Here is a 72089-nt window from a genome sequence, read left to right on the forward strand (position 1 = left end):
GTTTCACATGTTTTAGGGGCCCAGCAAAGTCTACGCCGTCATCGTCCGGCCAGACGGCGCTCACGGCCACTCTCCCCAACCCCCAGCCAACCCTCCACAACCCCAAATTCCCCTATTCCCCACTCCTCCCCAGCCTTCCAAGACCCTCTGGCTGAAATTTCGGGGCTCCTTCCCCTCCGTCCCAATTCCCCCTCTCCTCCAACCACCGCTCTTAGAATTACCCCCTCCCCGGAGTCGGTAATTACCCCGCCCCAATCTTTGGGGAATGGAGGCACCTCCGAGGAGGACGATGGAGGGTCTTCCGGAGCTGGCGTTTTATCTTCTGGTATGTTTTTCTTTGGGGTTTTTTTTCGACACAAACTGTTTGTATGTAATCATGTGTCATTCCTTTTTTTGGGGTTTTTGGCTAGACTTTTGGAGATTTTGCCAATTGCCTTTACCTGTTACTGCTGATTTCAACATACACCTATCACACCTGTCGGAATTTGTACATTGGCCTTGTATTTTTGGCCTACAACATTTTTGGTTGATGTATTTTAATGGTGTAATTATGGTATTCTTTATTTTTATTTTTTTGGTTGGGTTTTGGTTTTGGCTTGTTTTTTAATGTGGTTTCATTATTGTTGTATTAATCCCCACACTTTTCTCACCCACAGAGGAACAGAGGCGTCGGGCAGAATTAGCCGCCTGTGTGGCCCGGATGCGCCACAATATCATTGGTGTGCTGGTGGTCCTTGACCATATGTCGGTCCTCCTTAGGGACTAGTTTTTTTTGTTTTTTGCCCATTTTATAAATAAAGTGTTATTTTCTAAGTCATGTTCTGGCTCATTCGTTTTTTCTAAATCACAGATTGTTTACCCTGACATAAGTAGACTGTTCCTGCAAGGATTACCAATTTTTGACACAAAGATTGTGTGTTGTATTTTTATGTAAAACAGCCACAAGAAACACCTTACAGTAACAATCTAATTTCCCTTTTTTGGTGTAGTCACAATTAGATATTACTACATTTTACAGGTTCCTAGTTGGGGTGCAAGCTGCTAAGGCCAATATTACGAAGCCAAATGATTGTACAGAATTCCTTTGGGTGTTGGTTTGGACCCTGAAAACATATTACATTTTAGTTCAACTGGCGTCAGTACTGGATTACCCCTTAGTCAAATGTAACTTGTGTGAACCTGGTTACACTTGCTTGTAACGTTCAAAAAAAGGTACAAAATTTCACTCTCCAAACATTTATTCACAACATAACTGAAAAATCAAAGTGGTCACTCACAAACAAAACACACAGTGATAATCACAAATACAACACATACCAACAAAACCAAATAAAAAAACAACAAATCAAGAACTGGTTGACGAAGGACCATGCCAACATGATTCCACAAATATGGCGTTGCAATATGGGTTCCATAATATATCCCCAAAATGTCCACATACAGGTTTTTTAAGGGTAGCAGGAAGTAGTCATCGTTGGAGTGCCAAAGATTATGTGAAAAAACAGAAGATGGAGAAAATAAAAATAAATAATTAGATGTTCTCAAACAAACCCTACCACATTAGGTATAAACACTGTTGTTTTGTCAATAATTACCTAAAAAATCTGGCCACCACATCATCGCGTATGGCCCCCCACATACTGACCTCCGACCAACCTTGGGGGGGCCATCCTCAGGTAAGGCATCCTCTGGCTGCATTGGGACACCACTCCTTATGGCGATGTTGTGAAATATCCCACAAAGGACCACAATTTTCGAAACCATATCCGGCAAATACATGAGCTCGCCACCAGAGCGGTGGAGGCATCTGAATCGGCCTTTTAAAAGGCCGATACAGTGCTCTACCACTTGCCTGGTGGCTGTAAGTGCGGAATTATACTCACTTTGTGGCCCTGGTGTGGGAGCCAAATAAGGAGTGAGCAGCCAGGGCGTGCAAGGGTAGCCACTGTCTCCTGTGAAAAAGAATAGACAACATCAGGATCACTCTGTATGAAGTTTAACATTGTTATGTACTAAAGGTCTCCACTTACCCAGAAGCCACGCATCACCAGCTTGTAGGTTGGTTAATTTGTGCCATATCCCTGATTGCCGGATGACGAAGGAGTCATGTGCACTTCCTGGTAATTTTGCATTCAGGGACAGGATCTGGAGGGAGGCATCACATACCACCATTACATTGAGGGAGTGATAGTGTTTCCGGTTTCTAAATATTGCCTCCAGCCGTGCTGGAGGCTGGAGTGGTATGTGAGTACCATCCACAACCCCTATGATGTGTGGGAAGCCAGCTATTTGGTAAAAATTGGCCTTGGCCACACTAAGGGCACCCATATCCAAAGGCTTTTGAATAAAATGATGGAGGTGCTTGAAAAGTGCCTCCATCACTGCCCTCAGGATCCGGGAAAAGGAGGATTGTGATATGCCTGCCACTATTCCCACCATTGTTTGGAACGATCCTGAGGCACAGAAATGTAACACTGCCATAAATTGCGTAAGTGGTGGTATTGCTGTAGGACTGTCAATTTTCCGCTCAAGATCACTCTCTATTAATGAGAGAGTGTCTATGATGATTTTGGGAGGAAGACGGTAGCATCTTAAAACCTCATCATCGGGCATTCCAAAAAGGGTGACACGTGTTCAAAATATCTGGGGCCTTGCACGCCTACGATGCCTACGCCTGGGACGAGATTGAGGTTGGTCGGCTTCCGGGAGCATGGCCAGAACAATCCTACCCATATCAACCTGAAATGGCAAGATTTGAATGTCAGGCTTTTTAACCCCCCCAAAAATAAAAATTTTTACTTAGCTTGAAGATACCATCCATTGATGCTTACATGCCGGGGTATTGTCATGATATGTGGAAACTGGAAATAATCATAACATAAATATACATCATTTTATGCTGGCCATTTCTGGTTCAAAAATTTAAGCAAGACAAAACATAAAAGGGGAGAAACACACATTTGGGCAAAGAGCAAAACGACATTGCGCACACTACGTCAAATTGAGGCCAAATGTAAGCAACAAATGCTAAAGAGAAAATACAAACAATTTTAAGGGATGAATAAGCATTTCACAAAGCGCTAATTAGTTCGCAAATACAAGTCACAATAGAAAGTATTAGAAATGTGCTAATTAGTTTGCAAATACAAGTCACAATAGAAAGTATTAAAAATGCGCTAATTAGTTCACAAATACAAGTTATAAAAACGCAGCTAAAAAAAAACCAAAAACACAGATTTCGGATTTTGAAAATCAAAGGTTACATTTGTAAGGCCAACCAAAGTTGCGTAAAGACAAACAAGAACATTTACAAAACAATTTAACAAATGAACTTACCAAGAGATAATATATAAGAATCCGGATCAAAAGGTCTTTGGGGCAGAGCCAAAATAAAACCTAAGAGAGATGAAATGACGCCCAAAAAAATTTAGAAAAATCTTAAACAGAAGGAGACACAAATTGTACCAAAGTTTGACTTCCCAAAACTTACCAAAACTGGAAACGGCCCAAAAAATTAGAAACGAAAAAAAGCGAACGGAACTAAAAAAACGAATATATCCAAAAAAAAAACTTCCAACAACGAAAACTCCTACACCAGTCGACAATTAACTCCAACCAACGTAACCTCCAACATTCAAAAAACGCCACCTCGACTCGAGACGCCCCAAGCCATAAATAGTGTTTATTTTCCCGCACAAATTAAGGAGGGATCATAGGAACGCACAATCAATGATGCGGCCGAAAAATAAGGTCGCATGTATAAATACGTCACGAGCCAAAACAAACATTCTGGTGTATTTCTTGTTTGGAGCTCAGACATGGCTACAGACCAGGGAAACATTGGACAACAGTCTGGCGGTAAGTATTTCAGGCATTTTGACTCAATGATTAATTAGAAACATAATATTGTGCAAGTTGTGAAGTTGAGAATTCTCCAAAATTACACAAATAGGTGAGGAGGATGACATGGAAGAGGCTGCTGGGCCCAGTATTCCGGGCAAAGCTGCCAAAAAGAAAAGGCAGCCACAATTCACAAGAAAGGAGATGGAGGTTTTGATTCAGAAGTGTGTGGACATCCTGCCACAGGCAGACAGGAATATGAGTGCAAGCCAGAAGTGGAGAATGTGGGAAGAGGTAGCCGTTGATGTCAATAGGGTGGGTGATTATGTCCGTCTAGCCCGAGATGTCAAACGGCGGTAAGTAAACACTTGCCCCCCCTAAAAATAAAACCCATTTTAAACAAAAGGATAATGGTTCCAATTTCACCCACAGATGGGCCGACTTCAAATATTGCCTGAAGCAAAAACTGGTGGACAGGGCTAGGCATGCAAGGGGGACAGGTGGGGGTCCCACCCCTGTGTCATTGGAGTTGACTGATTTAGAAGAGCTGGCACAGGGGTGTGTGCAGCCTGTGGAGGTGTTTGGCGTGTCCAACATGGATACGGACATGCCAGACTTTGCGGCTCCTCATGTTGTCCCAGGTAAATATTGTGATGTCACCAACTCTGAAATGTTATTGTGCCAATATGTAGATTCTAATGTGACTCTTTTGTCATTTTTCCAACAGAGACACAGGCGGATGAGTCTGCTCCAGAGGGGAGCCTTGGCCGCAGAATTTCTGCTGGCTCTGCAGGGGAGGAACCAGTACATCCGGCTGAGGACCCTGCAGAAGCCAGTCCAGGGCAATCCCCCTTGCAGGCAGTGTCCCTCCTCACAGAACTCAATTTTAAATCGGATTTCCATACGGAGATTCTGCAGAGGATGGACGCCAGTCTGGTACGGGTGGCTGAGGCCCTGGAGCAAAATGCTGCAGCCAACGTGACCATTGGTCAGGTCCTGGCGGAAAATACCAGGGCCAACATCCGCATCGCCACTGCCCTGGAGCAGCTCGTTCACCAGCACATGGTGGAGCCGACCTCCCTTCCTGCCGGAACATCAGGATCCTCTACCTCTGGCACAACATCAGCCAATCCTCCAAATGTGCCTAGCCCTGTGCCTAGTCCAGAGGCCACAACATCTGCCTCTGGACAGGCCAGCCCGATGACATCCCGGACCCGGTCTGGCGCCCTCCCTCCCCCAGCCAAACGGCCGAAAAAACGGTGACAGCATTGGCTACTTTTCCAACACTCCTTCTGTGCTTGCCTCATATTCCTTTCTAGCCAAAACTTCCCTCTCCTTTCTTGTGAATTGTTTTTAATTTTCGCATTTACGTTTACCAACAATTTATTGTTTGCACAATTAATAAATATTGTGGAATGAACACTGCCAAAAATGTTTTGGTTAAATATGTGCATTTATTTTTTTGGGGATACCAATAAATTTACATCAAATGTACGACTTTGTATTCTGACATTATTGTAAAAATGGGTTACATTTAATCCGGGCCCACAAGCCAACAACGTTCAACCTAAAAAATTACACATTGGAAAAAAAAGGCTCGTTAAGGAACGTTTAAAACATTACCTAAGGAGGAAAAATCACCTTGCAAACACAAAATGAGGCACCAAACCTAAACATGATGACATTATTGTTACAATAGTCCAAAAACAACACATTGCGGCCAAAATACACCCCCACAAATGTACGCTAATTGATTGTGTAATCCAGACATTAGCAGCTATGATTTCCACCTGCGTTCGGTTTTGTGCTATCCAAAAAAACTGCTTTCCAAACACATACCAAGCCGGTTTTCAATCCAACACTAATTGATTTTCTGACAAGCCGTGATTAATCGATGCTACATCGTGGAGTGCCGGGACGGAGGAGAAGGCCATCGCCACTGTGGTTGAGTTATCCAGCCCCTAAGCTGTGCGAGCATTTTGAAGGGAAAGAGGATCATCCAGTGACGTATTAGTTGGTACGAACACATTTGACGTTCGCATTTGTTAATGTATGTACGCCCAAAAAACGCCTCGCCACGCCTGCGTTTTTCCATCTCCTCCCCCGTCAACACCCAAAAACGCCCTGTTCTGTCAATCACATTTGACATGTCACTTCCTGTACGCTATTTGACGAACGAGACAAAATAAGCTTGCAATCTGCCGTATGCACATGCGCAGTGTAACACCGACGCATGCGCGGTTAGTCAACATCGGAAACGCAACGAGCATACTTCTGTTAACGAGCGGCTCTGAATCAGGGCCTTAGGTCCTAGTTGGTCCCAAAACTCACCAAATGTAATAGCCTGCAAATATATGAGTTTGAGTCTATTACATTATGTGAGTCTGTGTGAGTTTTCCCCTATGTAAACTTGGACCTTTTAATGCGACTAGCATTAAAAGGTCCAAGTTATTTAGAAGCCTTCACAGATCTTACTGTGTATAAAAAAATAGTAAACAGTAATCTTTTTAAAAAATGAAGTGCGTCCCCCACAAGTATAACCAGCCCCAGGATCTGTTGAGCCTATCCTAGTTTTTAAAATACAGGGGGTAAAATGCATAGGGTTCTCTTGTATTTTATAAACTGGCACCAGGCACTGTTGAGCTGGTGCTGGCTGTAGCCCTACAGTGGACAAAATGAGTAAGGGTCCCCTGTATTTTGCATAACCAGCACTAGACTCTTTCTAGCGGGGGTGTAATACCATAGCCAGGGAACCCTTTCACCGGGTCCCTCAGCCTGAGCTGATTAGCAGTCAGGTATAATGCTTTGGCCTGGGAACCCTGGGGAGGTGGGGCACCCCAGGGCTGGGCTGAGAGCCCAGGGCTATCCCCGGAACTCCTGGACGGTGAGTGCCACGTTGATTGTGTAAATGTTAGTGTAAAAAATATAATTAATAATGTTGTCTTTTACTGGAGAACTAGAGGTCTCAGCATGCTGGTACTTTAAAAACCTCAAGTACCAGCATGCGGGGCATTAAGGGCCTGCTGGTACCTCTAGCTCACCTGCAAAATAAATATTAAAATAACCATAAGACACACACACACCGTGAAATTAACATTTTATTTAAACATACATGCACACTCACATTCACACCCACACTCACGCATACTCACCTATAATCCCTGTAGTCAATCACGTCCACTTGTCCTGTAGCATCCAGGTAACCTGTAAAAAAAATTCTATACTCACCTACCCCTTCTTACGGTCCTCTTCTGTCCCTGTAGGCATCCACATTTTCAGCAAATACAAAATGCAATTACCCGAACCCTTTGAAGTTAATGGTGGAAACAGGAGGCGGGGGTGCAATGCCACAGCTGGGGAATCCTTTCACTGGATCCCCCAGCCTGGGCTGACAAGCAGTAAGGTATAATGCTTTGGCCTGGGAACCCAGGGGAGGTGGGCCCCCCCAAAATAGGGGTCACCTTTCTCTAGAGTACCCCACACCTGGGCAGATGGTACAGGGCTATGCTCTGCATGCTGGTACTTGTGGTTCTCCATGTACCAGTATGTGGGAAAGGCTTGCTTGAACCTCTAGTTCTCCAGTAAAAGACAATATTATCAGCCCAGGTCTAGGGTGCCCTGGAGAGAGGGAACCTCATTATTGGGGGGTCCCCACCTCCCCAGGGAACCACAGCTGGGCTGACTAGCAGTCAGGTATAATGCTGTAATTACACCCCTACTAGAAAGAGTGTGGTGCTGGTTATGGAAAATACAGGGGACCCCTACTTATTTTGTCCCCTGTATTTCCACAACCAGGGCCTGCTCAACAGAGCCTGGCACTGGTTCACAAAATACAGGGTAACCCTACACATTTTTTCCTGTATTTTAAGAACAATGAGAAGTTATACTTGTGGGGGGGGTACATGTCATTTTTTAACACACAGAAATGTGCACGTTTCACTCCTGTGGTGTTAAATGAGAGCACCCCAGTTGCATAGGTTCTTTGGCAGCTTGTTTTGGTTCTTGAAAACGAGGAGCAAGGCAAATTTTAGGGCAACTTGTATTCCCTGAAGGTCAATTTTATTGCATAAAGATTTAAAATTATGTAAGGAAGCCAGATGCTTTGGGAAGCTAGTTTATCCTAAATGTTGTCTGCTAGGTCTTGTGAAAAAACAGTGACTAAAGCCTCATTGTCAGAATTGCCACTGCACTTGAGGCTAGTGTCTGTAAAATAACCACATATTGGCCAACTGTTTGAGACCCATGGCCAAGGCACAAATTACTGGAGGCTGCTGAAACAATGTGTCCCAATTCATCAAATATTTTACAAAATGAAATTAAAAAGTAAAAAGAAGAAAATTAGAAAACATAATTTACCACAGAGGGAGACCCATACTAGATCCTGTACAAAAAAAAAAAATAAACCACATGGAGGAAAGTTTGCTGGTTGTAATTCAATTTGAATTGCACATTGATTTAGGACACTGCTTGAGTTGACCATCAAACTTAGAAGTGGGAGGTATATGCAGGTTGAATGCATCATTCTGATTGACTGGTGGAGCTGAGAAAGGTGGTGTTTGCACTGGGGATTAGCTAATATGACTTGAATAGCATCCATGTGGGTGGACAATGCTTGTAAATATATAATCAATTAATTCTGAGTGGACTCTTGCTTGGCCAAACAAGCTGGGAGAATCTGAGCTGGAAGGATGTAATTAAGAGACCAGCAGCGGCAAGGCAGCAGGTCTCAATACCGACATCTGAATCCCGACAAGGGACAAGATAGGCATTGAAAAACCGATGCCTATCTTAATCCTGATGCCAGAATGCAGAAGGATGCCAGCCCAAATGAAGTAAGCCCGGCTCGCCCTTAGTGTTAGCCGCATGGGGGGGAGGGTTAGGTTTAGGGAGTTTAACAGGGTTAGGGTTAAGTTTTGGGGAGGTAAGGATTAGACACCCCTAGGGGGAAGGGTTAGGCAGCCCTGTGGGGGAGGTTAGGGTTAGGCACTCCCCCTGGGAGGGTTAGGTTTAGGGTGCGGTAAGGGAGGGTTAGAGTTAGGCACCCCCAGTGGAAGTTATTGTTAGGCACTAGGGTGGAGGTTAGGGTTAGGCACCACTAAGGGAGGGTTAGGGGGGAAGAGGGGGTAAGTATAGGGTACTTACCTGGCCTGTCAGGATCTTCTCTCTTTGGGCTGCCAGTGCCGTGATATGAACCGGCAGCTATTCAGCCGCTGGGACTTCATACCCATTCCTGAGCTGGATCTTTCTTTTGAACAGAACTTCCAGCAGAATCCATTATGGTCAGATCCTACTTCTTTGTCGTTACAAGCTAGCATTAACCCAGGGACATGGAATCTAATGGGGTTCTGGTGTTCAGCAGGGACCCCAACAAGGGAATATGAGATTCACTGCAGTAGCCCTGCAGTTAGCAATAACTCTGGGCTTGGCTCAAGTGTAACTAGCAAGGAGTTAAATGTGAACCCAGAGAACAATTATTTAGTGAATATATATATATATATATATATAATTTTGATCCATAAGAAATGGCAGAAGAAGACATCAATGGAACATTGAGGGAAGCAGGAGACTAGGAGGGAGTAGCAGGACAAGGTATATTGGATATGGAGGGGAAGCCGAAAAACCACCATAAAGTCCATAGGAAACAAGGCCAGAAGGAAAAATATCAGGTACACCACAGTACCACTCAAGGACTGTAACAGCCAGGTCATCAGAACACAAGGGCAAACAAGGATCTGACCTTCTGATGCAGGCAAGAGTTGATTAAATAGGTAACCTAATCAGAGAGGAATAAGCCAATTGGATAGGAACATTTTGAGCAGCATGCCTTTTTAGTTACTAGAGCAGGCACCAACAATATGGCACCCACTAGAGGGCAAATTGCTGAAAGTGCCTGCAAGATACTTGTACCCAGAGCCCATTGCTAAAGGCTCCCATCTGCACAGTGAGAGACACCGTCCAGGTCCATTAAGCAACCAGCCCATCCAGCATATCCACTGTAACCAAAATAACTTAAACTGACAGCTCTCATCAGGAGTCCTCATTTCTGACAACGGATGGAACATTCTCCTTGCATTTTGAATGACCGAATGTAAGCACATAGCATATACTCTATTGATTACACAACTTGGTGTCATAGAATTTTTACAAAATACATACAATAAAATTTTGGGGAAATTCCAGGTGTCATCAGCAAATGCATGTAGATCTTTTTACCACCTGCAAAGAAAAAAAAAACACTTTATGACATCTGGGTAGATTTTAAAAAAAAGACCCAATTTGACAGTGACACCTCTACCACATCTCAATCTGATACAGGTTTTATTAGTAGAATGGTTAAGGAATACCTCAGTACTAACACACAAATTAGTATTACAGACAGTGCCTTTGGATTATGGGAGACCAATATATAAACTAGCTATTGAAAACTTAAGGTGCTCATACTCCATTGGCCTTAATAAACGTCTTTCTTGACAATCAAGGAAGTACAAAGTGTTTGAGGAATACTATAGCCACCAATTACAAACTACATTTGTAATGCTAGATTCCAGTGGGAATCAAATACAGTGGTGCTTGAAAGTTTGTGAACCCTTCAGAATTTTCTATATTTCTGCTGAAATTTGGCCTAAAACCATCTCAGATTTTCATACAAATCCTAACAGTAGATAAAGAGAACCAAATCAAACAAGTGAAACAAAAAATTAGACATGCTCATTTTTTTATTGAGGAAAATGATCCTATATCACATCTGTGAGTGCCAAAAGTATGTGAGCCTTTGCTTTCAATATCTGCATGACCCCCCTTGTGCAGCAATAACTGCTTCAAAACATTTCCAGTAATTGTTGATTAGTCCTGAACATCGGCTTGGAGGAATTTTACCCTATTCATCCATACAAAACATCTTCAACTTTGTTCTGTTGGTGGGTTTGAACTGCTTCCTTCAGGACCTTCCACAACATATCGATTGGATTAAGGTAAGGACTTTGACTAGGCCATTCCAAAACTTGACATTTTTTCATCTTTAAACATTCTTTGGTCTAATGACTTGTGGGCTTTGGGTCGTTGTCTTGCTGCATAACCCAACTTCTCTTGAGATGCAGCTCATGGACAGATGCCTGACATTTTCCTTTAGAATATTCTGGTATAATTCCAAATTCATTGTCCCATCAATTATGGCACATCACCTTCGGCCAGATGAAGCAAAACAGGCCCAAACCATGATACCACCACCATGTTGTTTCACAGATCATATGAGTTTTTCTGCTGGAATGCAGTGTTCTCCTTTCTCCAAACATAACACTTCTAATTTAAAGCTCAATTAGGGTAAACTGCACTCTGGGAACTGTTGGACTAGGTCCACAATCTGTGGCAGCACCCAACAAAGAGGGGTCCACCTCTCAGAGACAATAGAATAATAGTATATATAGATATCAGGTGCGCTCAACTGATTGGAATTCGTGTTAAAGAAAACTAGCCTTAGACTGTAGTGTAAACACAAAAATCAATTTATTAATTTGTACAATATCTAAATCTATATATAAAACAGGATAAGTGTGTTTGAGATCCAGTGTCCTATTATGCCCTTGCTCACTGTGGGGGGTCAGTTTCTCTTGCAGGGATCAACTTTCCATATGATCTGTGCTATAAGCAACTCTCTTACATTCCCTGAAAGGTTATTAAGCCGTCTTCAGTGAGTACTAAATAAGCAATCTAATATACAGTATATATTATATATTAGGTACTTCTCTCCTTGTTTCACTGTAGGGTGTTAGCGTCTCCTTCAGGGATAGCTCTCTGTATGATAAAGGCCTCAAAGCAAAGATCATATGGAGAGCTATCCCTGAAGGATACGCTGACACCCCACAGTGAAACAAGGAGAGAAGTACCAGCAAGAGAAACTCTGACCCCCCACAGTCAAACACACTTATCCTGTTTTATATATGATTTAGATATTGTACAAATTCTTGAATTGATTTTTGTTTTTACACTACAGGCTAAGGCTAGTTTTCTATAATACGAATTCCAATCAGTTGAGCGCACCTGATATCTATATATCCTTCTCATTTAAACCAAAAAGTTCTATTTTGGGCTTATCTGTCCACAAAACATTGCTCCAATAGTCTTCTGGCTTGTCCTGCTGATCTTTAGCAAAGTGCAGACAGACAGCAATGTTCTTTTTGGAGAGCAGCGGTTTTCTCCTTGCAATCTTGACATGCACAACTTTGTTGTTCAGTGTCCTCCTGATGGTGGACTCATGAACATTAACATTAGCTAATGTGAGGAAGGCCTTAAGTTGCTTAGAGGTTATCTTCATTTCCTTTGTGACCTTGCAAACTATTAGATGCCTTGCTCTTGGCGTGATCTTTGTTGGTCAACCACTCCTGGCAAAGGTATAATGGTCTAGAATTTCCTCCATTTATACACCATCTGTCAGACTGTTGATTGGTGGAGTCAAACTCTTTGGAGATGTTTTGTACCCTTTTCCAGCCTGGTGAGCATCAACAACTCTTCTCTCCTTGGTTCGTGGCATGATATACTTCTAAAAACATTTGATGTGAACATCAGACTTTGATAGATCCCTGTTCTTTTAAATAGACAGGTTGTCCACTCACACCTGATTGAAAATACCTAACTCCAGTTTCACCTTCAAAATATCTGCTAAGCCTAATGGTTCACATACTTTTGGCACTCAAAGATATGTGATATTGGATCATGTCTCATTTGTTTAATTTGGTTCTCTTTATCTACTTATAGGACTCAGGTAGATTTAGGTCAAATTTCAGCAGAAATATAGAAAATTTTGAAGAGTTCACAAACTTTCAAGCACCACTGTATATTGGGTGATGATGAGGATGATGAATATGATGGCGATGACATTGTCAATGTAAACATTGATGAAGATGATCACTGAGATAAATTAACTAAAATCATTATGTAAATTAAGACTTAATAATACTACAGTACAACAAGCAAAAACCACAAAAGTGGCAATATTTGTTGCTGAAAATGTACATGACCTATTTAAAATATAGCATATGGGGTGGGTGATAGTGCCCAGAACAAATCCAACTTCCACTATTTTTTTGTTGTTAGGTTGTTGTTGTAAACATTTATTTTATTTAAATTAAACACTCTGTCCGAGCTGCCACAGCAATCTTTTTATATGAATGTCATTGTCATACATGTGTAAGTTTTAAGAGGAACACTTCTGAGTTAGTATGCCGTAGATTTTCAGGCCAGGGTACTGTGGCTTTCTGCTGACTGTGGTAGCAACCTCCAAAAAGTAAATACAAGTATTTCATGACTATTGTGTGAAAAAGTCCTATTGTCTAATTATTCAAATCATAAATTATTAACTTTTGTATTATTGTGTGAATGTCAGAAGGAACACTTCTTGTCAGTGTGTTTTGACCATTTTTTTCTGAAGACTGTGGCCTTAATAAAAGCCTTTCTTGACTCTTGATAGAAAAATACAATTGTTTAATTCTTTCAATTATATTGAAATATCCAATTGTTTAATTAATTAAATCAAATTGAAAAATCTAATTGTTTGATTATTTAAATCATAAATAATGTATGCCTGTGCTGTTGTATAAGTATCAGGAAAAATAGTTTTGTTTTAGCAAGTGGTAGAGACTGTTTTCTGATGCTTATCATTTTTTTTCTTGTGGAAAACAACTCCCCAAAAATAATTCAAAGCCTTTCTTGATCTTTGATTTATAAAATATAGTTGTTTGATTAAACAAATGATAATAAATAATTGAATTTACTTCTGTTGTATGAGTGTCAGGAAGAACACTTCTGTTTTAGCACATGCTAGAGATAGGATAATTCCATCTTGTACTACAGTATTTGACATTATCAGTTTTGCTATCTTGTTGGTGTATCTTCTTTTTTTAAATTAGCACTCTGCCACTGCTATCAGTCTGTCTGCATTTTACCTTTATTTGGAATCTAAAAAAGACAACATGTTTTTTTAAATTGACTGTTGCAGTTTTTATATCACTGGGGGCTACTGTCTTATTATTGTGGTCTTGTGCCACACATCGGGACTGGTTCCAGAGCTGGGTTAACTGGTGGATGAAGATGGGCATTATTGTTTCTGCAGCCTATGCTGCTATGGGGAGGAGATACTGATGTGTAGAAATACTGTGTCTGAATATCAGATCATGATGTGCGTATGTATTGCATGCTACATCTGAGGTCACAAGTAGTTGCCAACATGTCACATTTTGTGGGAATGGAGACCCATGGTGTGCAGGGAGGTCAATGGCTGGGGAGGCACACATGTACATGGGTCTGAGTGCTGGGAGCCTTTCTCACCCCCTACTCACTGTAACTCTCCCCTCACTACACTAAGCTTCAGTGTCCATTGCTGCTCCTACCTGCATCACTGTGTCTTCTCTTGCTGCTGACAGACCTCCAATTTCTAAACACTGAAGTGCACTTCCTAGTCACATGACACATCCAAGGTGTCCATCAGTGCTCAAGGCACACCCCTCATACTCAGAGGCATGCCTCTATTAGCTCTCTTTCTGTGCAGCCTACTGCTCATGGTGTGGCCCTGCCCCAAACTCTGCAACCAGTGTCTGACTATACTGAAGCGAGGCTGAGCTGTTGGTGCCTCATCTCTTGTTAAGTTGGAAAATCAGTTTGTGAAATTTCAGAAATGTGTGCAAAAATCTCAGTTTAAGTCAACTTGTGTGGGGACGCCTATGCAATATTGGGAGTAGAGGTTTTTAAAAGAAATTGATTATGAATCAGATGATGAAATTATGCCATTGCGTGTTTCTGAGAATTCTAAAAGTCTCACTTTGAAAAATTGTGAAGGGAGGAGTACTGAGATTTCACAAGTAAAAGTTTAAATTTTAGTTGCTGATTTAAACATTGTAGAAAGTAAAAAGATTAGGGACAGAGAAGTGTGTGAGATTACACAGGCAGCAATTAGGCAGAATAACAGTCATGGCAGACTGTTCAGAGGGATGGGCACAGATGCCCACAGACATTAGTGTGAAATTTTAGCACACCCAGCTAGTGATGTGAGAGAAGAAATGCATCTCACAGAGACAACCCAAACTGAGAGAAACAATTGTGAGACAGAAATTAAGAAATGTAATCACACTACAGAAAATGTAATGACCAGATGAGTGATTGTGTGTTGAAAATGTCTTTTGATTTGACAAAATGTGAATAGAATGTTGAAATCCATAAATGCAGAGAATATGTCCAGAAATTGAATGCAAATGAGATTTCTGACAAAATGCCATGGTTTGTTCAATAAATGATCAAACAGATGCAGCCACGCTCCATCGCAGCATGCATGGCGCAACTCACATATCCGCATCTATGGCGTGCGCGTACGTATGCTGTGCTCTCGCATCGTGGCAATGATGACGGCTGCTACATCATTACTTGTGAAATAAATAAATCATAGTTTGCAATGTGTGGTGCACTGAGTGTAAATCAGGAAGTGCATCTGGGCCCATTTGACAGTGACACCTCTACCACATCTCAATCTGATACAGGTTTTATTAGTAGAATTTTTAAGGAATACCTCAGTACTAATACAAAAATTAGTATTACAGACAGTTCCTTTGAATTATGGGAGACCAAAATATAAACTAGCTATTGAAAACTTAAGGTATTCATCCTCCTGTGGCCTTAATAAAAGCCCTTCTTGACAATCCAGGAAGTACAAAGTGTTTGAGGAATTCTATAGCCACCAATTACAAACTACATTTGTAATGCTAGATTCCAGTGGGGATCAAAGATCAAATACAGTGGTGCTTGAAAGTTTGTGAACCCTTCAGGATTTTCTATATTTCTGCTGAAATTTGGCCTAAAACCATCTCAGATTTTCATACAAATCCTAAAAGTAGATAAAGAGAACCAAATCAAACAAGTGAGACAAAAAATTAGACGTGCTAATTTTTTTATTGATGAAAATTATCCAATATCACATATCTGTGAGTGGCAAAAGTATGTGAACCTTTGCTTTCAATATCTGTATGACCCCCTTGTGCAACAATAACTGCTTCTAAACATTTCCGGTAATTGTCGATTAGTCCTGAACATCGGCTTGGAGGAATTTTACCCTATTCCTCCATACAAAACAACTTCAACTTTGTTCTGTTGGTGGGTTTGAACTGCTTCCTTCAGGACCTTCCACAACATATCGATTGGATTAAGGTCAGGACTTTGACTAGGCCATACCAAAACTTTACATTTATTCATCTTTAAACATTCTTTGGTCCAATGACTTGTGTGCTTTGGGTAGTTGTCTTGCTGCATGACCCAACTTCTCTTGAGATGCAGCTCATGGACAGATGTCCTGACAGTTTCTATTAGAATACTCTGGTATAATGCCAAATTTATTGTCCCATCAATGATGGCATGTCACCCTGGGCCAGATGAAGCAAAACAGGCCCAAACCATGATACCACCACCATGTTGTTTCACAGATGATATGAGTTTTTATGCTGGAATGCAGTGTTCTCCTTTCTCCAAACATAACACTTCTAATTTAAAGCTCAATTAGGGTAAACTGCGCTCTGGGAACTGTTGGACTAGGTCCACAATCTGTGGCAGCACCCAACAAAGAGGGGTCCACCTCTCTGAGACAATGGATTAATAGTATATATAGATATCAGGTGCGCTCAACTGATTGGAATTTGTGTTAAGGAAAACTAGTCTTAGACTGTAGTGTAAAAACAAAAATCAATTTATTAATTTGTACAATATCTAAATCTATACATAAAACAGGATAAGTGTGTTTGACACCAGTGTCCAATTATTCCCTTGCTCACTGCGGGGGGTCAGTTTCTCTTGCAGGGATCAACTTTACATATGATCTCTGCTATAAGCAACTCTCATACTTTCCCTGAAAGGTTATTAAGCCGTCTTCAGTGAGTACTAAATAAGCAATCTAATATACAGTATATATTATATATTAGGTACTTCTCTTCTTGTTTCACTGTAGGGTGTCAGCGTCTCGTTCAGGAATAGCTCTCCGTATGATAAAGGCCTCAAAGCAGAGATCATACGGAGAGCTATCCCTGAAGAAGACGCTGACTCCCCACAGTGAAACAAGGAGAGAAGTACCTGCAAGAGAATCTGACCCCCCGCAGTGAGCAAGGGAATAATAGGACACTGGTGTCAAGCACACTTATCCTGTTTTATATATAGATTTAGATACAATCTAAATTACAAATTATTAAATTAAGTTTTGTTTTTACACTACAGTCTAAGGCTAGTTTTCTTTAACATGAATTCCAATCAGTTGAGCGCACATGATATCTATATATCCTTCTCATTTAAACCAAAAAGTTCTATTTTGGGCTTATCTGTCCACAAAACATTGCTCCAATAGTCTTCTGGCTTGTCCAGGTGATCTTTAGCAAAGTGCAGACAGACAGCAATGTTCTTTTTGGAGAGCAGCGGTTTTCTCCTTGCAATCTTGACATGCACAATTTTGTTGTTCAGTGTCCTCCTGATGGTGAACTCATGAACATTAACATTAGCTAATGTGAGGAAGGCCTTAAGTTGCTTAGAGGTTATCTTAATTTCCTTTGTGACCTTGGAAACTATTAGATGGCTTGCTCTTGGCGTGATCTTTGCTGGTCACACACTCCTGGGGAAGGTATAATGGTCTAGCATTTCCTCCATTTATACACAATCTGTCTGACTGTTGATTGGTGGAGTCAAACTCTTTAGAGATGGTTTTGTAACCTTTTCCAGCCTGGTGAGCATCAACAACTCTTCTCTCCTTTGTTCGTGGCATGATACACTTCTACAAACATTTGTTGTGAACATCAGACTTTTAAAAAGACAGGTTGTCCACTCACACCTGATTGAAAATACCTAACTCTAAAGGGGGGTATCCACTTAGCAATTTAACCAAGCGATTGCACGGTAATGATGTCGTTATCGTGCAATCGCTTGCAAATCGAACATGCATCGTGCATGCACCGGGCATGTTTTGGTCGTCATCCGACATCGCCCGTACATGCTGGTCAATCTGATGATCTCGTCAGGTTCAGCATGTGCGGGGATGAGGGATGTGCCTGGACTGAATGAGTGAACGTTCAGTCTAGGCACATCACTAGATATACAAACGAGAGCACGACAGCAATGTCGTAATCGTGCTCTGGTTTGTATATCTATGGGTGGATACCCACTTTAATTTCACCAAAATATCTGCTAAGCCAGGCCTGGCCAACCTGTGGCTCTCCAGCTGTTGTGAAACTACACATTCCAGCATGTCCTGCCACAGTTTTAGCATTCCCTAATAGAAAAACTGAAGCATTGCATGCTGAGACTTGTAGTTTTACAACATGGAGAGCCACAGGTTGGCCATTCCTGTGCTAAGCCTAAAGGTTCACATACTTTTGGCACTCAAAGATATGTGATATTGGATCATGTCTCATTTGTTTAATTTGGTTCTCTTTATCTACTTTTAGGACTCAGGTAGTTTTAGGCCAAATTTCAGCAGAAATATAGAAAATTCTGAAGGGTTCACAAACTTTCAAGCACCACTGTATATTGGGTGATGATGAGGATGATGACTATGATGGCGATGACATTGTCAATGTAAACATTGATAAAGATGATCACTGAGATAAATTAACTAAAATCAAGACTTAATAATACTACAGTACAACAAGCAAAAACCACAAAAGTGGCAATATTTGTTGCTGAAAATGTACATGACCTATTTAAAATATAGCATATGGGGTGGGTGATAGTGCCCAGAACAAATCCAACTTCCACTATTTTTTTGTTGTTAGGTTGTTGTTGTAAACATTTATTTTATTTAAATTAAACACTCTGCCCGAGCTTCCACAGCAATCTTTTTATATGAATGTCATTGTCATACATGTGTAAGTTTTAAGAGGAACACTTCTGAGTTAGTATGCTGTAGATTTTCAGACCAGGGTACTGTGGCTTTCTGCTGACTGTGGTAGCAACCTCCAAAAAGTAAATACAAGTATTTCATTATTATTGTGTGAAAAAGTCCTGTTGTCTAATTATTCAAATCATAAATTATTAACTTTTGTATTATTGTGTGAATGTCAGAAGGAACACTTCTTGTCAGTGTGTTTTAACCATTTTTTCTGAAGACTGTGGCCTTAATAAAAGCCTTTCTTGACTCTTGATAGAAAAATACAATTGTTTAATTATTTAAAATATATTGCAAAATCCAATTGTTTAATTAATTAAATCAAACTGAAAAATCTAATTATTTGATTATTTAAATTAGAAATAATGTATGCCTGTGCTGTTGTATAAGTATCAGGAAAAATAGTTTTGTTTTAGCAAGTGGTAGAGACTGTTTTCTGATTCTTATCATTTTTTTTTCTTGTGGAAAACAACTCCCCAAAAATAATTCAAAGCCTTTCTTGATCTTTGATTTAAAAAATCTAATTGTTTGATTAAACAGATGATAATAAATAATTGAATTTACTTCTGTTGTATGAGTGTTAGGGAGAACACTTCTGTTTTAGCACATGATAGAGATAGGATAATTCCATCTTGTACTACAGTATTTGACATTATCAGTTTTGCTATCTTGTTGGGGTATCTTCTTTTTTTAAATTAGCACTCTGCCACTGCTATCAGTCTGTCTGCATTTTACCTTTATTTGGAATCTAAAAAAGACAACATGTTTTTTTAAATTGCCTGTTAAAGTTTATATATCACTGGGGGCTACTGTCTTATTATTGTGGTCTTGTGCCACACATCAGGACTGGTTCCGGGGCTGAGTTAACTGGTGGATGAAGATGGGCATTATTGTTTCTGCAAACTATGCTGCTATGGGGAGGAGATACTGATGTGTAGAAATACTGTAGTCATTACTGGAAAAGTTCTGTGTGTAAAATGTGTGGAATTGTTAGTGAGATCAAACAACTTTAGAGGAAGACCCCTGAAATCTTCTTCATATGTGAACATAAAGGGGTTCATCGATTGCTACAGAGACTTTAGACTTTTCAATGTCCTAGAATATGATCTAACAATGCCCACATATCTCACTTCTGCTCTACCACTGCAGAAAGACAGACATATTGCTTACTAGTTATCAGCAGTGTGCTATTGCTATGCTGCTGACAGAATGGCAAACACGTTGTCTACTGTTTTGATAAATATAAATCAACAGCCTGCAACTGATAGTGATACACTAGGGTGGGCAATGCTCAGAAATAAAAAGGTTTCTGGCATGGATAGGCTAGACTGCAGCAAGGTCATTTAAAAACAGTAGACTGTGGTGGTGCAGGAGTATTGCAGATCATGCACAGTTAAAATGCACAGATACCGTATGTAGTGCATGAAGGTAAAGCTTAAGTGGCTTAGAGATGTGTGCAGATTCCATGACACTGGCAATAGTAAGGCATCCTGGAGAGATAGAAATGGTCATTCTGAGTAGGATGTATCTGAGAAGATAGATGTATTTCCTGATATTGAGCCAACTGTGCATGTGTCTGAATATCAGATCATGATGTGCGTATGTATTGCATGCTACATCTGATGTCACAAGTAGTTGCCATCATGTCACATTTTGTGGGAATGGAGACCCATGGTGTGCAGGGAGGTCAATGGCTGGGGAGGTACAAATGTAGATGTGTCTGAGTGCTGGGAGCCTGTCTCACCCCCTACTCACTGTAACTCTCCCCTCACTACACTAAGCTTCAGTGTCCATTTCTGCTAGTACCTGCATCACTGTGTCTTATTTTGCTGCTGACAGACCTCCAATTTCTAAACACTGAAGTGCACTTCCTAGTCACATGACACATCCAAGGTGTCCATCAGTGCTCAAGGCACACCCCTCATACTCAGAGGCATGCCTCTATTAGCTCTCTTTCTGTGCAGCCTACTGCTCATGGTGTGGCCCTGCCCCAAACTCTGCAACCAGTGTCTGACTATACAGAAGCGAGGCTGAGCTGTTGCTGCCTCATCTCTTGTTAAGGGGGTCATTCAGACCCGCTCGCAAGCGGAATGATGTTCCCCACTGCACATGCGCACGACGGAGGGAGCTCCGTCGTGCGCATGCGCGAGACCAAGCGAGCGACGGGCTCACCATCGCTCCGGGTTTCTCACCAAAGGGGGCGCGCTGTCGATGTTGATTGGCAGCACGCCCCCTTTGGGGGGCGTGCCGGGGGCGTGCCTGCCAGACGGGGGCGTTCCCATGGGAACGCCTACCGTCTCAAGCCGGCCCCACTGACATCACTAATGATGTCAGTGGGAGTGATTTTGGCTCTGATAGAGCTAAAATCACTCCAGGGCTTGTGGCAGCGAGACCCTACCGCAGGGTCTCCGTCGCAAGCCCGATGGTTGCAATGGTCAAGACCATCGCGACCATCATCATGGATGCTCGCTATAGCTGTGGGTGATAACCCACAGCTATTCAAGCGTCCATGAGGACGCTCCAAATAAAAGGTCTGAATCAGGCCCTAAGTTAGAAAATCAGTTTGTGAAATTTCAGAAATGTGTGCAAAAATCTCAGTTTAAGTCAACTTATGTGGGGATGCCTATGCAATATTGGGATTAGAGGTTTTTAAAAGAATATGATTATGAATCAGATAATGAAATTATGCCATTGTGTGTTTCTGAGAATTCTAAAAGTCTCACTTTGAGAAATTCTGAAGGGAGGAGTACTGAGATTTCACAAGTAAAAGTTAAAATTTTAGTTGCTGATTTAAACATTGTAGAAAGTAAAAAGATTAGGGACAGAGAAGTGTGTGAGGTTACACAGGCAGAATAACACAGTCATGGCAGACTGTTCAGAGGGATGGGCACAGATGCCCACAGACATTAGTGTGAAATTTTAGCACACTCAGGGGCCTATTCATCAACACTAAAATAACGTTTTTAAGGACATTTTCCTTAAATAATGTTATTTTGGTATTCATGAACAGACTTAACACAGATATCACAGATATCTCCTTGCTAAGGTCCCCTGCGTTAATTTCCACACTCCCCAAACTTAACGCATCTGTAGGCAGTGCTGCGTATGCGCTGGTTTTACAGATGTAACAGCGCATGCGCAGCACTGTTTCCAGACGCGATAAGGTAGTGTAGAGAGGGAAAAGTATCTATTTCCCGAAAAGCTGTCATCGCAAAAATGACAGCTTTTCGGAATAGATACTTATGGAGAGCTGGAATGATGAATTCCACCTATAATTAGCTAGAACTCCATGAGAGTTCTAAAGCTAATTATCTCCATTGAATTTTTTACGTTTATTGAATAGGCCCCTCAGACACACCCAGCTAGTGATGTGAGAGAAGGAATGCATCTCACAGAGACAACCCAAACTGAGAGAAACAATTGTGAGACAGAAATTAAGAAATGTAATCACACTACAGAAAATGTAATGATGAGTGATTGTGTGTTGAAAATGTCTTTTGATATGACAAAATATAAATAGAACGTTGAAATCCATAAATGCAGAGAATATGTCCAGAAATTGAATGCAAATGAGATTTCTGACAAAATGACATTGGTTTGTTCAATAAATGATCAAACAGATGCAGCCACGCTCCATCGCAGCATGCATGGCGCAACTTGCATGTCTGCATCTATGGCGTGCGTGTACGTATGCTGTGCTCTAGAATGGTGGCAATGATGACGGCTTCTACATCATTACTTGTGAAATAAATAAATCATAGTTTGCAATGTGTGGTGCACTGAGTGTAAATCAGGAAGTGCATCTGGGCCCATTAGAAGGGATGGGGCAAAGTGATGGGGTGGTGATGATGCCTTTTGCCTTGCCTAATGAGAAATGGGAGTTACCAAAAGCCAAGAGGTGGGATATAGGCAAGATTTCAGTCAAAGGCCCTTGATACTGAAGACTGATCCTGTGAGGATATTACATTCACATGGCATGAACCTCAGCATGTCATTGCTGAGTATAATAATGCAAAAAGTGAATAAAATATGTTTTCTGAGGCAACATCCATGTTATCGATGTCTATTGGTTACCTGCTAGTTGTGTACAGGGGGTTGTTGGGTACACACAGGTGGGCACTGACACTGACAAAAATCTAAATGTGCATACATCCACTACAGGCAAGCTGATTGACAAACTGATTGGGGAATTTGTCTGATAACAGAGATCAACAGAAAATTACAGACACACTGACTAGGGGATAATTTAGTGCAGATTTTGTGTTTGGTAATGAAATTTAAATCCCATTGTATTCCTGATAAGGCCTTACCGGTTAATAGTTTTGAAACAGCTGAAAAACACACAGGGCCTGATTCAGAGATGTACGCTAACCCGATGGTTAGAGCACATCGCCAATGATTGGAGGACTACGCATGTGCAGCAGGTGTACTGCGCATGTTCATCCCTCTGACTGCGAGCCCATTCGCAGTGTGTAACAGCTGCAGCCTGATTGACAGGCTGCTGCGTTTGGGAGGCAGCATTCCAGGAAATGGGGGGTGTCAGCCCCGGTTTCTGGGAGGGACGAGACCAGAGTCTGCGTGGGTACACGTAGACTTCCTGGCCTTGCAAGCTGCCAGGACTCTGCCAGGCTGCGGGAAGCTTTAGCTCCCACAGCCTGGCCAACGACCGATGGTCGCAATTGTTTCGATGGTGACCGATGGTAATCCCAGGCTGCGGCCTCTGTCTGCATTTTCATTTTAAATGGACAAAATTGCACAGTCATTGTGTGCGGCTGTGCAATTCCATCCATCTCTGAATCAGGCCCACAGTTGCTAAACAAAATGGCAGAAAATCTCATATTGTTTAAAGCACTACTTGCTGAAATTTAAACTAATGTTTGAACTGCCCATATTGGATTTCTTTATGAGCACAGGAGCTCATTCAGACCCGCTCGCTAAGATGCATACTCTCGCTGCTGCCGATGGTATGCAGTGTGTATGCCTTGTGCGCATGCATATGCATCACAGTGCGCATGTGCATACCTTAGTAAAAATTCTCAATGCGTTCACTCGCTGTGCATAGACAGCCCAGCAGAGTGAGTGACAGGGGAAGCCGTTTGTAGGTGGTAACAGGGGCTGGCCATTAAAAACAGGGGAGTGGAGGTGCAAACGCAGGCGTGCCTGAGCATCTCAACAGCGGTTTAGAGGTGTGCATAATTATAACACAGCATCATAGTACACGGCACCTGGCTGGTTTTTACACTGAAGTGCTTGCACTGCTTGCAGCAGGGTATGGTCAACCTCAAGCGCTGCAATCACATCCGATGTTACCCGATGTACCGATGGTTGCATACACTTCCTTGACATGACGTGCACAAGTGGGTGTCTTAAGACAAGCTGGTGGGTGTCTGCATACACTATGTGATCTCTCTCTAAGAAATACTGGGCGTGCTAATGCATTGCTGTGCGATTGCACTGCCTACGCAATTTGCATACACATCGTGCAAGCGATCACATCTAGCAAGTAGCTCTGAATAAGCTCCACAGCTCCATGGTGGTGGAAAGATTTCCAAAACAGATAGCATCATTGTTTCATGGATTATGGTGCTGCCCGCACCCATACAGGACTTTTGTGGAATTTTGCTGCAGCAAAGTAGTTATCTTTTCAGGCTGCCAGACCTTAGACAGAAGCCATTGCAAAGACTGAAGACCCTGAAAATCTTTGTACTGAAAAATGTACACCTGACCAGGAGCCTACATGGACCATTGTCCAACACTGGAAGAACAATGTGGGGCATGCTGATATCCATCCCATAACTTGGAGAGCAATTACATGGACTGAGTACAGAATTTGGTGTGCAATTCATACAGATAGCACTGATGTTGCGCAGAGAACTGTTGAACAATGATGAAGCTGATGCTATACTCCAACAAGCTCAAATCCAAGGGATTGTTTCTATCCAAACCATGGTCAGAAACATTGCAAAAATCTGTTACATTACCCAACAGCTGGAAATGTGACCTATCTTTAGATAATAACTGTACGAGAACCAGTTGCTGTGAGCACCCAACATGCGGGAATTATTATCTTTGAGGCATCTGAATCTGAGTTACCTCCTTTACAAATAGGGGAAGGTACAATGAACGTTGCAGAACTATATGCAAAGCTGGATAAAGAACAGAAAAATACTAATTTGGTTCACAGATGGATCTTCACACATAACTCCAAGAGGCAGAAACTGGACAACTGCAGCCTATCATCCCTATATGAAACATGTGATGGAGGGTCCAGTCAATATGCAAAGTCATGTGCTGTGGCTATGTGCTTGGAAGAAACAACAATGCCCCTTATTTCATACACCGATGACTGGGCAATCTTTAAGGTATTTACAGCTTGGATGTCTATCTGGAAACAAGACAATTTGAAGGTGAAAGGCCAACCCATTCCTAATCTATGTGAACAGGATCATCTCGATCGGACATTGGACTTTTACAAAACAATATTGCAGATTATCTTACCCAAGTGTCCACTACAGAACAACCTCTTACACAGCTAAAGACAAGATATATTGTGCAAGATAAAAGTGAGACTTGTCAACACCTTGATCAGGGAAAAAATGCAAGACAAGTATGGCAATTTCCATTCATTGTATGCTACCAAGAAGACGGAGTGCTCTATTGACCAGCTACAGAACACCATCAGCCAGGAGTGAAGGTGTCTCAAGCAGATTTTTACAAGATAAGAAACTTCCCTGGAGATGTGACACAGACTTAATGACTTGTTAATATTATAGTAATGTCCGAGAAGATTCAAGCAGACAAAGACACACATTTTACAGAAACAAAATGGAGTAAATTTGCTTTACATCTTTCACAAATCTGGCATCAGTATGATTATAAATATATACACAATATTGGGTTTTTAGAGCAGGCTATATATATATATATATATATATATATATACACAATATTGGGTTTTTAGAGCAGGCTATATATATATATATATATATATATATATACATACACAATATTGGGTTTTTAGAGCAGGCTATATATATATATATATATATATATATATATACACACAATATTGGGTTTTTAGAGCAGGCTATATATATACAATATTTGGTTTTTAGAGCAGGCTGTATATATATATATATATATATATATATATATTGTTAATCAGAGGGCGATAAGAGGTAGAACTTTTAAGTAAAATATCAGGTGCATAGACACAAACATTTATGATAAAATCAGTAGATTTTATGATAAGGTTGTTGTGAAGAAATGTTTAGCAATAAAAGAAATAGAGACAGGTAAATGATATTTGCAGGAGGATAAGAGAATGTTTATTTTGTTTTGTTGCTATGGTTTATCTCACACTGTTTATCTGTCTTAGCTAACAGGTTGATGGTTGGAACAGGAGATGAGAGTGTCACTAGAGATATGCCAGAATTGACGATGAACAGAGTGTGATTTCTTATACAGGAGACTGAGGAGCTCATTCAGACCCGCACGCAAGATGCGATCGCTCACTGGCGAAAAGGGGCTGGATATTTAAATTAAGCGCTCGGACTGCGTCGCGTATGGACGCCCACTATGTTTTAGCGAGCTACGGCAAACTGTGCTTGCAAGTGTCTAAAGATGCCCCCTTGCCACTCGCAACACACGTCATCTCTGGGAAATGATGGATTAATCGGGACTATTGAGAGCCATCGGAGCTGCTCGCAGCCCTTGAGGTTGCCTTAACCTGCCGCAAGCACAGCGATCAGTGCTGGCTGAAATACATGTAGGTGACATGTACAATGACGCTACTTTGCTAATTATGCATGCCCTTTAAATGGCTTTTTAGCTGCCTGACACGCCTGCATTCGCACATCCACTCCTCCATTCACAAGCACCTTCCCCTGTTACCTCCCACAAATGGCACTATCTGTCACTCAAAGCAGCGACCTGATAGTGGCTTACGTGGAACCAAAATCAGATTGCAGCGATTGGCTTGCGCACACGCACTGCGAATTATACGCATGCGCAGATGGCCAAAAATCACTCAGAGCGAGTGATCGCGCCTTAGCGAGCGGGTCTGAATCAGGTCCTGAGTCCAGGAAGACAATAGAGTTACAAGATCTGATGGCCAATCCTTTACATCTGCAGTACTATGAAAAACCGAATTTGAGCCTTATATTGGTTAGATCCACACACTCACCAATATCACTGTACAACAAATTAATACTTTTAATGTGTTTCCTTTCTAAAAATAGTCATACATTACTAATTTGAGGTCAAGAAAAACTAAAATGATTTCAGAATGTTTTTACTAGCTCAATTTTTTTAGCTACACTACTTGCACTATACTGTATGTACATTAGTAATATAGTCATAGTGAAAAGCTATTTTAAAATAATCTGATATTTTCTTGATAGAAAATAAATAACAGTTGTTTTAATTCAATCAATCATGATAAGAACACAAAACGAAACAAACAGCATACGAAACAAACATACAGCATACGAAAGTATTATCTAATATAGTGGCCTATTCATTGGGGTGCTTTCTCTTTGCTTGTCGCTTGTACTCCTCTTCTGGGACATCTCTTGTCACTGTCCAACAGTAGTGATTCACCTACCCTGATATCTTTGTTCCATTGCTGAAATATCTTGGTGGAATCGCTCACTATGCTTGTCACTCAGTGCACCACAGTTATCTAGTGTGGGTAATCCCGTGAATCACATATATTTGAATAGGGGAGGGGACAAATAACTGATTAATTTAATTGGGTCATTAGTCCCCGCCCACTCTGTGCAGAACGCAGATTGCTGGTAAGATTCTCTCCATTCTGCCCACTTCACTAGGAATACCCCTACATCGTCATAAATGGGCTATATCTCGGAACTCAGAGCTAACCGAGAGTTTTAAATGTCATATTCATTCTTTGCATGCTGAAATCAGTTAGAAGTCACTATTTTCACATTGGACACATTTTCATTGTTGTGCAGTGTATGTTCAAGACTTTTTCAAGATTTCATTAAACTGAACTCTACTGATATTAATTACCTTATAAGTAACTGATATATTTGATATAATCATATATACATAGTAATTGCTGTTTTATTTGAGTATTTACATGATATAAAGGAACATAAACAGAGAGTTAGAAATTAATCAAGAGTTCAGTGAGGTTTATTACAGGTTATGCAATACAGCCTGAGTGGTCAAGTCCCGAATGTAAAATTTGCTTTAGTGGGATTTTATATTATTTGTTATAGTGTATGTAATTATATTATTAACATTGCTATATTCTATATAATGTTGTTATATCCTGTGTAAAGAAAACCAGTTAATCAAATAACTCAGGCTCTTATCAATTTAAATTGAATAAATTGTTATTAGTAATTTTACCATATAGTTCTAGCTACAGAGACCTTAATGAGCCTATGAATACTCATCAAATGATAAAACCCCAAAAAAACAAACAATACAACTCTGAAAGAGATGTAGGAATTGTTAGGACTCGATCAAATATGCATAAATATGAATTTTTAATTCAATAATACTATAGAGAAAAGCATTTCATCTAAAAGTATCACACATTGAATATATGTGATGTCACAATGTCTCTATTATTACTCGTCAACCAACTGAGATAAATGCAACAACATAAGAAACAATGTATATATATACATTGCCAGTATCAAAACATTTTTGCGACTTATTGAACAGGACATGGCGCTTGTCAGTAGTAAACCTAAGTATGATAATTTAAGCCCTGCTCAGAGATTGGCATTAAAGTCTTTGATTAAAAATGATAAAATAGTTGTGAGACAGGCGGACAAGGGTGGAGCAACAGTGGTCCAAGATTGGACTGCATACAATAAAGAGATACTACGCCAACTATCTGACACCTCTACCTATACTAAAGTTGCTGTCAACCCGATGTTTTCGGTTAAAAATATAGTTGACACAACTATTAAACGTGCATGTCAGCAGGGGTGGATTGATTCCAGGGTTGCCAGTTGCTTAGTGGTGGAACATCCAGTGTGCCCTATTCTGTACACCCTTCCTAAGGTCCACAAGCAACTGATTGACCCATCAGGGAATACCGATAATCTCCCCACGCAATTCAACATTACAGACAGTGGCTCAATTTATTGACTCTTTCCTCCAGATGGCGGTAGTTCGGATGCCTAGCTATTCAAGAGACACTGATGATTTTTTAAGAAATTTGAGATCAGTGAGTTTACCCACTGGGCCAATTTGGTTGGCCACATTAGATGTATCTTCGCTATACACCGTTATTCCACATGAAGGTGGACTACATGCTATTAGACAAGCGTTGATTAAGATTGATCATTGTGGCCCACCAATTGAGTTCCTAGTTGAACTCGCCCAATTGGTCTTGACCAATAATTATTTTCAATATGGCGGTAGCTTCTATATACAAAATACCGGCACTGCCATGGGGTCGAACTTAGCTCCGGCGTATGCCAAATTGTATATGGCGACGTATGAGCAGACACACATTTTGCCAAATTTTGGTGACAATATAATATTCTACAGACGATTTATAGATGATCATTTTATGAAACCCAGTTCATGGATATGGTTCATTATTTAAACGGTTTGGCCTCTCCTATTAAATTTATTAGCAATATTCACTCTATGGCAATTAATTTTTTGGATGTTACAGTGTTTCTTGATGATAATGTCCTTGGGACTACCTTATATAGAAAGGACACTGATCGGAATACCCTTCTCCATTCGAGCAGTCAACACCCAAGTCATCTTCAAGAGAATTTGCCGATCTCTCAATTTCTATGGATTCTTAGGAACAACTCTTCTGACACTAGGGCTAACGTACAAATTGATGAGATGTCTGCAAGATTTGTGGCCAGGGGGTACTCTAGCACAACTATACAGAGATGTCTACAGAAGGCCATTATACGGCATGCAGACGGTAAGTCTGTTGGGGGTTCCAAAATTGACCCTACCAGAATTCTTTTTTCCAGCAAGTTTGACGCTACATCGAATTACTCAAGACGAATAGTCAACAAACACTGGCCGATTATTGCAACTGACCCAGACTTGGGAGCACTTGGTAAAAGACCACCAATATGTGCCTATAAACGTGGGCCCAATCTACGGGATATGCTTATGCGACCTACTTTAAAACCAGCCACAACTACAGCCTCTTGGTTTCCATCTATGAGAATGGGCTGTTTTAAATGTGCAGATTGCACTACCTGTAGATCACTATTGACTGGTAGTACTTTTTCTCACCCACACTGTGGAAAAAGAATTAAGATTAAACATCGACTACACTGCTTGATGAACTTCATAGTTTATATGCTAATTTGTCCGTGTGGCCTCCATTATGTGGGGATGACTAAGCGGTGTTTCCGCGAACGAATGGCGAATCATCGCTCCTCGATCAGAATGGTGCTTGAACAGAAAAAATCAGATAAACCAGTGGCAACCCACTTTCTTGAACATGGACATACTGTGGCAAGTCTTAAGTGCATGCTCATTGACCATATACCAGCCTTTGCTAGAGGTGGAGATCGGGAACTGGCCTTGCGCAAATGTGAAGCCAGATGGATTTTTTATCTCGACACACTGGCTCCTAGAGGACTGAATGAGTCAAATTCCTATAATATTTTTTTGAAATAACTATATTTTTTTATTTTTTATTTTTTGGCCTTGCACATGATGATATTATTATTTGTTTTTTGTTTTTTATTCTTATTTTTAATTTTATTTTGTTGATATTTTTCATTATTTTTGGTTTCATAATTGTTTTTAATTCACACTTGGTGTTTAATAGCCATACTATCTACCCATAATGATTAATTACATTCCAAGTTTGTGAACAGCACATTGTAAAAGTAGATTTTTTTGTATATGTGTAATGATGCTGACATTCCAGCAGATGGCGCCTATGTATGTTTTGATATATATTGACAATGTGTCCTAAAGTAGTTGCATATGATCTACATTGCCCTTTGATCAACTATCACTGATGGACATGTAACTTCCGGTTTTGGCATGCGTTCCACGGTGGTGGAGCGCATGCAGCTTCCGGTGGTCGGATTCACCTTGGTCTAAGATGTTGTTAATTGGATCTCTGCTTCCTGGTGAGCACTGAACACGTGACTTCCGGTGTTGGTGTACGTTCCATGACCGTGGAACGCATGTCATTTCCGGTTATCGCGTTTTTCCAACAATGTTATGCTGTTAGCACTATTATAGATAGCACTGGTCTCACTGTACGATTTATACACAGTCAGCAACACTCTGCTTCAAGTGAGTAGCTCTAGTTGAAGAATTCAATAACATTATTATGGTTGTACCATTTTTGCTACCCAGCAGGCTGTGCGGCTGGGGGTGGCACCTAGTGTTAATTGTTTGGGCTATATAGTCTGGCTATTATGGTGATGGTGTATATTCTGCACTTGGCTGTTTATCAGAATCTGTTGTTGCATGGTTGCTGAGGTCTTGATAAAGATCCTGGATTGGGATCGAAACGTCGACTGGACTGAACCTTTGTATCTTGCTGCTATGGGTATTTCAAATCCTGTTTTTTGCATATATAAACAAGTTTTTTTCATATATCTGGTGAGTGCCGATTAATTTCTCTGTATACAATTGGTCAGTTCTGCTGCCTTTAAATTGAGCACCCCGCCTATACTCTTGCTATATTGGAGTGTGGACATTTCTGAATATATATATATATATATATATATATATTGACTGAGATAAATGGATCTCTCAAATCCTTTGTACTGATTAAAAGTCCAGGATTAATGACCTGATGTTGTCCACATATAATTTACTGTGTGACTTCCGCATGTAACATATACTGCATAATGCCAGAATCAATCGTATGAATGGCCAAATAATCACCCTCTTCAGCAATGTGGTTTAAGTCCTGTGAGGGTGAGATGCTGTGTATGGCCTGGAATGTCCCAGATTCTGGGATAATGCTCACCCTGTTGGCTTGATCGGTGAGCTGAGACAGATTCTCACAGCAGTGTATCAGAAGTTGCTGCCACCTGTATAATGCATCGGCATCCTGGATAGTCAAGTCTCAGTAGATAGCATCTTGACCATATAAATGACGACTGGTGGATCCCAGGAGGAGATTCTGTTTTGTAGACTGCAATGTACAATACAACAAATTGGTCAAGAAGTAACAAGACATCAATAGGACTACAGTAATAAAATATAATACGATCCATAAAGAACGTAGTATTGCAGGAACTAAAAAGGGGGTCTGCCTGAAGACAAGGTTTCCTCATTGTACCAGGCCGTAAGTTGGACTGTGGCACAGATCGTGTCTTTGACCTGAGGCGGTAATGTGTGAATGTACGGGAGCCAAATGTCAAAGAATTTCTCTGCACCTTTGTCTTTATTAAGGGATAGTTCTAGCCAATCCATATTAAATAGATATGTAAATCTAGGCTGTAAGAGATTGAGTGTTATAGTGTCAGCAGAAATCCATTGGGATAATATGGTTTTCTTTGCTGCTGCTGCAATCTTTGCTAGTAGTAGACGGGCACCTCTAGGGGGGCAGGATGACCCAGAGGATGTTATAATATCCCACATGGCCCATTCAGGTGTTAGTTCAAAACTAATTCCCAACGTGGTGGATATATATGTGTGTACTAGGGACCAGAACCTCTGTACCTCCGCACAGTGCCACATACAATGCATTAGATCTGCATCAGGTTGTCTACACTTAAAATAATTTGAGTCTGTGGAAGCGCCTGTAATGAATCTTAGTTTGGAGGTGAAATAGGTGTGATGCAGTAATTTATATTGCATTTCAGCATAGGATGCCGAGATTAATTGCTTGTTGAGTCTAACAAAAGATGTGAAAATGGTGGATAAGGGTTAGGGAATGTAGAATGCCATTTGGCAACTCCAACTGTCTCCACCTCCAAATTTATGTGTCAAGTATCTGTTAAAACAAAATTCAAGTTAAAAGACCTAGGACCTACACATCACCTGTTATGCTTGAGGATCTTATAAAATTTGCAATGACAGGCACAAAACCAGTCAATATTCCCTTTTGTTATGTTTTAATGGTTATCATTTTATTTTGAATACATTGGAAAATATAGTTGTACAACCATTCTTCATGTAAAGAGCAGCCTTAATAATTATCAAAATTTTCTTTGGAGAATGTCTGGAAAAAAGAAGTTTGTTAGTTTAATTTTCTTGCAGTAATTTGGCAGATGTAGTGTAATGCATGCTATGTATCTATTACATTTTAAGTAAACCACATTTTTTAAGTTAATTTTTAAACATATAGGGCCAAATGTAATAATATGAGAGTTTAGAAAATGTGAGAGTTTGGCAATAAAATCTTACACTTTTTAAACTCGCACAATGTAATAGAGTCCGAGAACATGCAAACTGGTATATTTTTAGACTAAAAAAATGCTCATGATTTAAACTGTAATCCAAATGTTTTCTCATTTTGAAGATAAAAATCGGCCAATGTGAGAGTTTACTGCTAAGCTATCACATTTTTTAAACTGTCACCCTGTTACATTTGGACCAAAGTGTGTTCTATATGGTTTTTAGTAAATTAAGTTATACAAAAATTGAGCATTTACTTTAATGTTTAATTTTACCTAAAACTCTATTACATTTGCCCCATAGTCTGTCAGGCTCAGTCTCCCGGACAAAGTACAGCTACATTGCTGAACATGAAGTCCTGGAAAGTAGGTAGCCCACAACAAGCCATGTTGATCTGGTCCAAGAAAAACATGCTCCCTGCAACCTGTCCCAGTCTGCCATTGCATGGGGTTCATGCAGAATTGAAGGAAAGTCAGTTTTGAAGACATTTCTTGAATGTTTTGTATTGCTTAAGTTACGGAAAGATGTGCACACTACTACACGTGATGCAGACTTGTTAATAGACCAAATGCACTGCAATTGCGGTTGAAAAGGTAGAACAGGAGTCGGAAAGGGCATTCTCATAAGTTTAATATTGATTTCAAAGAATATCTGTGTATTTTATTAAATAGGAAAGTTCACTTAGCACCCATTTTACTGTAGGTTTTGGTCTTTGTGGGCATGCATATTTAAATCTCTAATGTGGTAAAATCTCTAATCTGGTAAATATTTACATTTTTACTTGCTCTTGTTAAAATGTACAAAAATCAGAAAATGGAATGCAACACTGTATTTAAAGAGAATCATAATTCTCCCCAATTTACATGTGATATATTGTATCTATTTCTTCTTGTATGCAATCTGGCCTTTCGGTTTTAAGTGTAATTGTGATATAGCTGGCTTCCATTAGAATCTTATGGATCCTGCAGTGCCAGAGTCCAACACTTGTAGGTGAAAAGGAATGGCGCTAATGCCTCAGGTGGATGAAGAATATATACAGTATGTATCCCAATCAAGGATAAAGCAGAGAACAAAATTTATTTAAAACATGTATAAATATATTCCTTAAAATCAAGATGACATAAATAATGGGGTAACCGGAAAACAGCTTCTCACCATTAGACAAGGCTGCGGTGGGCTTGATGCAAACAAAGCAAAATCCAAGAGGTCCCGGGCAATGAAGCTCGGTACCACCGCAGAGAATGTAAATTGTCCTGGCTTGCTGGTAGTCAGAGGTTCTCTTGTAGCATGTAGTCCATAACTCCTTTCGAATTGTGATCAATTCTTCTTCAGATGTGGATCCAGATCTTGATTTTATGGAATATATTTATACATGTTTTAAATCAATTTTGTTCTCTGCTTTATCCTTGATTGGGATACATACTGTATATATTCTTCATCCACCTGAGGCATTAGGCATTCCTTCTCACCTACATAATATTATTTTCTTTACTAGTCTGTGAAGTTGGTGTTTCCTTCAATAAGGTGTTTTAGGAGGCTGCTTATATCCAGTATTGATTGACCTTAATATTTTTGTGAGAGTCCAACACTTGGTGGAGATCTTGGATGAGGTAGCACAGTGAGGAGACTAAGCAAGCGACTGCACTGAAGTGGTGCTGAGTGACAGGGCCGCTGAGTATCTGCTGAATATTGGAGTTCCGGCAGAGTGTGAGAGAAACAGTGTGCAGACAGTGTGGCAGCACTGGGTACTGCAGAGGATTGATGAAGTAGCAAATGAAACTAAGAAATTCTGCTAGGTATGTTGGACATAGATCAAGTTATTTTTTTTGCTTCACCAGGAATAAAGGGGGCTTGAAACATCTTGCAATTGGATTACTACATCTTTGCAACCATGCTTGATCTTATGTACAGTAATGTCTTTCTGAGCTCAAGTGGCACATGACACAACATCCACTTCTTCAGTTTCTTCTGCAAATGCTGCTGCCAGATAAAAACTGACCATTTCCAAGAGACCCACTGGTGATGGAGATGAGTAAATTCAATGCACAAGAGTGAATCATAATGACATCTGGTCAGGCTTAAAACAATTGCCCACAATTGATCACAATTATTGACTCATCTACAGTACCATGACTCAGTCTGATACAGTAAGCATTAAAATAATGGTTTAGGATTATTTTAATGATAATATACAAATTAACCAGTCACACATACTTGGAGGAAAAAAAAGAGAAAAACTGATGATTAACACTGTTAGCCTTAAGCACATTGGTATCTTGGTTTAACCAAACCACTAAAATGTTTTCTTTGTGGTGGCCCAAACAAACCAAGCCCTTCAGCCACAAAAGAAAATGGATTAGTTTGTTAAACTGTGCGTGTTCTTTTAAATATACAATATATACAATATGTTCTTTTAAATATACAATATAAGTACCCAAGAACATTTCCATTTGGATCCACATTTCAAGATTGTGTGTGTTTGCAGGTAGCATATATTAGTGTACTTTACTGGGGTGTTGACGTGCTGTATCTTGCAAGACCATAATTTTTTCGGTCTCTGAATAGATTTTTAGAAACAATGTAGACAACTTAATCACATGGCATGGTCACAATTTTCGGACCAAACCAGGCAGTTCTTTGTCTGCTCTGGTTGCAAAACTTCAACCAGTTAGATAAACATGATGGTGGCTGCAGGAAGAGAATCTTCCTGAAGCTGCTGCTCTCAAAGGGACCTTCCGGCGGTCCCACTGGTTGCATGCACCCTCTCCCCCTGTGTCTGCTGTGCTGTCGATCATTGCTGATCGGTCAGCAAAGCAGGACCCTCTACCCAGCGGCTGCAAAGATTAGCTGCTGCTGGGAAAAAGTTAATTATCCTCTCCCCTCACCTCTCTAGTGTACCTGGAGCCTGAAACCGATCTCATATAGATAGGTCATGATGTTTCTGATGTTCCGATGGTGGTTCCGATGTTTGAAAATATGATTATTATTTTTTACAAATCTAAAAAAAAATATTTTCTTTTTCTTTTTTTGATTAAATCATTTTGGATAAGTTAAAATGGATGTTCTTCACCTAATTCACTCATAAAAAAATGACAATTTTAGAGCAGTTTTTAGGAAAGTGGTTTAAAAAATATGCACCAATTCCAATACGACTTAGGCATTTCTTTCCTGATGAAAGATAAACAAATAAAACACAAAAGTGTATTTAACATTGTTACTCTGGGGGTCATTCAGACCCGGTCGTTAGCGCCGATGCACTCGGACCGGGTCGATGGCCCCCCACAGAGCATGTGCACGACGGCGCCGGAGCGCGCATGCGTGATACCTGCTACGACCGTCAGTGCCGGTCGTAGCGGGTCTCGATCCAAAGGGGGCGAGCTGTCGATGTTGATTGACAGCTCGCCCCATTTGGAAGGCGGGCCAGGGGGTGGCAGCCCAAACGGAGGCATTCCCTGCCTTGACCATGACCACAATAGCAATAGTATATGTCAGGAACCCGCGCCTGAGCCTGCACTCAGATATGCCAACCTGATGCAGGTGGGCGGTTGTGTCGTGGGTTTTACTCGAGCTGCCACCATGAAGAGTATTAGAACAGTGCTCATGCGATTGCCAGACAGTTAAATCACATTTCAATTCACAATTAATACACAAATGTAGCATGGGCCTCTCCAGGCATGTGAATTGGAAAACAGGTGAATTAACAAGACATACAGATATAAATGCACAGATTGATTTCAAATAAAAGAAAATTATAAAAAGTCAAAATCTTAAGCTACAGTATCTTACTCTGAGATCTTAGGGAATGTGGCCCTGATTCAGAGCCGGACGCTCTGACCAGAGCGCTCGCTCTGAATCAGGGCCCACCTCCATTAATATGGAGCATCCTCCAGGATGCTCGTATAGCTGTGGGTCACCACCCACAGCATATACGAGCATGCAGGATGATGGTCGCGATGGTCTTGACCATCGCGACCATCGAAACTGCGAGCAACAGCCTGCGGTTGAGTTTTTCAACCGCAAGGCCAGGAGTGATTTTGGCTCTATCAGAGCCAAAATCACTCCCACTGACATCACTAGTGATGTCAGTGGGGCCGGCTTCAGACGGTAGGTGTTCCCTTGGTAATGCCTCCGTCTGGCAGGCACACCCCCGACACACCCACCAAAGGGGGCAGGGGGCGTGCTGTCAGTCACCATCGACAGCACGCCCCCTTTGATGAGACACTCCGAGCGAAGGAAAGTCCTTCGCTCGTCGGGTCTCGCGCATGCGCACGACGGAGCTCCCTCCGTCGTGCGCATGCGCAGTGCGGACCATCGACCCACTTGCGAGCGGACAGCTGCTCGCGAGTGGGTCTGAATGAGGGCCAATGTGTGGAGGGAGACAATCATAGACCTAAGATTGGAAGCACTCCTAGTACCTAGCTACTCCCTTTAGAGTGAACACCCAGCAGTGTGTGCTATTGGGCTTTATAGTCCCATGACTCCTCTCTCCCCCAGCAGCCCCCACCTTTTCCAGGCTCAAAAGGACTGTCCTTTGTTCCCCCAGGGTCTGTGCAGATGTAAATTATCATGGCTACAAGAACCTATGTTTCATATATCTCCATGACTTCAAAAGGCATTTTATTGTGGGAAGACTAATAAGCTCTAGCTGCCTGTGTGTCTGTGCATTGAACTTGCACAATGGCCACCTAGAGTGAAGAGCAACCATTACTTCCATAAAGCTTTTGTCTTCAAAGACTAGATGGCACCTGGCCACTTGGTTCTGAGTAGCTGATGCAACCCAGTTCTGACATACTGTACCAATTCATCGCAAGCATACATTCCTGAAACACATATTTTAGGGGAACTATAATAATACACATCATTCTCATGGTCAGGTTGTTGCTCATAGTACCATGAGCAACCTTTAGCCAGGGCACACAGAATACACACAGTCATGCCACATGGCTTTGAGGAATCACTGTACCACATGGCAATGGTCACACCTCCCTCTTAAAAATGGCGCAGGGAGATGGCGAGCATCCATCACCTACTTCCCTGTGCCATGGTGACTACCTCATCACCTTGCTGGGAGAGTCCATCTGATTCCTGTGCTCTGCCCCTTTTTAGTGTTGAATGGTGAATGTGTACTGCTGCAGAATGAGACTCCATCTCAGCAATTTACCGTTACCCCCGGCAACCTTGTTCAACCAGCTGAGTGGGTAATGATCAGTAATTACAGTGAAGTCTCTCCCATAGAGGCACAGCTGCAGCTTTTGCATTGTCCACACAATAGCTAAGCTTTCCTTCTCAATAGTGGTATATGCCACCTCATGGGGGAGCAGTTTCCTACTCAAGTAGAGGTGTGGGTGCTTATTTTCCCTGCCCATCTACTTGACTGAGGACAGCTCCCGGAACATAGTTAGATGCATCAGCCTGCATTTAAAATCTGGGGCTTGCAGCACAGGAGGTAGGGTGGACTTAGAGCTCTGAAGGCCTGCTCACAGTCTGCTGTCCACGTGACCAGATTCGGATGCTTCTTTTGGGTCAGGTCAGTTAGGGCTTTGGCAAGGGGGACCGTAATTGGGTACGAAATTACGGTAGTACCCCGCAGTCCCCAAGAATGACCTGACCTGTTTCTTGTCCCAAGGGGAAGGCCATGCTGTGGTAGCCTCCACTTTGCTTGGTTTTGGGCACAGAATATCTCCCCCTACATCAGTGGCAAATGCAGGAATTTGAAAGGAGGGTTTCCATACCAAAAAAGAATCTAGCCATAATAAATATATATATATATATATATATATATATAATTTGGATGATGGACAGTCAGTTCGGCATTACACACACACTGACACGACACACTCTAACACAGACACTTGGACAGACACTCACAAACACTGCACACAGACACACGCACTGACATACACACACCTCTTTCACACAAAAACATAAGCGCAGTCAAACAAGTACAGTATCAGTTGTTAATGCACATATATATATATATAATTTGGATGATGGACAGTCAGTTTGGCATTACACACACACTGACACGACACACTCTAACACAGACACTTGGACAGACACTCACAAACACTACACACAGACACATGCACTGACATACACACACCTCTTTCACACAAAAACATAAGCGCAGTCAAACAAGTACAGTATCAGTTGTTAATGCACACCCCCACCGGCAGTAATCCCCCGCACTGGCAGTAATCCCCCGCACTAGCAGTAATCCCCTTGCCGCGCTGGGCACTCCCCACATAAATTCACCTGCGGCTGAAGGTCCAGGAGAAAGCACCGGGATTAGTCACCTGGCGGCAACGCAGCTCAGCCTGGCCCTCTTGCAATGCCCCATCAGAACTTCCTGGGAGGAGCTGCGCGCTGCTGCAGCAGCTCCCCCTACAGTCAGTCAGCCAGCCAGCAGGGCCAGCACAGCTCCAGCCAGACTATAAGAGCAGGCACCGTTGCCTGAAATCCGGCTGCTCCTTCTTTTAATAAAAAAATAAAAGTTGTGTAGCTGCTCGGCGATGGAGCGGCGGCTAGGGGGGGTTTCTAGGTACTCAGAAACCCCCCCTGTGTGCACGTATGTACATGGTGTTTCTGTTACTGCACCTCACTCATGCCAAACCGCTCAGCTCTCACAGGAGAGAAGGGGAGGGAGGAAGGGGGATTGCTTTGCAGTGAACTGTCCTCCACACCTGCAGGGGTTAATACACACTCTTTCGGTGCTACTTCCTCCACAGAGGGGGAGGAGGGGATAATGTGCACCCTTTCTTTAGTGCAGCACTGTGTGTAGTCACTGCTACATCCTTGGTTGTAGGGCTGTTCATAACATTGATATCCTGCCATGATTCTGTTACAGTTGTCAGATAATTGGCTAATTATACATTTCTCTGTTTTATGCAAGAACATGCATGATTACACATTTCAGTCTCTGTCCTGTGAAGCTGAAAGGAGTTATTCCCTGAGTTATCAACAACATCATCCTCAGTACATATTGACCCTTCATTACATATAGGCATCTGTGCTAGCTGTGGAGAAAAATTATTGACGTGATTTCACATCAGAAACCACATTTTGGTCAGTTACATACATGGCAGACATTCTACCCAAATCTTTCTCAAACAATATAGTGGCAAACAGGTCCACAAGTAACCCAACATCATGGATTCCACAACCTGCCCCACAGTCTAAATAAACCCTGGCTAGGGGTACCACAGGGTGTACTCCGCCAACCCTGCGTGCAGATATTGTTCTCCAAGGTAAAATGTTCTTGGTGTATCAAAGTCACATCAGCCCTGGAGTCACGCATGCCAATGGTTACCTTGTCGCAGACTTGTACTTCTTGCATATTGTCCCGTGGTGGCTCCTGGGGTTCCCCAGCACACAGGACAGCTGGCAAAGACTTCCCTGATGGGCTTCCCACAGAAAGGGACATTGACTTCTTGGCGGGACAATTGGCACTGATGTGCCCCACCATGTTGCAATTAAAACACCTGCGGGCATCACCCAAACCAAGTTTACACGCCACCCCCACAAATGATGCAGCCACAGCTGGTTTCAATGAAGGGGCAAACATGGGGAGCTCTCCAGGATGCCTCCCCTTCCAGGTTGACTGCACAAACATCCCAAAAGATTTCTTTGCTGCCGGAGCCCTAGTCGCGATGTATTTGTTAGCCAGACTGGCGGCTTCTAGCGATGACTTAGGGTCACAGTCCATAACCCATTCTTTCACCTCCACGGGGCATAGTGTGAGGAACTGCTCCTGTAGAATGAGGACTTTCAGTTTATCAAAGTCCGTCACTATCAATCCATCAATCCACTGTTGCATCCTGTTTGACAATTGCACTAACAGTCCCACATAGGTATCAGAGGGACTGTGCTTTGAGTCTCTGAACTTTTGTTGGTAAGCCTCGGGTGTGAGGTTAAATCACTTTAGCAGTGCTTCCTTAATGGCATAGTAATCGCTATTCCAGTTCTGGGGGAAGGTCAGCAAATGCCTCCAATGCTTTCCGTCTCAGTTCCAGTGTTAATTAGCTAGTCCATTTGCTGGGTTCCAACGCAAATTGTCAGCAAGTCCTTTAAAATCCTCTCAAGAATGTATCGATGTTGCCGTCCTTCTCCAACACAGGGAATTGGTTCTGCCGGGGCTTTTTCCTACCCAGGTCACAGATGGCATTCTGGCTGCAGAGTCTGGCCAGCTCCAGCTATAACTAGCATTTGGCCTGGTGCCCTGCAGCTGCAGCTTCCCTTTCAGCCATTGCTTGGTACTGCTGCACCAACTGCATAGCTGTTGCAGGGTCCACATCCTTCATATGTCTGATAGCAGTTTGAAGGAAACTCTCCAGTGCAGATTCACTTGACCGAGCAGAGGTGTCCAACCCCCGCTGGGCATCCATTGTAAATTCCATTCCAGGCTGAGCCTCTGCAGCAGGGTTGTCCATTGTATGGCCACCAACAGCAGCAAGATTCTGATCAGCCACCCTGAGTGCTCAGAACAGTCGATCTTTGCTCTGGCCAGTCCATATGGCCACAAGGTTATCCCTTTTTAGCTGCTGGTAATCCGTGGTCATTCTGGACCTCACACTTTTTGCCAAATAAAAAAGATGGAAATGAAAAACAAGAGCGAGGGGAGGGGAACAGAGATAAACTGTGCACAGTAGGTCTTTTTCAAATTTTAACCCTGAGTGTACTCTGATGAATTAGGGTGCAAAATTTCTAAGAAGCACACACCGCTAATTCACAGAAGCTCTTATGATAAAAACAAAAATATCAAATCCCACCGCTTGCCACCAGTTTGTCACGACACCACGCCCCAGCTGCGCTCAGATATGCCAACCTGGTGCAGGTGGGCAGTTGTGATGTGGGTTTTACTTGAGCTGCCACCACAAACAGTATTAGAATAGCACTCTTGCGATCACCAGACAGTTAAATCACATTTCAATTCACAATTAATACACAAAAGTAGCATGGGCCTCTCCAGGTACGTGAATTCATTAGAGCACAAAGATAATGTTGATAAACATTTATGATTTATTGAGAAAATATCTCCAGGGTTAAATTACAAGGAAAACAGGTGAATAAACAAGACATACATATATAAATGCATAGATTGATTTCAAATACAAGAAAATTAAAAAAGAAAGAATCCTAAGTTATCTTACACTAAGATCTTAAGGGATCTGTGTGGAAATAGACCACCATAGACCAAAGATGGGGAGCACTCCTAGCACCTAGCTACTCCCTTGTAGAGTGAACACCCAGCAGTGTGGGCTGCTGGGCCTTATAGTCCCATGACTCCTCTGTCCCCCAGCAGCCCCCAACTTTTCCAGGCTCAAAAGAACTGTCCTTTTTTCCCCCAGGGTTTATGTAGATGTAATTTAGCACGGCTACAAGAACCTACATTTCATATATCTCCATGAATTCAAAAGGCATTTTATTGTAGGAAGAATAATAAGCTAAGGTTGAAAAATTACACTCTAGCAGCCTGTGTGTCTGTGCATTGGACTTGCACAATGGCCACCTAGAGTAAAGAACAAACATTACTTCCATGAGGCTTTTGTCTTCAAAGACTAGATAGCACCTGGCCACTTGGTTCTGAGTAGCTGATGCAACCAGTTTTGACATACTGTACCAATTCATAGCAAGCAGACATTCCTGAAATATATATTTTAGGAGAACTATAAAAATACACATCACTCTCATGGTCAGGTTGTTGCTCATAGTACCATGAGCACACTTTACCCGGGGTACACAGAATACATACAGTCATGCCACATGGCTTTGAGGAATCGCTGTATCCCATGGTGATGGTCACAGTATATAATACAATTTTACTAGAGCTGCATGTTTTAAAGATCTCCTCAGTTTCACAAATTAAATAATTAGTACCCCCTCTGGATATTTTAAAATGTGTCAGTAAGTAATTAATACACCTCTCCACCATGTAGGAGATCTGGAAAACATTCACTGTTAGGGTTGTACTGCTATAGACCATCTATAGGGCTAACTGTTAATACTGTGCAGCATACACTATCCATTGCATAAGGAGTCCACGGCTGGTGCTAGGTTCTTCTGCCACTCACCCAGACTCCTGGACTTGCTCTAATGCTCTGTAATTATGTCCACATCTGAAATAAAAACAGTCAACTCAGGCAAGATGGTGCCACTGCCGCATTTAACGGCTTACTGTGATCGCCAGCCCTGTACTGTATATGTCGGAAATATTACATACACTGCACTTTCTATCATGCATATTACAGCTGGTTAAGTGCAAATTATGCCCTCTTCATGTACTGTTCACAGTTCACTCTAAAATCAAGCATTTGGAAACCCCTTTCTATAAATCCTGCATTTTTCCCTGGTACAGAACTCTCAAGGGTAAATTTACTAAAGTGTGAGTATTTAGAAGTGGAGATGTTGCCCATAGCAACCAATCATATTGTAGCTATTATCTTCTAGAAGGTGCTAGTTGAATGTTAAATAGAATCTGATTGGATGCTATGGGCAATATCTCTACTTTAAAAACTCTCACTTTAATAAATATACCCCTCAGGGTTAGGAACTGTATGGTCTAAGTAACTAAATGTCTAATAATCAATGTGCTCACAATTTGCAGGTAACTTTATAGAAAATTACATTAGCAACTATCATTTTCAGGTCACACATTTTAGTTGGAACAGTGCTAATAATAAACATTACTCTTGTCTTATATAAACTATAAGATAAATAGTGATCATAGTGACCAAAACTATCCATACAAAACAAGTACTCTGTACTTTCTTTTTTCTACTATCTAAAATTAAATTTCTAAATTAAATTGTCCTCAGGTTTCAGGTCTGTGATTTGCAGCTTAGATTCAGTGTGTTTGTAAACTCACATTTGGATGTTTGTTTTTTTATATTTTTTCCATTCCTGCAAGACATGGCCTGAGGCCTGTGATTTGCTTGGAGAAGTTGTTTTTAAATTATTAATTTTCAGTTTCTACTTTATAGTTTGTACTTTGTTTCGCCATTCTAAAATTATCAATTTCCTGTGATTTGCTTCTTGGACTCAGTTTCTTTGTAAACTCACATTTGGATGCTTGTATTTTTTAAATTTTTTCCATGTCCCCGATGTACTTTTCTTAACCGTTACAACTAATAATCAATCAATGCACAACCTTACACAAAATAGTACTCCACCACTAATCACCTGTGCTGACCTCTGGCCTGTGATTTGCTGTTTGGAGTAAGTTTGATAGTGATCTAGTTTTTACTAGACATTACTCCGGTGTCATGTCTAAGGGTTGAAGTTGGTTGGAACAGATGTGGGAAGCAGAAGTGGAGCCTAGGAAGGTGTGATTGAATCTGGGTGGCTTGCGCCAGATAGGAGGCAGTGGAACAGCTGGATACCTTTGTTTAGACCTTGGAATGTCTCATCTCTTGATGGCTTGAAGGCTTTTAATACACTGATCAAATAAAGCCTGATCTTGCTCAGACAACAATGCCTGGGAGGACTGAGCAGTAGGCGGATGTTTTGCAGATTGGGAAGGATATTCAGATGGTCTCAAACAGACTGATTCTGAAGCCAATTCTCTTTGTTCAGCTTTAATGAAAGCAGAGAAATCATTTAGAAGCAGATCTTTGTATTAAATGAGTGGATTAGCCCATTCCAAGGCTTTACCTCTAAAGGATAGCAGCAAATAGTATTGGCATGTTAAATCACAGAACAGAGCCAAATCTCCATCAAAATAGACAAATGTTGAAGCATTAGATGAGTTCTGGGTGATGGGAGCTTGTGAAGCATCTACAGGAACAGAAGTAGAGACAGCTTGAGAAACTTCTGGTTGGAAAGACGTTGCCATCTTCTGATCTGACTGGCTGAGGTTCGCGACTAGGATTAGTAGGACACTTTGGAGTATATTTACTAAAGTGCAGGTTTATAGAAGTGGAGATGTTGCCCATAGCAGCCAATCAGATTCAACTTAACATTTATCTAGCACCTTCTATGAGATAATAGCTAGAATCTGATTGGTTGCTATGGGCAACATTTCCACTTCTAAAACCCGCACTTTTGTAAATATACCCTTTAGAGTCGTTTCCTGGGACAGAATGCTAGGAGACCCCATTGGGGTTGAGACATTTGCCTCTCCTTCTGAGGTTATGGACTGAGAATTCTCTGTTGAGAAAACAGAATCGGATATCCTTTTTGGGATGGCAGGTTTAAAGTTTGCCTTGTAGAATAATCTTTCCTTAACTTCTTTACTGAAAGCTTGAAGGTTGTTAATTACTGAATCCTTAGTCTCAATGAGTTGATTAGCCCACTCCAAGGCTGTTCCTCTAAAAGCAGAGACTACGTATTTTACTGCCAATGTGGAAGTGATGGGAATCAAGGATGCTGTCTGAAAATTATGTATGACATTGATGTGTCTAAGCACGGAATTGGGCCAAGTTACCATCAAAGTAGAGAAAAAACTGGATATCGGCCGGAGACTGAGTCAAATTGAGTCCAGAGAAACTTGAACCAGCTTGACCTGGAAGAGGCAGAACCGAATTGGAATTGGAATTTCTTGAACTGGTAGGAACAAGAGGAGCCCTTGGACAGACAGGTGGAACTTGAATCAGTTGAAACTGAAGGAGACTGAACTAAATTGGAATCTGATTTTCTTGGGCCAGCTGGAACCGGAGGAGCCCTTGGACAGTCGGACAGAACCGGATTGAGTCCAGTGGGACTTAAATCAGATGGAACTGAAAGAGGCGGAATCTGGCTGGAACCAGAATAGATATAATCCAAATGTTCAGATGGGCCTTCTTCAACCTGAACCATGCTGGAAGTTTTGAGTGACTGGGTAGAATTCAAAGACAGAGTTGAAAAAGCAGTACTCAGAATGGTGTCCAACAGGGTGAAACTCTCAGTAGGTGACTGACAGGAGTTGATATTGGAATCAGTGGTACTCTGGAGGCCCCTCCAGGGGTTGATAACTCAGACACCCCTCCTGGGGTTCGCAGATTAGATGTTTCTCCTGGAGTTTGAGACTCAGATACCTCTCCTGGATCTAAAACATTGGATGCCTCTCCAGAGGCTGGAAAACCAGATGCCTCTCCAGAGACAGGCAAACCAGATACCTCTCCAAATGCCTCTATAGGGTCATTTCTTAAACTGCCATCTTGTGTGTCACTGCTGTGCCACTATGTTTCAAAGATGTCCTATATTATTTTAAACTGCAGTGTGTTTGTGCCACTTCTCTGTTGCTTAGTTTAGCTAGCCAACTCGCTGCAGCATTTGGCCAATATTGGTGAAAACAATATTGTGAGCTGTGAGGTGGTCTAAAATGACTGTAATTGAAAGTTATTAATATAAATATTACTGTAGGAACAAACATAGGTCCAAACTATGTGATTTTAACTGTTTTATCAGTTTTAAAAAACAAATTTGATGGCAAAGATTTAGAACCAAAACAAAGGCGGTCTGCACATATATCTAATAAATATACATATATATAAATATATATATAAATATATATATATATATATATATATATATTCCATAGACAAAAAACCTTATGGTTTCACATGTCCCATTAAGGCTTCTTTACATGATCTGGAAAATCACAAAACCTATTGAATTTCTGCCACTCAAACTTCAAAAAGTAATAACATTAAGATCATTAAGGCTGATGCCTTAATGGACATGTTCCTTGCATAATACAGATATGGTATGCCATGTCATGGCATACTATATCTGTATTATGCAAGGAACAAGTCCATTAAGGCGTCAGCCTTAATGATCATAATTTCATTGCTTTTTGCAGTTTGAGTGACAGAAATTCAATAGATTTTGTGAAATTTCAGATAATGTCTAAGAAGTCTTAATGAGACATGTGAAACCATAAGGTTTTTTGTCTATGGAATTTCAATGCAGGCTGGCACACAGGAGGTGTTTTGAGAGAGATGGCTGCAGGGGCAGACTGCAGGAGTGCGGGGCAGTGGCAGCAGTGGGGTGTGGACCAGTGGAAGAAGTGGAGCAGTACACAGGGGCACCAGCAGGTAACAGAGGTGCTCACTGGTGCTGGGCATGCATCTGAGAAAATAAGACAGATGCATGGATGAATCAGTGAGATCCATCTATACATATGTGTTAAAATTTGAATTTGTGTAAAATAAAACTTAAAAAAGGGACATGCCTACCCCCCCAAACACAACCAGCCTGGGCTTTTCACCGCCGGTCCTGGTTGTGAAAGTACGGGGACAAATGACATAGGGGTCCCCCGTATTAAGCACAACCAGCACCAGGCAAGTCAGAACTAGTCCTGTTTGCCAAAATATAAGGGACAAATGACATAGGGGTCAACTGTATTCAGAGCAACCAGCACTGGGCTCTGAGCTGGTCCTGGTTCTGAAAATACAGGGGTTCCCCTGTATATTCCGGAACCAGAACCAGACTTTTTCTAGCTGGGGCCAATGCCACAGGCAGGGGAGCCCTTTCACCGGGCCCCCCAGCCAAAGCATGCACCCTAACCACTAGCCAGCCCAGGCCAGGGATCCCTGGGGAGCTGGGAACCCCCAATAATGGGGACCCCCTCTCTAAGGCACCCTAGGCCTAGGCTGATAGCCTGGGGCTATCCCCAGCACCACTAGGCCAGTGGGTGCCAGGTTGATAGTGTAATGTGGTATAAAAAATAGAAGTATAATATTGTATTTTGCAGTAGAACTACAGGTCCCAGAAAACTTCCCCTGCATGCTGGTATTTGGAGAACCACAAGTTTCAGCAAGTAGGACATTAGAGGCCAGCTGGTACCTATAGTACCCCTGTAAAAGAAATATAAAAAAAAAACAATAGACTGTTTGTTTTATTATATTATTGTTCTGCACCTTCACCTGGGGGGCAGCAGCCTTTAAGCTCTTGTACATGGCTACCGCCTGCCCCAGGACTTCCACGGTGACTTCCCTGGCATCTTCTCTATTTGACAGCTCCTCACTGCTGCATCCCCACCAATGGACTGGCCTGATGGAGCCTCATGCTGGCTTTATATAAGCCAGCTGAAGGGGCAGGGCAATGACGTTGTGAGCCATGATTGGCTCATGATGGCCATCTTTACATTTAAAAAATGGTGCTGAGGCATTGCGATTCTCACCATTGAAGTCAATGGTGAGGACCACTCATTGGCTGAGAGGTGGAAGGCTCACCTCTCTCAACCAATGAGCGCTCAGGGTTTCCATAGTGAAATCTCACCGCTAAGCTTTCATTTGGGTAGTACTGTCCTTGTAGGACAGTACTAATGTCCATGGGTCGCGTATCTAATTTTTTTGTTTTGCCAAGCCCAGGAATTGCCTACTTTTGACCACAGAGGACTGATCCACACATAGGAGTTGAGTATTTTTTTACACAACACATTTATACTATCAACCCGGCACCCACCGCCCAAGGGGTGCCAGGGATAGCCCTGGGCTATCAGCCTAGACCTGGGGTGCCCTGGAGAGGGGGATCCCTTTATTGGGGAGGTCCCCAGCTGCTCATGGATCCCCGGTCTGAGCTGACTAGCGGTCAGAGTTAATGCTTCGGCTGGGGGGGGCCTGGTGAAAAGGCTCCCCTGACTGTGGCATCAGCTCCCCACTAGAAAAAGTCCAGTGCTGGTTCTGGAAAATACATTGGAACCATATTCATTTTTTCCCCTGTATTTCCAGAAACAGGACCGTCTCAGAGCCCAGTGCTGGTTGTGCTGAATACGGGGGACCCCTATGTCATTTGCCCCCCATATTTTGGCAACCAGGAGTGGTTCTGATTAGCCTGCTGCTGGTTGTGCTTAATACGGGGTCCCCTATGTTGTTTTTACTCCATTTTTGCACAACCAGCACTGGGTCACTAGAAGCCTGGTGCTGGTTGCTCTTTGGGGGTATGCCATTTTATTAATGTTTTCTTCACACAAGTAAAAAAGTTTTACACACAGATGCAGGCTTCACGAGCCGGCATCTGCTGATGATGCCAGCTACCTCCCCCATGTCCTACTGCCTGCCACTCACCCTGCCTTGGCCACCACCACCACCGCCTGCTTTCTCCCTCGGGTCTCAGAAGCCGCTAGTGTCTGCTACCTCCCCCTGGGTCCCAGCCACAGCAAATGCCAGCTTTCTTCCCCCCGGTCCCACCCCCCACTACCACCAGCAGAGGACAGCCATCTTGGTGCACACAAGTGAAGCCACAGTGAGTACACCTGCTGGAGGCTCCCACTGTGGCTGCGCAAGGTATTGAATCTTCCTATCTCCTATTTCCATAATGGCACAATTGTGAGGTAATAGTTTAAAAACTGTAACTTTCTCAATTACCTGAACCCTAAAAGACCCTACCCTGGCACAATAGCTACCTAATAAAGACAAACCCCAAGTCTAAATTTGCCCCCTACCCAGAGTTATGCCTTCCCAAAAGTCCCCCAATGAGAACAGCAGATAACTGAGAGTGTCAGAAAAAACTGACAGTTGGATATTTAGATTACTTCCAAATCCTCATTTTTTTATTTTTTTGCACTGAAATTTGGCATGAAGCAACGTGCGACAGTTTTACTCACCCATGCCAAATTGCAGCTTGGTACTTTCTATAGCTTTTGAGGTGCAGCCCCTTAAACATCATGCCCCCCCCTCTGGAATTCTCTATGGATATTTCCATTTTTTTTATTCAGCCTAAATATAAGGGCATGACTGTGCCCTTATAATATATATATATATATATATATATATATATACTTCCAACAGATAATGGCACTAGGACACTGGTATGTTGGGTAATTATATGTATTAGCACATTTTTCTGTATGTGGGACTGCTGAGCCGATGACTCGGGATGCCGTGTCACATGCCTGCTTGGGGTTGCCCAGCAACATCCGCACTTGTTGACGGATGGATGTGGGGTGGACCGCATGCTGGGTGGTGTCCCTGATTACGACATTTCCGGATGTGGTTAGTGACATGGATGGTGATGCAGGTAATTTTTATAACAAATCACAATTCCATAAAAGAAGACCTTGGCATAAACAGAAACTTAACAAGCATGAGTCTGCGCATTCTAGTAGTGACAGTAGTTTCCTGGTCTCTGAAGTAGAGGACACTAATACGAGTAAGAGTGTCCCTTTAGGTACAGGCATGACAAAGGGGATAAAAACTTCAAGTACATTCCCACTGGCAGGGGAGGGCAGAACGTGAGGAAGAGGAAAAGTAAACACAAAGAAGAAACTTAAATCTTTAATTTATCCAAACAACTGTTGAGTGGTCTTGAGACCAGAGTTTGAATAGAGGATTAAGCTTTCTCCCCATGAATCGATTTGATCAGTTCAACTGGTGTAAAGATTTACATAACTTTGGTTGCAAGTTTAGATTAAAAGAACATTTTCAGGATAAATTGACTAATATAGATTCTTCTATTTTTGAACCTTTTCTTAGATCTGTGTCCAGGTCTAAGTTTGATCTGGTGTCTAATAATTCCTCTCTAAAAATGTTTAATCGTCTATTAGATGAATCTGTTAGTAAATTTACCTCTATGCCGGTTAAAATACACCATAATCTTAATAAACCGGAGATTGGGGCCTTCAAAGATCTTGAATCATGTGAGGATATCATCAGGCCCGCCGATAAAGGCAGAGCCATTTTTGTTCAAGACATTTGCGATTATGGATCTGAAATTATGCTTCAAATTTCAGATGATTCTGTTTATAAAAAAATGCTAGGTGATCCTACTCTGGAATATCAGAAGGAGCTGTTTGGAATACTGGAGTTGGCTCAGGAGAAAAAAACAGATACCAGAAAAGGTGGTTCTGGCTATGAAAGTTTCTCAACCGGTGGTTCCGGTATTATACACGCTTCCTAAGTTACACAAGAACAGTTCCAAGCCACCTGGCATGCCTATTATAGCCACCAGGGGATCATTGTTCCAGGGTGTTTCACAATTGCTGGATTGTGTACTTCAACCATTATTGCTGTCACAAGGGACATTTTTGAAGGATACTGTGTCATTTTTACATAAAATATTAGAGCTTGGTACTTTACCTTGGACAGTTTTATTTGCAGCTATGAGGGTGTGCCATGGGTTCATCCGTGGCCCCCTCATACACTAATGTTTTTATGTTTCATGAGGAGGCAAGATTGTTCTTCCAAGAGCCCACGATTAGAGAACACATTTTGATGTATACTAGATACATCGATGATGTGTTCTTGTTATGGACAGGGGGTTTGGAGGCTTTTCAAAATTTGATGTTACAGATCAATTCTACATCATCTCCCATTAAGTTCACATACACATGTAGCCTTAGTCAAGAATGCTTCTTGGATGTGAAAATTTTGGTGAACAAAGGTTTGATTGAAACAGAGGTGTTCAATAAAACCACAGACCGTAATACCTTTTTGATGTCCATGAGCCATCATGCAGAGCCACTTAAAAGGGGTCTCCCGTTGTCCCAAATGATTGCTGGTATCACCAGTGATTGCTCTAAAGTGTCTGAACAATTAGATATTCTGATTGATAAATTCTTGATAAGAGGGTAATTATTACATGAGCAGAAATTGAAAGTCTTAGATATGCAGAGAAAAGATTTACTTGAACCTACCCATAGAAATCAGGGGAATATGATTCCGTGGGTGAGTGATTTCACTACAGCCAGCCCTGTGATCCGCAGGGCAACACAAGCTTTATGGCCCATAGTTTCTACTGACCCCGATCTGCCTGTGTTTAAATACACTAAACTTTTTGGCGGCATTCAGAAGAGGTAAGAATTTGCATGATCGGTTGGTTCATACTGATATCATGGGTGTGGGTATGCCTAATACACCTAATATATATTATAAATCTTCAGGCTGTTATAGATGCGGAGGTTGTACAACATGTCGATATATGATTTCTTGTAGAAATTTTAAACATCCCCACTCCACATTCCCACTATATATAATAGTATGCCCCTGGGGGCTATACTATGTGGGACAGACTTCACGCAAATTTAATGAAAGGATGTCAGTCCATAGGTCTGCCATTCATTTGACTTTGGCAGGCAGGGAGATTCACCAGCATGTAGCATGGCATTTTAAAGCGTTAGGTCATTCCTTGGAATCTTTAAGGTATTTTGCTATTGTTCATGTTCCCCTTACTCTCAGGGGGGGTGATAGAATTAAATCATTGTTGAATAAAGAAACCAGGTGGATTTTAAGCCTGGACAACTTGTCCCCGGGAGGGCTTAACGATAAAATCAATTGGAATGCCCTTTAAGATGTTGCACTGTTATTACATGACACTCTTTGTTGATGGTTTTTTCTATATTTGATGTAGATTAGTCTGCATGATGTAATTATTTGTGATTTTATGTTTATGTGTTTCTCTGTGCAGTAATATGTGTTTATTCTATGGGATTCTCTAGGGATGTATTTATTAGTATTAATATCTATTTGTTAGGTAATTATATGTATTAGCACATTTTTTGGTATGTGGGAACGCTGAGCCAATGACTCGGGATGCCGTGTCACATGCCTGCTTGGGGTTGCCTAGCAACATCCGCACTCGATGGATGGATGTGAGGTGGACCGCATGCTGGGTGGTGTCCCTGGTTATGACATTTCCGGATGTGGTTAGTGACGTGGATGTCGCTCCCTCCGGAAGTCGATCATCGGTGATGGAACTCGGCTGCTCAGCAGGAGGAGGTGTTTAGAAGGGGGTATGTATTTATAGGTCTGTATTGTTCTGTATATATTTGTATGGTCCTGACGACGGGGCAGAAGCTCCGAAACTGTTGATCTAACAATACAAACTATGATTTTTTTGCATACCAGTGTCCTAGTGCCATCATCTGTTGGAAGTATATGCTATTTTGTATTCTGGCACAGGATCAAGTTGTACATTATTGCGCTGAGTGCCGGCAGAACTGTGGAACTATGTGTGTATATATATATATATATACATATATATAAACAAAGATACTGAGCTAAATATAAAGGGACTGAGCTTGCGATACATTGGAGACTAAGCCATACAAAGTGATATAACGCTGAGAACAGAATAATATTGCACTAAGGACTGAAACATAAATACTTCTGAGTTCTAAAGATAGTTGCATTCCAAAAACTGAGATATATAATTATGGGAGAGCTGAAACTAATGCTTTACTATGAATTCAGCATAACCAGCATTAGATGCTAACTTTGCCTAGTGTGGATTTCCCAGGGCCATGACTGGTGCCACCACACAGAGCACAAGGTGCCTCGGCCCTTGCTTATGGCTGGCAGGGTACCTGGAATTGCACACTGCAGGCAGGATCACTGCTGCAGTATGGCCAGAGCATCCTTTAGACACTCCTGGCAGGCTCCCTGCAGTCTGTGCCGCTGAATAGAGTGGCCTCAGGATGCTCCAGTCAGCACTGCACTTAACAGTTCTGCCAGCCCCACCTCCGCCATGTGACATGGCACAGGTCACTATGTAGCCCAGTTATGACACTGTGATTCCCTATTGTGAAATGCAAATACATGCATGTAATAGGGCAGTGACCACCTAGCAAGAGAGTACTTCAATGAAAGACCACTGTGTTCACCTAGAAGTAAATGACTGATCAGTCTGGGGTCTTTATAGTCTATTGTATAATAATATATTTTGCTATTTCATTATACTGATGTGCCCAGCTATAACATGGCATCACAGTGTTATCTCTCACGCCACGCATGGCGCGCCACACACCACGCCATGAGTCGCGCCACAAAGAAAGTTTAGTAATGAAAAAAGTCATTACGTGTAATACAACATTTTGCCCACCAGATGTCACTTTTTCTAAACTACATAGCGCATGCGTCTGATTTCATTACGTGTAATACAACATTTTGCCCACCAGGTGTCACTTTTCCTAAACTACATAGCGCATGCGTGTGATTTCCAATGTACCGTATGGTATGTTCTGTATCACCGCCCGATGATTGTTTGACAGAAGCGGTGATTCGGTACACTATACAGTATTACAGCGTTTTCCACATGGAATCAGGAATGTACGGTATAATAAAGCGGTAGAAGAATGTCTAATCCAGTTTGAAATCAGTAAGCTCTGTATTACCCACTGACTGTGCGGTTGAAATCATACTGTGTTTGCGCAAATGTAAATACTGTCGGCACTGTCCCAGACTTAGACATTAGACTTTACAAACTACAGAACTCTAGTAATGGGTGAAGCGTGTGGCCTAGCGGTCTAATGCCTAGTCTCACTGCTTCTCCCCTCTTCTTGTTCCGTGGGTTCGAGACCTTGAAAATACAGTATGTTTTTTTTATTTATTTTTAACATTTTCACTTAAAATATTCAGTATTCAATACAGTACATGTGGAGCGCATGCCTGCCCAGTGCTTCGGGAGTCAAACAGCGAAAATAGGATTTTTATTATTGTACATACAGTACAGTACTGTACCTTAGAACGCAAACTTGCGTCAATGCCGGCACTGACATAGACGTGGACAGTATAGTGATTTTTTTATGACCATCAACTGGCAATGGGCCCTGTTAAAGAGACTGGTCTCTGAATAACAAACTGACTGCGCATTTAAACCACAAAATTGCGTCAAAATTGCGTCAATGTCTGCGCATGCCCAGTGGTCGGGTTTCAATCACAATGGAATGTGTGCCGCATGTCCAGTGGAGCCAAGCCATACACTAAGTAGCGCTATGCCATGGCGCATGCCCAGTTGTCTGTATTGCTACAGTACTGTTGAATTTTCACACTTGTGCCATTCTGCACTGTCCGAGACTTACCGTACAGTATACACAATAGTAAATTCATGACTTCAGAAAGTGCTACAGTAGTGGACTTACAGTAGTTTGGAGGGAAGGCTGTGTATTACATACTTACTGTGATGTAGAGCGCAAACTTGCGTCAATGACAATGCTGTCCCAGACTTGGAAACTTTAGTAATTTAATGTGTTCAGTAACTGATAGTAGACTCTGTTTAAGAGAGAGGTCCCTGTAGTAAAACTGACTCTGCGTTTAAACCGCAAAATTGTGTCAATGTCTGCACAATTTGCGTTGTGGTGACTTATAGCCAGTTCTGATGGGTTACGGTACAAATAGGATCTCTGGCGTGTGCCCAGTGGCGGGGTTGCAATGCATTGCCAGTGGTGCTGCGCCATAGCCATACCGTTGTAGCGCTATGCCATGGCGTACAGTATGGAAGATCATACTGTAAAGTAGCGGGTCATGATTCACACACAGTGAAAGTGTGTTAATATTATTATTACACTGACTGTGTAATAATAATATTAAACATAAAAAGTGTAACCTTGACTGTCTAATAATAATTAAAAAAAAGTTTAACCTTCCAGGTTTCGAACCGGAACCGGGTTGTACAGACGTCTGCAATGTAGAAGTTCGGTTTCTTACCTCTACGCTACAGACGCCTGAGTACTTCATTGTATGGTACTGTAGATGTCACATAAAGTACTGTAGAGGACAGATGCAATTCTTACTAGGAGAGACTTGTGAGCAAGGGGTTAGGTGATCTGTCTTGCTTACACTTCTCTCCTTATGTTCGAGACCTTGAAAATTTAATTTATTTTTTTAATGTTCACTATAGTACTGTAGTTCAGTCTTGTTATCCAACCCTTACAAAAATCAATATATTGTACTGTAGATGTGCCCAGCTACAATACTGTAGTTTGTTGTTCCATACGGTACGCCATACAGTATACCGCATTGCTAGTTCCGCGCTACACTGTGGCGTATTGAGTCTCATAGCACTGCGCATGCCCAGTTGTCTGTATTATAGTAAGTACAATACGGTAGACATTGTAGTGATTCCATGACTCTAGGAACTACAGTACAGTAGATACAGTAGTCTAGGGGGCTAATTCCTAGCCCTACTGCATCTACCATTTTCTTGTCCCGCTGGTTCGAGACCTTTACAGTATACTGTATATGGTAATTTTATTTTGTTTTAAACCTTCACTAATACATTATCCAGAAATTCTGGTATTTCTATGCCACAGTACTTTATGACAAAAAAGTGTAATCTTGACTGTGTAATAATAATAAAAAATAAAAAATAAAAAGTGTAACCTTTCAAGTTTCGAACCCGCAAAAGGGTTGTACAGGCAGCGTAATGTATTGGTTTGATTATTTACCATTACACTACAGCCGCCTGCAATACCAAGGTTGCACCTGGCTTGAGTGTTTCCTACAATACTGTACGTCATCGTATCTCAGGCGCATGCCCAGATCTACAGTATACCCATGTAGCATTTTGTTTGTTTGTTTGTTTTAAAGTCTTCGCTACTTTTGTTCAGTATTGTTATCCAACCCTTACTAAACTCAGTACATTTTATATATTAGGGGGTAAATGTACTAAGATGGGAGTTCTATTAAGGAGTGATGTTGCCCATAGCAACCAATCAGATTCCAGGTATTACTGTATCTTCTAGAAGGTGCTACTGTAGATAAATGAGAAGTAGAATCTGATTGGTTGCTATGGGCAACATACAGTACAGTAACTTCTTAACTAGAACTCCCATCTTAGTAAATTTACCCCTACATGTTTTTTCTTCCACCCCCAAAATGAAAGTGAATTTTTAGTGTGTTCTGACTTTTTTTTTTTTTTAAGTTACGCAGTTTACAGTACCTTTAGGGGACTGTGTTAAGGCTGCACGTTGAAGGCTTCCCGCAACGTTGTGCCTCAATTCACCAATTTTTTCCGCCTGCTATTCATACAGTAGGCGAAACTTTTCGCATACTGTCTTACTGTACATTGCATTGACTTCCCACCTACGGTAGGCGATAAGCTTTCAAATTGAATACAGCAATAATTTTACGCCTGGTGAAATGAAGTAATCTGCAAAACTTTTTTTAGCCAATCACATGTTTTTGCTCCAATGGGTGAAAAAGTGCCAACCAATGTGCTCCCAACTGTCATTTCACAGGCTGTGTTTGAAAAATGACAGTTGGGAGCTGATTGACTGACACCTTATCACTTTTTTATCACTTTTCACTCTGTCTCCTAACACTGCTTAGTACAGTAAATAGACCCCTTGGAGTGAAAAGACGAGACCGGCTAAAAAAAGTAAATAGACCACCCCTAAATTGAAAACGGCCCTCAGTGTATACAGTACTGTATGTCTACTGTACTGTATTCTACTGTAAGTGCCGGGCAGCTGTGAGATCACTGTGATGGGCAACAGGGATACTGTACAGTATATGACTGTGGGTGGCAACCCCCATCGGCCGGCGCGCCCCTGGTGAGTGAAATCCTGGCCAATAGGACAATACACCCCTGCATCTGTGTGTTATTGACTTTTTGTACATTTTTAATGACAGATGCACGTGTTGGGCCCCTTCGCACTTAAAGACTGAATTACAGTACATACAGTACAAACACCAATTGTATAAATTAATGACTATTTTTATTTAACCTACAGTAACATGCTGTACAGAGGGGGGGGACTTCTTTAGCTTTCCACCCCCATAGTCCTCTACTGTCCCACGCTTCTTTCTTCTACCGCTGGCATGTCCTGGAATTCCAAGCTGGATATGGACATGACTACTGTACAGTACCTACAGTAGGAGGAAGGAGATGACGTGAGAACAGTCCTTCCTCAATGCCGACCGATACACCCTACTGGACCGAGGACTACAGTACACAAAAAGATTAGGCTTTTAAGTTAAAATCATCACTGGCACTTTTGGCCTCAGATCCAGAGTTTCACCTATACCTGGTGCAGAGTCTACCTTGCATCGGAGTGCAAGGTCCACTGTACGTCCTGAAGAAAGGTGGATAGGCAGAGACAAACAGACTGTAAAAGACAGACAAACAGGTTCTCACCGGAGATGCTCTTGTTCTTCCTCCTGCTTGATCCCACACACCCTGTACTGTAGGAGAGAGAATCCACTGTGCAGGGCCCTTCCCTGCTCTAACAGTGTCATACTAATCCACTTCTCCACATTAATATACTGTTTATTAATAACTAATTTGTATTATAATTAAGCCTGGTGGTGAAATACTGTAAGCAGTGCCCCTAGGCCCACAGCCCATATAACGATAAAAAAAAAAATACATGAAACAAGACAGTATTTGGGTGCCCCTGATGGAGGTGAACACCAGCTGTCATTTTGATGTCAAAAGTGAAAATAACTCCAAACCCCCCCCCTACTGTAGCAGCAGGTGGCCCTGGGTTTCCCAAACAGCAAACTGGCAGGGAGCTAGAAGTATCAGAAGATTTGTCTGAATGTGATAACAGAGCACTAACAATAGCGAAAATGATTTTCTCACCTTATCCTGATGTCGAAGGGACCACCGCTCCAACCATACAGTAGATGTACAGTAGATGCCTGTCTCTCAATGCATGGTGCACCCACTACTGTACAGTACTGTATGTCTGCAACTATGGATGTGGATGTTGAAGCAGCCACTACTACTGTACTGTATATGAACCAAAGGAACCTGAAAACTTGAAACATCTGCATTACAAACGGCAACGTCAAGTGCAGTAGCAGAAACTGGCAGCTGCAGCACAATCTGTGATGATGCCAATGTGTGCCTTGGAACAGGGGGCAATGTACAGTAAAAGTAGGTGTAAGGAAAAGAGGAAAAGTATGAAGTACAGTACATAAGGTACAGTAAGGGAAAGTTATTGTAAATAAAGAGCTTATAAAATAAATTAGAAAGCACAACCACAATACTTTACATACAGTATGGACACAGTGTACAGTACTTACAAGTCTGGATCACAAACTGAAATAGGAAGTTAAACCCCTCCTCCACATTACTAATTATATACAGTACAGTATAAGCTACATAGCAGTTGCTTGACCGTTTCTTTCGATGACAACTGGTAAGACTCTATGGAGATGATCAATATAATTGTTACACTGGGCATGTGTCAATACTGTTCTCCAAAACTTCATTATCCCATCCAAAAGTTTCTGTTTAGTTGTTGGTTTCACATCAGACCTGATGAACCTCTTCAACTGGGCCCAGACCATTTCAATGGGATTCATGTCCGGTGACCTACAGGAAAGTAAAATAAAAATCAAATATTCAGTCACACTACTGTATTTTAGTAAAAAGTGTACTAGAATAATTACTGCTCGGTACTGTACTTTTTGGTACAATAAACAGTTAATACAGTACTATAGGACAATACTCACTCTGGTGGTGTGCGTTCCCAATTTATCCCTCTCTCTTCCATGAATTTCGCTGAAGCCGAATGTTTTGGATCATTATCCTGGAATAATCGATGTCCTGATGGAAAGCATTTTCTCACAAATGGCACCATACAGCAATCTACTATTTTTTCTTGGAAGAAGGTCTTATCCATGATGCCTAAAGAGATGAGAAATTATTGACAGTAACAAGCGTACACTGTACAGGACTGTAAATAATTTTTACAACAAACATTACTGTACTGCACCTTCAAAAATATAGATCGGTCCTGCACCCCAACGAGATATACCTCCCCATACATGGACCTATAATGGATGCTTCAGACGTGGTTTAAGTGAGAGATGTGCACGGTGTCGGAAGGACAGTCTTGAGAACCTCTCGAGAGAAACGGAAGTTTCATCTGTGAAAATTACGTCATTAAAATTCTCTCCACTCTCTATCCACCGTCATGCTTGTTCAACTCTCTTTACTTTATAAACATCCCTTATCATGGGATTTATCCTGTGGAATAAAAACAAGTTTTAGTTTACTGTCATGTAAAATCAGTAGATTATTAATATACAGTATATATATATATTTTATGTACAGTACCTTGTAGGGCCAAAAGTCCATCCCAGTTCCTTATGTATCCGTTTGATGCTGGAACAGGAGATGTCCAGGTCACATTCTGCTTTTAGAATACGTTTTATTTGTAAAGCTGTACGCTCATCATCCTCACAAGTCAATTTGTGCACTATCTTTTTGACGCTCCTACGGTAGAACACATACAGAGCATATACTGTAGCAATTATTGGACAGTTAGTGTTGAAATTGGAACACAATACAGTAGCAATCTAGCAACATACAGTATAATAAAAAAGGTTGATGTAAAGTACCTACCATGTGCATTTAGAAGGAAATCTATATCTGGTCCGCGTTCTCTCAAATGCATGATAGCGCACAGTCTGTAAACTAACAAGAACACCACACTCTTTCAGCCAGGCCTGGATCTGTCATGTTGTTTTGTGTTCTTTTTTCATGCTTGCAATTATCTTGCTGATGGCTTTGCTGATTTTTGCCATGTTTGATGACAAAATCTGTGGAGAGAACAAGAGAAATACGGTACAGTACTGTTGCTGAGTATACAGACTGAGTACAGCATACAGTACATAATTTACTGTTCAGTATCTTAAAAAACACAGGGGGGTATTACATTCTTACTGTACATCAGCTGTAACATGTGTACACTGGTATATACTGTACTGTACAGTATAACCAGCTAGTAAATTTCATTTTGCAGGCTGTGTTTAATAAATGATAGCTTTGAGCTAATTAGTGATATATATTTCCCAATTTAATCTCACATCAAGCTTTCAAACAGTATGCCCCTTAATACGCAAATATGCATCTACTGTATGAAGGAGACAAACAGGACAATAAACACAGCAATATTGCGACTGAAACTAAGATGGTCGCCGAGCAAACAAGATGGCGGTGGGTACAGGACGGTCACTCACGGGAGACTATGAGGGGCAGCGGGAGGCTAGGAAACGATCGCTGTGTGTGTGATAGTTACTCGATACACAAATAAGCATCTACGGGGATGGGTGAAGGACGGGGTATACCGAGGCAGCGGGATGATAAACACAGCAATATTGTGACTGAAACTAAGATGGCCACCGAGCAAAACAAGATGGCGGCGGGTACAGGAAGGTCACTCACGAGAGACTATGAGGGGCAGTGGGAGGCTAGGAAATGATCGGTGTGTGTGTGATAGTTACTCGATACACAAATAAGCATTTACGTAGATGGGTGAAGGACGGGGTATACCGAGGCAGCGGGACAATAAACACAGCAATATTGCGACTGAAACTAAAATGGCCGCCGAGAAAAACAAGATGGTGGCGGGGACAGGACGGTCACTCACGGGAGACTATGAGGGGCAGCGGTAGGCTAGGAAATGATCGGTGTGTGTGATAGTTACTCGATACACAAATAAGTGTCTACGGGGATGGGTGAAGGACGGGGCATACCGAGGCAGCGGGACAATAAACACAGCAATATTGCAACTGAAACTAAGATGGCCACAGAACAAAACAAGATGGCGGCGGGTACAGGACGGTCACTCACGAGAGACTATGAGGGGCAGTGGGAGGCTAGGAAATGATCGGTGTGTGTGTGATAGTTACTCGTTACACAAATAAGTGTCTACGGGGATGGGTGAAGGACGGGGCATACCGAGGCAGCGGGATGATAAACAGCAATATTGCGACTGAAACTAAGATGGCCGCCGAGCAAAAAAATATGGCGGCGGGTACAGGATGGTCACTCACGAGAGACTATGAGGGGCAGCGGGAGGCTAGGAAACGATCGGTGTGTGTGTGATAGTTACTCGATACACAAATAAGCGTTTACGTGGATGGGTGAAGGACGGGGCATACCGAGGCAGCTGACACCTACCATACAGTACTGTACAGTATATAATTAGGGAGTGTTTTTAGACACCTGTATTTATCATATTTTATTATCTTGTGCCTCTATACAATCTCACAATAGTGGTTAGTGCTTTAACAGTTTTAGCGCTGTAATCTCCTATATTTAACTGTATATACTGTATAACACACGCACAGTCTTAGGAGACAGTGAAACTGTAAGGTACTTTACCAACCAATCAGCTCCAAAATGTAATTATTCAAATGCAACGTTGGGAACTGATTGGTTGGTGCAGTACTGTACGGTACCTTACATTACCGTATCTCTTTTCAATGTCTCCTAACACTGCTTAGTACTGTGTACAGTATTGTACCATACAGTATGTACTACGGTATATTTGATTGAATCTACGGTATATTTACTGTTGAAAAAAAACGTTCAAAATGACCAGGTTAAATGTAAGGTCAAAGTGACTCTTTCACACAGTAAAAATGTTATCAGCAAATTACTGCACTAAGGGCCTGATTCAGATCCGCTCGTAAGCGGCCGCTCGTTCGCTCCGAGCGATGTTTGCCCAACTGCGCATGCGTACAGATCGTTATACGCATGTGCAAACCAGTCAGTGCGGTCGAAATTCATGTGCTCGCAAAATAGCGGGATAATTTGAGTGACAGAAAGAGGCGTATGTGGGTGGTAACGGGGGAAGGTGCTTGAAAACGGGGAGTGGAGATCCGAACGAAGGCGTGCTTAAAGGTCAAAACGGGCATTTTATGGGTGTGCATAATTAAAACAGCAGCGTCATTGACCACGTCACTGGGTTATTTTATAGCCAGAACTGCTTGCAAAATTGTTGTAGGAAAAACCAACCCCAAGAATGGCGAGCAGTTCATACCCTGGTCGATGTACTCAATTAATCTAATAAATAGCGGACATGACATAGGATGCGAGCGGCCAGGGGGTGTATTTTTTTAAAAAAACGACCGCAAGTTTGGTTCGCTCGTTCAGACCTAGAGGCGTGAACAGACCGCAAAGAGCGAACGGTTGATTTGAATAGCCACCCCTATTTTCTGGACGAGCGAGCGCTAATTGCGTCCGGCTCTGAATCAGGCCCTAAGTACAGTAAAGTGCTTTACTGTAAATGCTACAGTACTGTAATTTGCTTTTCTGTGTGATAGGGTTATTACTGGAGTTGTATAGAGTACAGTAGCAGCATATTCTTAAAAGTGCAGTATGAGTACTGTAATTGTTTACAGTGTTGTAATGTGAAACATTTACTGGATACAGTACATGTATTTCTACTATTTTACTTAACATTGTATTTAGTGTCTTTATACTTATGTATTTCAGAGTGCACCAAACTGTCAAAATGGTGAAGAGCAAAGGTTTTTACAATGGAAACGAATCTTGCCCACTTCCAATGACCAAAAGGCTGAGTGCACTAGTCCCACAACGGTCTACAAGCAAACCTTCCAAGAAGAAAACAGGTAAGAAAAATGTACAGGTACCTCTTCTAGTCAAGGCAAGAAAGAATGCAAAGGCGAAGAACAACACTTTGCAAGTGGACATCGGAGAAAATGGACCAGGGAACGTGGAGTAACCCATGAACATCCAGAACCAGGAGGAAACACCAGTCATTTATGGGCCAGAAGAATTGGACACCTTTGAGCCTCTTGTTGAAGATGTATCCCACTCACCAACTCATCGAAAACTGTCATTCCAAGAAGATAACACATGCACATGTAGCTGTGCTAGGATGGTGAGAGACCTCGTGGGAAAAGTTGGTCAACTGGAAGTGAAAATTGACAACTTGAAAGAAGAGCTGAAGGAAGGGCTGAAGGACACCATTGCAGAAGCAATGAAAGAAGCAATCCGGCAAAGTAAAGAAGAATGGAAAGAGGCCGCTGCCCAGAGTACCAGGAAGAGACATGACCAGGCAATCCAGTATGAAATGGTGACACCGGATGAATTTGAGCCTGAGGATAACGACAACGATTTCAACTTGGAGACTGACCCATCCTTCCACTTGCTCGATATGGACAATACAGTGGCATCAGAGCACTTGGACATGACACCAGTGCCATCATGCAGCCTGCCTTAGTAGGAGAGTACACCAGTGGCATCACATCGCCTGCCTGAACGGTCAGTTGAAGAATTGAGGATCAACAATGCAAGCATGCCTGTACTTTCACCAGGAACGCCTGTCATGTCGAGCACCCCAGCACCACTGACTGTATTTGGAACACCCTTACTGGATATACCACTGGCTGTGATCAATGTTGACAAGGACAATGAAATTTACAGAGCTGTCAATTGTGAGATGCATCGATATGCGCAAGCAATATTTCACGAACACGTGCCCTACGACCTGTATTGCAATTGGATGAAGCGGGTGAACTTTGATGGAAGTCAAAGAAAGTGCCAATCCCCAACAATTTAAGAGAAGATATCCTCTCAAAATGCCGGACAAGATTCAGGATTGGAAAAGAAGAACTTACCCAGCTAAAGGACACGCTGAATGGGGTGCTGCGCATGCCAAGGAAACATGCATGGAGGACAGTCACGCATACAAGTACAGATCTGCAATCAACAAACACGACTTGAAGGGACTTGTCAGAAGACAGGAAGACCCGGCACCGCCACTGTCCAGGATGTGGCAGCGGCAGAAGAAAGAAGCTGAGGACAGGAGAGGACTAAAGGGGTGGAAAGCAAAAAAGCTAAAGAAGTTCCCCCCCTCAAAGCCTCTTCCACCATAACAGATAGGCCGTATGTGAGGCCAACAGAACATTAAACCCAACCTACAGTACAGTACAGTAGACCAACAGGTCTGAAGAGAGGAAGACCCATGTGAAGAGAGAAGCAGAGGACAGGAGAGGACTAGAGGGGTGGAAAGCAAAAGAGCTAAAGAAGTTCCCCCCCCTCAAAGCCTCTTCCACCATAACAGATAGGCCCTATGTAAGGCCAACGGAACATTAAACCCAACCTACAGTACAGTACAGTAGACCAACAGGTCTGAAGAGAGGAAGACCCGTGTGAAGAGAGAAGTGGAGGACAGGAGAGGACTAGAGGGGTGGAAAGCAAAAGAGCTAAAGAAGTTCCACCCCTCAAAGCCTCTTCCACCATAACAGGTACCGGTAGGCCCTGTGTGAGGGCAACTGTACTATACATTAATATTGTAGTTTGTTAGGCTGGTGAGATACAGTAGGCCTGATATTAATGTTACAGTAGATTAGTGTGACACACTATTAGAGCAGGAAAGGGCCTTGCATGGCATATTCTCTCTCCAACAGGGACCTCTGTGTGGGATTGAGCATCACGAAGAAAAAAAGTATCTCCGGTGAGTACTGTATGTACCATACCTGTGTGTCTGTCTTTTACTGTCTGTTCGTCTCTGCCTATCCTCCTTTCTTCAGGACGTACAGTGGACCTTGCACTCCGATGCAAGGTAGAGTCTGCACCTGGTATAGGTGAAACTCTGGATCTGAGGCCAAAAGTGCCAGTGATTATTTTAACTTAAAAGCCTAATCTTTTCGTGTACTGTAGTCCTCGGTCCAGTAGGGCATATCGGTCGGCATTGAGGAAGGACTGTTCTCACGTCATCTCCTTCCTCCTAGGTTCTCTACAGTAGTCATGTCCGCGTCCAGCTTGGAACTCCAGGACATGCCAGCGGCAGAAGAAAGAAGCATGGGACAGTAGAGGACTACGGGGGTGGAAAGCTAAAGAAGTTCCCCCCCTCTGTAAAGCATGTTACTGTAGGTTAAATAAAAATTGTCATTAATTTATACAATTGGTGTTTGTACTGTATGTAATTCAGTCTTTAAGTGCGCCTGAGACCCAACACGTGCATCTGTCATTAAAAAGGTACAAAAAGTCAATAACACACAGATGCAGGGGTGTATTGTCCTATTGGCCAGGATTTCACTTACCAGGGGCACGCCAGCCGATGGGGGTTGCCGGCCACAGTCATATACTGTACAGTATCCCTGTTGCCCATCCCAGTGATTTCATAGCTGCCCGGCACTTACAGTAGAACACAGTACAGTAGACATACAGTACTGTATACACTGAGGGCCGTTTTCAATTTAGGCGTCTATTTACTTTTTTTTTAGCCGGTCTCGTCTTTTCACTTCAAGGGGTCTATTTACTGTACTAAGCAGTGTTAGGTCACAGAGTGAAAAGTGATAAAAAAAGTGATAAGGTGTCAGTCAATCAGCTCCCAACTGTCATTATTCAAACACAGCCTGTGAGATGACAGTTCGGAGCACATTGGTTGGCACTTTTTCACCCATTGGAGCAAAAACACGTGATTGGCTAAAAAAATTTACTGTTGTCGTGTATTTATTTAGTTAAAGCTTAGACAGAGATAAAATTGTAGATAAATAGCACCAACCAATCAGATCCTAACTGTCACTGTACAGGCTGTGTTTGAAAAATAACAGTTACTGTAGTAGCTAATTGGTTGGTGCTACTGTATTTACAGTTTCTCCAATTTTATCTCACTCCAAGCTTTATTAAATCACCCCTTAAGAGTGGTGTGCAATTAATAAAAGTACTGGATGGGTGACTTACTGTACTGTATTTTCTTACCGTTTAGTTGCTACAGTATTAATAAATTTAAATACAGTATACTGTACTTTATCCACAGAACCAAGTAAAGACAGAAAACGTTGTACTGAATAAAACAAATTTTAATAAAAATCAAAAATAAACAAAAATAAAGTTAACAAAAATTTTTAAAATAGATTCACCAGGTGGTGGGCCATCTGCCGATATAGGGCCAAAATACAATAATTAGTTCTGTAGGGAGAAAAAAAAGGGTACAGTATTACACCAAAATTTTACAATATTGTACAATCTTGACACTACCGTAAATACTGTACTCTACCTCGAGTCAGGCGTGGTCCCTGCCTCCCTTGGGGTCCCTGACTGAAGACTGTATTGGAAAAATATATATTCACATTAACAGTGCTGTATTTATCTTTTTATGGTATGGTGCTACTGTACATGATTTGGATACTGTAGCTCCTAACAAATTACTGTGCAGTACATAAACTAACAAAACAATACAATGGCTACAGTACGGTACAATGCAGGAAAAGTACTGTACAGTCTAAACATTGCTACACCAAAGGTCATTACACTGACTGAAGCTTCAGGCTGGCAGACAGAGGGATACTTTAGGTGTGGTGTAGATACAGTACAGTAACCTTCCACAATTTTATGACTATTACTGTACAGTATCTGCAAAGCATGATTGCAAATGATTGATGACCCTGCACTGAACAACTGCTTGTTCAGAGTAGGCTCATCACTTACTGTACTGACAAACAACTGCACGATTACAATGTCGTAATCATGCAGTGGTTGTCATACCGGTATCTTTAAGTGGATGGGCACCTTTAGACTTAGAGTGATGTCCTTTATAAAAAAAAGAAAAACACAAAGTGTGGAAGGAGAAGAGGTTGGAGATGCGTCTTTGTAGTACAGAAAAGAGAGAAAGAGATGCTGAGAAAACAAAAAAAGGAGAGAGAGACAGTACAGAAGACAATGTACAGTTGTGTAGGGTACAGTACTTACACGGCCTGTGAGGCCTGCTTGGCCCAGGTTCCAGCAACTGGCCGGTGGGGGGTTGTTGCTGTGGCCTTCCACGTTCCCGCACTGTGGGGAAAAAAAATATGTTCCTGTTACACAAGTACAGAAACAATTAGTGTGTAAGGAGAAGAGGTTGGAGATGGGTCTTTGGAGTACAGGAGGAAGAGAGAGGCACCGTAAAAAGGACAGCACAATGTACAGTACAGTAGTGCACGGTACTTACTCAGGGCGGGAAGCCGCATTCTAAAAGAGGAAAATGGTGGTGGTGGTCTTGCCGCCGTTGGTGGTGGTGGTGCTGCCACTGCCGGTGGTGGCGGTGCTTCCACTGCTGCACTTGGTGGTGGTAGGACTGTGGAAAAAGAACAGTTTCCATCAAAACCATTTGGAAACAAATAAACTGTGTAATGGTGAGTACACACTACACGATATGCTCCCTGAGTCGTCCACTTTATCGCCCAGTATGTACGCACCATAAATCTTGAACAGAGCTTCCATAAAAACAAAAACAAACACAGACAGAGGGAGAAAAAGAAAGAGGGAGGGGGGAGAGGGAGAGAGAAAAAGAGAGAGAGAGAGAAAGACAGAGAGGGAGGGAGAGAAAGACAGAGAGGGAGAGAGAAACAGAGGGAAAAAGAGAGAGAAAAAGAGAGAGAAAGGGAGGGGGAGAGGGAGAGAGAAAGACAGAGAGCGAGAGAGACTGATAAGGGAAAAATAGGAGAGAGATACAGTGCTGTAAAAAAGAATGTGGTGTACTGCACTTTCGCGGGAAGGAAACACCACTGGAGGGTGGTGGTGGTGGTACCGCGCTGCCACCGTTGTTGGTGGTGGTAGTGCTGCTGCTGCCGCCATTGGTGGTGGCGGTGCTGCCGCTGCCACACTTGGTGGTGGTAGGACTGTGGAAAAAGAACAGTTTCCATCAAAACCATTTGGAAACAAATAAACTGTGTAATGGTGAGTACACACTACACGATATGCTCCCTGAGTCGTCCACTTTATCGCCCAGTGTGTACGCACCATAAATCTTGAACAGAGCCTCCATAAAAACAAAAACAAACACAGACAGAGGGAGAAAAAGAAAGAGGGAGGGGGGGAGAGGGAGAGAGAAAGACAGAGAGAAAAAGAGAGAGAGAGAGAAAGAGAGAGAGGGAGGGAGAGAAAGATAGAGAGGGAGAGAGAAAGAGAGGGAAAAAGAGAGAGAAAAAGAGAGAGAAAGGGAGGGGGGAGAGGGAGAGAGAAAGACAGAGAGAGAGAGACTGACAAGGGAAAAATAGGAGAGAGATACAGTGCTGTAAAAAAGAATGTGGTGTACTGCACTTACGCGGGAAGGAAATGCCACAGGAGGGTGGTGGTGGTGGTACCGCGCTGCTGCTGCTGTTGGTGGTGGTAGTGCTGCTGCTGCCGCCATTGGTGGTGGCGGTGCTGCCGCTGCCACACTTGGTGGTGGTAGGACTGTGGAAAAAGAACGGTTTCAATCAAAACCATTTGGAAACAAATAAACTGTGTAATTTTGAGTACACACTACATGATATGCTCCCTGAGTTGTCCACTTTATTGCCCAGTGTGTACGCACCATAAATCTTGAACAGAGCCTCCATAACAACAAAAGCAAACACAGACAGAGGGAGTAAAAGAAAGAGGGAGGGGGGGAGAGGGAGAGAGAAAGACAGAGAGAAAAAGAGAGAGAGAGAAAGAGAGAGAGAAAGAGAGAGGGAGGGAGAGAAAGACAGAGAGGGAATGAGCAAGAGAGAGGGATAAAGAGCGAGAAAAAGGGAGAGAAAGGGAGGGGGGGAGAGAGAAAGACAGAGAGAGAGAGAGACTGACAAGGGAAAAATAGGAGAGAGATACAGTGCTGTAGAAAAGAATGTGGTGTACTGCACTTAAACGAGAAGGAAACGCCACTGGAGGGTGGTGGTGGTGGTACCGCCACTGCCACCGTTGTTGGTGGTGGTAGTGCTGCTGATGCCACTGTTGGTGGTGGCGCTGCTGCCGCTGCCGCACTTGGTGGTGGTAGGACTGTGGAAAAAGAACAGTTTCCATCAAAACCATTTGGAAACAAATAAACTGTGTAATGGTGAGTACACACTACACCATATGCTCCCTGAGTCGTCCACTTTATCGCCCAGTGTGTGCGCACCATAAATCTTGAACAGAGCCTCCATAACACCAATAACAAACACAGACAGAGGGAGAAAAAGAAAGAGGGAGGGAGGGAGAGGGAGAGAGAAAGACAGAGAGAAAAAGAGAAAGAGAGAGAAAAAGAGAGAGGGAGAGAGAAAGAAAGAGGGAAAAAGATAGAGAAAAAGAGAGAGAAAGGGAGGGGGGAGAGAGAGAGAGAAAGACAGAGAGAGACTGACAAGGGAAAAATAGGTGAGAGATACAGTGCTGTAGCAAAGAATGTGGTGTACTGCACTTACGCGGTAAAGAAATGCCACTGGAGGGTGGTGGTGGTGGTACCGCCGCTGCCGCCATTGTTGGTGGTGGTAGTGCTGCTGCTGCCGCCATTGGTGGTGGTCATGCTGCCGCTGCCGCATTTGGTGGTGGTAGGACTCTGGAAAAAGACCAGTTGCCATCAAAACCATTTGGAAACAAATAAACTGTGTAATGGTGAGTACACACTACACGATATGCTCCCTGAGTCGTCCACTTTATCGTCCAGTGTGTACGCACCATAAATCTTGAACAGAGCCTCCATAACAACAAAAACTAACACAGACAGAGGGAGAAAAAGAAAGAGGGAGGGAGGGAGAGGGAGAGAGAGAGAAAGACAGAGAGAAAAAGAGATAGAGAGAGGAGAAAAAGAGACAGGGAGGGAGAGAAAGACAGAAAGGGAGAAAGAAAGAAAGAAAGAGGGAAAAAGAGAAAGAAAAAGAGAGAGAAAGGGAGGGGGGAGAGGGAGAGAGAAAGACAGAGAGAGACTGACAAGGGAAAAATAGGAGAGAGATACAGTGCTGTAGCAAAGAATGTGGTGTATTTCACTTACGCGGGAAGGAAACACCACTTGAGGGTGGTGGTGGTTGTACCGCCGCTGCTGCCATTGTTGGTGGTGGTAGTGCTGCTGCTGCCGCCGTTGGTGGTGGTGGTGCTGCCACTGCCACACTGGGTGGTGGTAGGACTGTGGAAAAAGAACGGTTTCCATTAAAACCATTAGGAAACAAATAAACTGTGTAATGGTGAGTACACACTACATGATATGCTCCCTGAGTCGTCCACTTTATCGCCCAGTGTGTACGCACCATAAATCTTGAACAGAGCCTCCATAACAACAAAAGCAAACACAGACAGAGGGAGTAAAAGAAAGAGGGAGGGGGGGAGAGGGAGAGAGAAAGACAGAGAGAAAAAGAGAGAGAGAGAGAAAGAGAGAGAGAGAGAAAAAGAAAGAGGGATGGAGAGAAAGACAGAGAGGGAGAGAGAAAAAGAGAGGGAAAAAGAGAGAGAAAAAGAGAGAGAAAGGGGGGAGAGGGAGAGAGAAAGACAGAGAGAGAGAGAGAGAGAGAGACTGACAAGGAAAAATAGGAGAGAGATAAAGTGCTATATAAAAGAATGTGGTGTACTGCACTTACGCGGGAAGGGAACGCCACTGGAGGGTGGAGGTGGTGGTACCACTGCTGCCGCCATTGATGGTGGTGGTAGTGCTGCTGCTGCCGCCGATGGTTGTGCCGGTGCTGCCGCTGCCACACTTGGTGGTGGTAGGACTGTGGAAAAAGAACAGTTTCCATCAAAACCATTTGGAAACAAATAAACTGTGTAATGGTGAGTACACACTACACGATATGCTCCCTGAGTCGTCCACTTTATCGCCCAGTGTGTACGCACCATAAATCTTGAACAGAGCCTCCAAAACAACAAAAACAAACACAGACAGAGGGAGTAAAAGAAAGAGAGAGGGGGGAGAGGGAGAGAAAAAGACAGAGAGAAAGAGAGAGAGAGAAAAAGAGAGAGGGAGGAAGAGAAAGACAGAGAGGGAGAGAGAAAGAGAGATGGAAAAAGAGAGAGAAAAAGAGAGAGAAAGAAGGGGGAGAGGATGAGAGAAAGACAGATAGAGAGAGACTGACATGGGAAAAATAGGAGAGAGATACAGTGCTGTAGAAAAGAATGTGGTGTACTGCACTTACATGGGAAGGAAACGCCACTGGAGGGTGGTGGTGGTGGTACCGCCGCTGCAGCGATTGTTGGTTGTGGTAGTGCTGCTGCTGCCACCGTTGGTGGTAGCGGTGCTGCCACTGCCGCACTTGGTGGTGATAGGACTGTGGAAAAAGAACAGTTTCCATCAAAACCATTTGGAAACAAATAAACTGTGTAATGGTGAGTACACACTACACGATATGCTCCCTGAGTCATCCACTTTATCGCCCAGTGTGTACGCACCATAAATCTTGAACAGAGCCTCCATAACAACAAAAACAAACACAGACAGAGGGAGAAAAAGAAAGAGGGAGGGAGGGAGAGGGAGAGAGAAAGACAGAGAGAAAAAGAGAGAGAGAGAGAAAAAGAGAGAGGGAGGGAGAGAAAGACAGAGAGGGAGAGAGAAAGAAAGAGGGAAAAAGATAGAGAAAAAGAGAGAGATAGGGAGGGGGGAGAGATTGAGAGAAAGACAGAGAGAGACTGACAAGGGAAAAATAGGAGAGAGATACAGTGCTGTAGCAAAGAATGTGGTGTACTGCACTTACGCGGGAAAGAAATGCCACTGGAGGGTGGTGGTGGTGGTACCACCGCTGCCGCTGTTGTTGGTGGTGGTAGTGCTGCTGCTTCCGCCATTGGTGGTGGTCATTCTGCAGCTGCCGCACTTGGTGGTGGTAGGACTGTGGAAAAAGAACAGTTGCCATCAAAACCATTTGGAAACAAATAAACTGTGTAATGGTGAGTACACACTACACGATATGCTCCCTGAGTCGTCCACTTT

The sequence above is a fragment of the Taudactylus pleione genome, unplaced genomic scaffold (assembly GCF_031769625.1).
Source record: "Taudactylus pleione unplaced genomic scaffold, aTauple2 ptg000454l, whole genome shotgun sequence".
Classification (NCBI taxonomy): Eukaryota; Metazoa; Chordata; class Amphibia; order Anura; family Myobatrachidae; genus Taudactylus; species Taudactylus pleione.